This window comes from Mytilus trossulus, chromosome 13, assembly GCF_036588685.1.
Source record: "Mytilus trossulus isolate FHL-02 chromosome 13, PNRI_Mtr1.1.1.hap1, whole genome shotgun sequence".
Taxonomy (NCBI): domain Eukaryota; kingdom Metazoa; phylum Mollusca; class Bivalvia; order Mytilida; family Mytilidae; genus Mytilus; species Mytilus trossulus.
In genome coordinates, this window is record NC_086385.1 from 42,776,844 (window position 1) to 42,848,932 (window position 72,089).

General features: G+C 32.4%; 2 protein-coding genes and 1 long non-coding RNA gene across 3 annotated transcripts; 1 reads left to right on the forward strand and 2 right to left on the reverse strand.

Moving 5' to 3' along the window:
* Positions 1-20,386: 20,386 nt before the first annotated feature.
* On the forward strand, positions 20,387-21,634 carry LOC134694392 (uncharacterized). The gene has a single exon (XM_063555400.1). The coding sequence runs from the start codon at positions 20,387-20,389 to the stop codon at positions 21,632-21,634; it is 1,248 nt and encodes a 415-aa protein (XP_063411470.1).
* Positions 21,635-24,815: 3,181 nt separating this feature from the next.
* LOC134694845 (uncharacterized) lies at positions 24,816-26,906 on the reverse strand. Its single transcript, XR_010102626.1, has 3 exons — positions 26,793-26,906; positions 25,877-25,921; positions 24,816-24,967 (listed from the first exon to the last, which is right to left on the reverse strand). It is a non-coding gene; the product is annotated as an uncharacterized LOC134694845 (long non-coding RNA).
* Positions 26,907-39,171: 12,265 nt separating this feature from the next.
* Positions 39,172-53,013, reverse strand: LOC134694393 (low-density lipoprotein receptor-related protein 8-like). The gene is made up of 6 exons (XM_063555401.1): positions 53,010-53,013; positions 51,311-51,460; positions 49,307-49,414; positions 47,218-47,325; positions 40,475-40,597; positions 39,172-39,308 (listed from the first exon to the last, which is right to left on the reverse strand). Exons 1-6 carry the CDS (start codon positions 53,011-53,013, stop codon positions 39,172-39,174), a joined length of 630 nt encoding a protein of 209 aa, XP_063411471.1.
* Between the last annotated feature and the right edge of the window lie 19,076 nt (positions 53,014-72,089).

A 72,089-nucleotide genomic window follows, 5' to 3' on the forward strand; every position in this document is an offset into this window, starting at 1 on the left:
AGAATAACAAATATAACAAACGTTCTATGACAATTGGTTCATAACTGTAATATGAAAAGCTGGAATATAGCTTCAAAGAATGAGCCAATAAAAACATAGGTCACCGATAAGGGGGAAAAAATATTTTGCCTTAAAACCCAAATTTAAGCGGGAAAATGGGTGAAATGTCATTTTGACCCTTTAACAAATACGAATAATAACGAAAAATTTATATTCGTCACATAACTGCAATGATTAAACATTTCTATATAAATATTTAAAAAAGAATTTAGGACAAATACTTATTATTCATGTGTGAAATTATGCGCAGTCGAATAGTCCCGAGCCACCTTAGCTGGTAAGAACGAGGAGCGAAAGATAGCAGATGGACATTCAAACTCATAGATAAAAAATCTAATCTTTACTGTTTATTCTTATATTGTTCTGTAACATCACTGTCAAAATCTAGGAAACAGTTGAGTGTTCATTAACATATTAAGACATACCACTTTTGTTTAAGGTTGTCAAATGTCAGGAGTCTTCTTGAATTATAACGTGTTGTGATGGCCAATTTTTCTTGTTCATCTATTTATGCTATTGTCTTATAACTATTTAACTTTTTTCATTGCATCTTCTCGCCGACTTTCAAATATATGCAGTTTTATTATGTGGCCTAAATAGTTATTTGATTTTAGTGGATTGTTATCTCATTATTTTATATTACATGTACGAAAAATATGACATTGTACATGATGATAGATGTTTTTATTCTTATCACATTAAAAAAAAATATCCAATATAAAACCTACAAAAAGACCGAATGATTATAAATCAACACTCAAAATTAAAAGATCGACGGTTAACTGACAAAATGATAAAAAAAAATCTAATAAAAAAAGACGATTGCAAGTGTACAAATTATTACATCGAAACATCAGACAAAGCAATAAGCACCCAACAAGTCGGGTGTTTCCCAGATGTACCTAAATGGTAATCAGACACGTCGTCACACATGACTGCCTAGGTTTTAAATGAATGTCTACGAGAAAACCATGCAAAATTATGAAAGGGGTTGTGGAGTTTTCAGCTGATTTTGGGTTCCTAGTAGAGTATATAGTACATATAATAGTTCTGTGGTTAAAAAAATGACAATTTATCTCAAATGAAGTGGTGCGGCCTAGTAAAAATAGCAAACAGAAAGTAGAAAAACAATTTTTGACATCAGGATAGCGTAACTTTTTATTCTTCGTGGCAAGACCACCTTTTTTTCTCTCGATTTAATCACAATTTCACATTAGTACATACATGATATGAACATGACATTTTTTTTTCTATGTAGCATTTTTATTTTTTTTATTTTCAAAGATCAGCTGTTTTGCATGTAAGCCTATGGAGCAGTCAATTACAAGACTGCAACCACAAATGTGCAGAAGGATAATGATGGTAATTTTGATGAATATAGTGTAGCCAAAATCTTATTTTCACTGAAAGAGTGTAACAAAGACATAGCAAACCATGTGGCAAAGACATTCCCACTACCACTGGGATAAGTCTGGTCCTGATCAGATAGTCTAGACATGACTCATGAGGCTAGCATATCACTATCATGTCTAGGTTTCAGACTCACATTTTAAAATGCATATGCTGCAAACATAGACAGGATGTGGATTGCAGTATACATGGAAGACAAGAAAACAAACTGAGTACTGCCATCCTTTCATGACCCTTCCAAATCTAGCAACGGAAATTCCAAAGCAAAACTTCCAGTTTCAGTTGGTATTGGTAAGTTTGTTAATTTTTTTGTGGTTAGAAAAAGCAATTTGACACCATAAAAAGACCTACTGTAGAAACATCACATCAACAAATAAATAAGAGCATACACCATTGATCTTCCGGGTAAAAGGGAGGGGGGGGGGGTATTTACATATTTTCTTGAAGCAAACACTGGTTTAATTTTCATTGACAATCACATGGATCCTCAATGCTCTTCAACTTTGTACTTGTTTGGGTTTAAAAATATTTTTGATTTGAGCGTCACTGATGAGTCTTGTGTAGACGAAACGCGCGTCTGGCGTACTTAATTATAATCCTGGTACCTTTGATAACTTTTTACACCACTGGTTCGATGCCACTGCTGGTGGACGTTTCGTCCCCGAGGGTATCACCAGCCCAGTAGTCAACACTTCGGTGTTGACATGAATATAAATAATGTGGTCATTTTTATAAATTTCCTGTATACAAAACTTTGAACTTTTTGAAAAACTAAGGATTTTCTTATCCCAGGCATAGATTACCTTAGCCGTATTTGGCACAACTTTTTGGAATTTTGGCTCCTCAATGCTCTTCAACTTTGTACTTGTTTGGGTTTAAAAATATTTTTGATTTGAGCGTCACTGATGAGTCTTGTGTAGACGAAACGCGCGTCTGGCGTATTTAATTATAATCGTGGTACATTTGATAACTAACTACATATATTTATAATGATTTAAAATTCTTCTGAAGAAAACTAAAAGATGTATGTGTTTGCCTTCTAAATTTTAATCGAAAAAACTTTTTTCTCTCTCAGTCTATCATGACAAAATATATATTCTATTACAAAGTCCTCCGGTATCAGGTCTGTTCGCCCTGAGTTTGTTTGCCAAATTGTCAATAGAGTCCGTTGACTCAGTTTTTTTTCTTCCTTCAAATACAACCCATTGAAATAGAAAACATTCAGGAGATAGATATAAGAAGATGTGGTATGAGTGCCAATGAGACAACTATCCATCCAAATAACAATTTATAAAAGTAAACCGTTATAGGTCAATGTACGGCCTTCAACACAAAGCCTTGGCTCACACGGAACAACAAGCTATAAACATGATAAAGAACCCCTAAAGGAGTAGTGTAAAACCCTTCGAACGGGAAAATCAATATATATATATACAATCTATATAATTATTTTCAAAAATACCAAACGGAGTGGAAAATACAATACGGAAAATAAATTAACATTTTGCCACCTAAAGCTCAAACACATCAAACGAATATAAAGCAACTGTTATATTTCTGACCGGTATTATATCATATGTCATTGGCGGATCCAGGGGGAGGGAGGGGGTTCCGGTGGTTGGAACCCCTTTTTGTTTGACAGATCAATGCATTTGAATGGGGACATATAGCTGGAACCAACCCCTTCTTTGTCATGGGTTGGGACCTCCCTTTTTAAAATGGCTGAATCCGCCCCTGCATGAATGAAAGTAGCATTAATTCCATTATATTTACATATTGTGAGCCAAACAAACAGACTTTTCAAACACTTAAATGTCTATTTCAGTTGATTCAATGAGTTAATGTTAAAGATTTTAACTGATTGACCTCAAAAGATAGAATCATTATATGTCAGCCAACATTAAATGATCGACGGAAAAAGGAAGACATCGCAAAAATAAAAATAATCCACAAAAAGGCAAACGCAAGTTTTCAAAATATTGCTTAGAAACTTCAGGCAAAGTAACACGAATCCAATCCCCCCCCCCCCCCCCAAAAAAAAAACAACAAATTACAATCAGTAAACGTTACCTACCATTGTTTTATCACAGTTAGAATGCTGATTTCTACCAGTAAATATCCACGTATCAAGTTTTCTTTGTCGACAGTTCGGTAAGTTTAGATCAATAATGTGCATAGTTATGTATATCTACATGTATATAATTCATATATTGCCTAGTGGGTATGTTACCGATCTGCACTATCAATCGATGATGTCAATAGCCTATGTGGATGTCAAATTGTTGGTTGACAATAATTTATGACTTAAGGTGGTCCCCAACACTTTCACTAAAATTTATTTGGCTCGTTTAATTTTCCTAAAAAAAAATTCAAAGTATTAACTTTGAACCTTTAACAAAAATATAAAAGTTCAAAAATGTTTATGTAATTATTTTGTTAGAAAAATTACACTGGTTATATAGCAGTTTGACAAACACCAATTTTTATCATTGAGAAGCTTAATATTCCTTTTACCACATAACGTAGTCAAAACGTTTAGCTGGCTTTACAGAGTTATCTTCATGTAGTGTTAGATACCACCTTAACGGTGTATTTCGGTAATCTTAGGTCAAATAATAGACATCGAGAATTTAAAATTGATTAGCTGGAAGAGTATAAGTTGAGGATAAAGAGAAATTAACAACATTGATAGAGCATGGAGAACTTTCAAGATATTTGAATTATAAATATGGCAGGAAAAGGCTGTCTCAGACTTTTACTTTATTTTCACATTGCATGGTATTATTTGAGTTTCATAACAAAAAAAGAAAATCAAGAATCTGCCTAAATTCTGTTAAAGGATCTTTTATAAGCTAGTAAGTCTTACATGAAAAAATAAATGGGTGTTATGGAGCAAAATATTTTACATTGTATCGTATGGAAAAACATCAAAGAGTCCTAACAAATGTCACAAATTTCAACACGCCACCTAAATTCATTAGGGTTAAATATGCAATAGTGATACATATTAAATCAATCATTGAAAAAACTCGGAAAGTTCTATTTTGTTTAGGGAAGGAGAGAGGCGTAGGATACCAGAGGGACATTTAAACTCACAAATAAAAATTGAACCAACACACAGTCAAACAATATTACACAAGACACAACATAGAAAACCTAAAACCAAGCAACACAAAACCCACCAAAAACTTGGGGTGTTATCAGCTTCTACGGAAAAAGCAAGTAATCGAGAAAGACAGACAACTTAGACGAATTGCGTTTTAAGAAGATTTCTATCAATTTTGAGGAAGTTTTGCCTGGACCACGATGAACATAGAGAGACATTACATGTACATGATAACGTAAATGGCATTTATCAACTTGAATTGATAACAAAGCAACACCTGAATGTATTCCTAATGAACATGCTATGTTTAAGAAACACGGCTAATCACACTTGTTTACAATTAATTTTGTGATAAAGATACAATGGATAAGCGTTGATTCTTGAAAAAGAAACCATGAGCCCGCAGGGCGAATGGTTTGTTTTTCATGAATCTACGCTTATCCATTGTATCTATAACTTAAACTATTGTAATAATGTCTTTTCAAAATTATAGCCTATTCGTAATTAGAAGGCATTGTAAGTGAGTTTAAATAACCATGTTATCGTGACAAACGATGCATTACAATAAATTATATATATCATTTAAATGGTTGAAACAATACAAATACATGTTTTACACAACACGTCTGCCCTTACAGATCTTTATTTATCAGGCATCTGAACATTATATGTTTTGACAAAATCAGACATATTTGATCTTATCTCTAATAAAATTGAGAATGAAAATGGGGAATGTGTCAAAGCCGGGGACAACAACTTGACAAAAACATATATAAAGTTATAGCATATATATAAAGCATGTGTCCGTAATTTCTAACAAGAAATCTTATTGTTGGCACATCACGACTTTCTAGCATAATAATTTGCAAATAAACAGATAAAATCATACTATATTGATTTATAAAACAAAATTGGACACCTATAATGATAACATTTTCGTTTCAAACATGTGAAATAGCTACATGTACTATGATCCGATAATAAACGACCAAACTCGCTTTTATTAAACAAAATTACCTAACTAACTTAAAAAAAATGAAATAGAACAGGAAAACGAGAGAATAGGGACAACATCAAAATAATACCAAGATTCGAACCTAAGCCGATAAGTTCTATCCCATATAGCATATCCATGAAACCTCGCAGCTACCAACGCATACTATACGATTACCTACTATTGTATATATAAAGGTACAACCCATGTGTGTCCGTTGTTCTGATGTATATCAAATATTCATTTATATATATATGAATAAGACAAGTAAATCGTAACCAATTGATAGCCGAGAGGTTTCGTCGATGTGTTGATGTTAGTGACACTTAAGAGAAATCATGGACGGGTTCGACTCCCAATGCAGCCATATTTAAATTACAAAAATTAAGGTAAGTTTTTAAATTAATTCCATTACTGAACAGAAATCAGAAAATTGGCCAATTCAACATTTATGTAATTAGGCACACAAAGGAAACAAAAGAATATAAAATAGTGATTCCATTTCAGCGACGAATTAAGGAAGCGTTGATTCTAGAAAAAGAATCCACGGTAAATGAATAGACTGACGTCACCACAATGGTTTAATCTGGTAAAATCTGTACTTTTCTAATGTTTTAAATTTCAAAATTGCTTTACTCGTTAATATAAATTCTACTTTAGGCTCACAGTCAAGTTTATTTCAGGATCGTATCTCTGAAACAAATAAGTATAATCAAGTGCTTCATTAAATAACATAACAACACGTAAAAATGAAAAAGAAACAAATTGAAGTAAAGAGATAAAAAGCGATATGACTAATTGATTTTTTTTTGGTAAATATGTTATCAATTGACCATCAATTCAAAATTTGTCTTAAAGATGAGTAGCTCTACCATACTGATAACCCCTTTCGTGCCTCATTTTCTCTTAAGGGCAAAGCAAAAATAAATGGTCCAAATTATTTTTTTTGGGGTCAAATTTCAACATTGTTTTAGTGCATTTTCTTTTATAGTATCGTGATACATATACATTTAAGTTGATAAATCCAAAAGGGTATAACAACGCATAAAGAAACAAAAAAGTTCTGAAACTTAATTGACATAAACCAATTAAAAAAATCAAGTATACCTTTTGGGAATATGATGTCAGACAAATACTATCAAATATTAATATTTTTTCACCCCATTTGATTGCAGAAATCAAACATTACTTTTAATGCAAAATATATTAATCTCATCTTTGATTATAATTTTTTTTTAAAGTCTTTGGCTATGTTTTGTATCAATTTATAAAAGTTGATAGAAAAAGTTTTAATTAAAAAACAAGTCATCAATAAGTTGATAAAAAAAATCTCCTTATCAAAATTAACCCTTTTTAAATTCACGGATGAACAAAAATGATAGATAAATCTTTTTAAATTTATCTAACCAAAAATACATCCAATTTCCCCTGTTTTTGTTGCACTACTGACATATTATACACCAAACTAAAATACAGGAACTAAAACAAAATGCTCATGATTTTTTTGAATTTTTTAATCATTGCTGGTTTATAAAGACCTAAATCTGTCATTTAAATGTAATTTCTGTTTTACCTTATGCATCTAATGCACTTCAGACAATATTTAAATTGATTTTTATGACACATTCTTATACAATTGAGGGTAAGTTATCGAACTATGAAGAAACTTCCATCAAATATCCATCAGAATTGTTGGTTGACAGCTAAAAAAGAGATCTGCAATCAAAATTTTTCTGAACTCTTATTTTTTATTTCAAATTATTACCTGTATAAGGTACTTTATTTCCCCTTTCTTGTTGCACTCCTGACATTCAATATATATTATAACAAAATAGTTTAAACATCATCAAAACATACCATGATTTCTAGATTAAGTGTTAATATATATTTATGCCTTTCAGATTTGACATTTTATTTTCATTTAAACAATATTGTTTTAGCTATATAATACATATAACATGTATAACTTATTGTATATGTAAATTCACATCTCATCACATATCGCTACTAATTTTTATAAATGGCAGTGATTACAAAGTTGAAATGAACTGAATGTTGAGGCTTGATGTGTAGAATAATTCTGCTAAACATATCTTTGTAAAATGTAAAGCTATAGATAAATTACATTAAAAAAGATGTCAAAATTGTCAGGCGTGCAACACTTTTTCTTGACATTTTGAAAACAAAGTTGTTTATTTGAAAGACACAGCAACTTGTAATATGATGACATTTGCCATATATTCATATATTGCTTGCAACTAGTATGTCTGAGGGAGGATTGCAGCTCAGAATAAAGCTTATCCATTGAACCGTTTAGATACAGATGTGTTTTGAAAAAAAATGTGCCATGTCAGGAGTGCAACACAAAAAATAATTTTACTGAGGAATAGAATGATTTTTGCTTAAATGACTCACACCTAAATATAAACAAAAGTCAATCCTGTATAACAAACATGTTCTTTTAGAATTTCAAAGCCGGACATATAAATTGATATATTTAAATATATTTGTCCCAATAAAAAATTCTTGAATAGATATTTTAGAAATTAGGAAGTTGATTCTCATAAATCATGTAAACTGTGCATTTTAATGAGAAATAACAATATTTCAGTTTCAAAAGTTTTATAATACTATTAACGTTAAAACCTTCAGTTTGTAAGTTTTTATTTGTATGACGTCACGTTAAGCCATGATGTCTTGGCGTCAAAATCCATCAGAAAGTTTCGTAGAATTTTATTTTATTTCGAATTTATAAATTTATTCAACCCCTTATTTATCATTGTTTTTGTAATGCACTATTATCTGAAAAACAGTACTGTAGTTGCAGAGCTGACACCGTCAAATTAAATAAAGTCGCAAATTTGTACTTTATTGTCTCCACTAGGTGTAACCAACTAAACTACATTTTCGACCGCCGTCAAATCGGCCTTCGACAGTGGTATTCAAAAACATTTATATTTTTCCATTAATATAATGACGATTATATAATTTGTTTTAAAGTGTATTTTATACATGTACTATATGCATTATGCATTCTTGCATAATATAATAAATGATCTCTGGTATAACACATAACAAAAATAATGTTGTTTTATTCTTTTGACTCCACAATCACTTTACACGAAACCTATGTTTATAATTGACATGTATGAAGTTTCTACATTTTTATTTAGATTGAGATAATTTACTTCATCCCATTTCATGTACTCAATTTCCCTTCACGGAGAAGCTTGCATTTACATGATCTTTAATAAAAACAGCGTATTGTAATGTACAATACGTCAACTTTGGAATTGCGAGACCATATAATTGCAATGACAAAATTGATGGTATAGCTATTCTATCTAGTCCTTCGGTAGCTCGGTGAATGTGAGGAATATTATTAACTCTATTCTTCAACGTAACCGCAGTCATGGTAATCGCCATTACACATCACCTACATGATGATTATGAAATTGAGAAAGCTAATGGGGAATGTGTCATAGCGACAACAACCCGTCCGTAGAGCAGACAACTGCCGAAGGCCACCAATAGGTCGGCAATGTAGCCAGAAACTCCCGTACCCGTAAGTTTCTTTCAGCTGGCCCCTTAACAAAATATGTATACCAGTACAGTGATATTGGACGTCATACTAAACTTCGAATTGTAAACACGAAACTGAAATTAAAAATCATACAAGACTAACAAAGGCCAGAGGCTCCTGTATGTGACAGACGTAAAATTGCGGCAGGGATAAACATGTTTATGAGATCTCAACCCTCCCCTATACTTCTGTAGAAAAGTAAATGCCTCTATAAATGACTTTTTGCCAATTTCAAAAGTCATAAAGTATTCATCACTTTCACACCAAACTTTATTCATTACCCCTTTCAAAAATTCATTCTCTGTTCAATGTATGTTTGGACACCACTGTTGGAAACCACTGTTACAAACCCCATTCAAACCAATACAAACTAACAGCTATCATTTTGGACATTGCAAATCACAGATTTTCAAACCAGGCTGCATTGGAAAAGATGAAAACGAGAAAAGATAAGAGTTTCCTTTGCCAACAAGGTATCGGTGTCGTCAACTTAGGCAATATTCTTCATCATAAAGTAGTTCAGGCAAAAATGCCTCTTTTTTAAGATCAGTTTATTCCTATAATTTCTTATACCTATACTAAATCAATTGCAACTAAAATTTTCATTTACAAACACGGTTTGCAGGATCTCAACATTAACAAATTCAAGTTTAAACCTCCTGATTGCACCTGTGCTAGTTCCCATTTCACATATTATCCGGCTAGAATCGCTAATACCGGAGACCTCAACGTTGTCAATAACACTTCCCTGTAAAATTTGTTACCCAAAGGTTCGAAATATCATGATCCATTATCAAGCAATTGGCAATACAACTTCATAATATGGATTCAGTCGAGGATTATTACCAAATTTAAAATACTGATTTATAAATCTTTTTTACTATCATGATATCCTTTATAGAGGGTTTCTGCTTTCAAGTTTGGTATCAAACCAAGAGTTCCAAATGTTGCAGTTGAAATCATACCTCTTATGGACGCCATCACGAGTTGGTTGACGTTATGGAATAAGCTTTTCACAAATGATATCAAATATGATCCTCACGTCGTAACTACAATCCCCTTCCATTTTCATAAATGTGACGTACCAAATTATACTATTTACTCGGATTGTAATAACTTGCGCAACAAGACGAATGTCACATGCAGAGTGGGATCTGCTTCGCCTACGGAGCAACTAAGATCACCCCCAGTTTTCTATGTTGTGTGTTGTGTACTATTATTTGTCTGTTTGTCTGTTTCATTTTTAGCCATGGTGTTGTCAGTTTATTTTCGATCTGTGAGTTAGACATTCTTCTGGTGTCTTTTGCCCCTCTTTTAAAAAGAATCACTCTTATTCCAACAAAATATTCTCTGAAACTGACATTATGAAGATGCTTGATTTTTTTCATTAACAACATGTGTGTGACGTTTGGAGGATGTGTTCTTCAACAGACTGTATGAATTCCAATAGGAACAAATTGTGTTCTCTTCTTGCCGACTTGTTTCTTTATTATTATGCAGCTGAACTGATGCAGAAACTTCTTAGAAAGATAGCTGCTGAGAAGTTAACAGTATTGTTTAACTTTACGTTCCTCTTTACAGACAATGTTCTCTCACTAAATAATACAAAATTTATTGACTATGTTAAATGAATCAATCCCATCGAACTAAAGATTAAGGATACCACAGATACGTCTGCCTCATATATTGACTTACATCTAGAAAATGACAATGAAAGTCGATTGAAAACAAAATTTACTACAAAGGATTCGATTTCAGCTTTCCAATTGTAAACTTTCTATTTCTATGTAGAAACATTCCAGGAGAGCTTGTGTAGTACAGCTTGATTTTATAATTTTTTGTTAATAAATAGTATTTGTATAAATTTGTTCATGCATTGACTTGTTGACTGACTTAGACAGAGTATACAGTGTGACAGTCCTTTGATTTTCTATTCACTTGGGTATTTACATCCTGGGTTTTCTATTTCTGTATTCCGATTGGTAACTCTGTTAACTCCTTTGATATTGAGGCACTCTTTTCAAATTATACATAGAGATATAGAACACTGACACTTTATTGTGATTTAGATATATTTATTATTCTTATTATTCTGGAAATCATTCTTTATATTCAGGTCAGTTATATATTCTTTACATTTAGTATTTGATGCATGTATTTCTATATTTTTATCTTGGTATAAAAGATATGAAAATGTTAAGAAAATTTGTATAGATTTCCACTTTGATTCCCATGAGTATGAAAGAGTTCATATTTTTACTTTTAAGTTGGTATTTGCAAGACAGAAAGACTATTACAGTTATTGTATTATTTTTCATATTTGGCTATTATAAGATTCCAGCATAAAATTTTGTCTTGCATTGAGTTTAGCTATATTATTTACTATTTTTGACATTAAGACTGATGACGTCGTATTTCTTTATGTTCAGATTCCAGTATGTGAAGTATATTAAAGCGTACAGTAACTTTATAGAGGAGCACTGCTCAGCCCATGTATTATATACACGGTAAGCTGTGTTCTGTGTTTACATGTTTATTTGTTTACGTGTTGTCTATTTTAACTATGTGTTTTAATTAATGTGTGTCTTGTCTGTGTTTGTAATGTGTTATTGTTTAGTTTACGCATATCTCCGAATAGAAAAGTGTATTAGAATCGATTACTTTCGATAATGATCGTTGACACAAGGTGTTATTGATATCTATAGTATTGCATATTGAAGAGTTACTGGAAATAGACTGTGGTATAAATGCTGATGATTTGCAGTAAAACATATCTTATAAACTATGGTATATTTCGAACTTAAGTTAACTACTTGGATAATTTATATATTTCATTTTATTAATATGGAGATAATGATTATAGGTATCGTTCTTTGAACGTATGCATTGTGACTTATTGTGTATTTTATATGTTACAGGGTCTTTATTTGAGATTACTTATAATAAACCAATAGAACCCAACTCAGAGTTTTTACGCCCAACTTGATGAGTCTACACTTGCATACGGGTATACATCTCCCAATTGATACTGTATCCTCGGGCATGTATTTTCTATCATGATTACTTTAATAGACGGTTGCTGCTCACAAAGAAGCTATTAAACAAAAAGTTTGAAATGGCGAAGTTAAACTAAAATTTCGTAAATTGTACGGACACCATCACGAGTAAGTTTGCCGTTATGGTATAACCGTTTCACAAATGATTTCGGATAGGTTTATTACGATGTTACACCAATACCTTTCTTTTTGCACGAATGTGACCTACCATATTAAATATTTATCGGATTTTTATTGACATAAGAAACACGACGGGTGCCACATGTGGCGCAGGATCTGCTTAACCTTCCGGAACACCTGAGATCATCCCCGGTTTTATGTTGTTTCTTGTGTACTATTATTTGTCTGTTTGTCTTTTTTATTTTTAGTCATTTATTTGGTTACGCTTTGATTAAGTTTGAGAGAAAGACGTTGTCAGTCTATTTTCAATCTATGAGTATGATTATCCCTCTGGTATCTTTCACCGGCCCTCCTGTTTTACTTCGAAATATAAATTTAGTAGTTAATGATAACAAAACATTCAAAACAATTTTGATGGCCTAGCTGAAAAAAAAAATGTTTTGCACTGTAGCTGAAAAACAAGTTATGCTGTCACCTGCTTGAAACAAAATTGTGCACTGCTGAATTTGGGAATAGTGAAATAAACAGTTGAGATGTTTCACAGCAGATTATATGTCCAGTCTACAGATTACGCTAAGATTTCTATTTATACCTTATTACTTTTTTGTAATTTTCTGTAACAGTGTTTGATCCAGAAATATTTAAAAGCATTCCAAATTTCCCACATGTATGCTACTACATTTAGACATACTTAAAACTGCAACTATTATAAACATGAAATATAAAAAAGAAGATGTGGTATGATTGCCAATGAGACAACTATCCACAAAAGACTAAAATGACACAGACATTAACAACTATTGGTCACCATACGGCTTTCAACAATGAGCAAAGCTCATACCGCATTGTCAGCTATAAAAGAAAGGTCCTTTTAAAACATGGATAGATATAGTATAATAAGCAGTCTTTGACAGGCCCTGATTGTGTATGACACAGACTTGTATACCGGTAGTATTTTCCTTTGTATCATTCTGTATCATATGTTATACCTCTTTTTTCAATGGAACGTCAATTATTATAGTTGGAAACAGTGGATGTTTATAATTTGGAGCTACTCACTCTTTGTCATTACATATGGCAATGATGGCCACTTCAATTGTAGTATTAAAATTCAAGGACTGTGGTACCTGTAAGACGGAATCAGAGAATATCATTATGTAGAAAGTGGGCTAAAAAACCAACAGAGACAACAGCCAATGCCAGGATATAGACAGAGCTATGCACTTTACAATTTACATCAATTACAAAATTAGAATGAATTTTATGTAAATTTTATGGTTTTGAGAAAAAAAATGTGTTTCTGTTCCACATTATAGGGAAAAAAAATTCCTTTCCGTGTCAAAAGAAAAATTTTTTTTTATCGGTTCTGAAAATTTTTTTTATAAACAAAATAAAAATCCCAAATACTGTGATAATAGGTGTAGCTTGAAGTTCACACGTTTTAGTCTATAATTTTTTAGACCCCTCCCCCGTTTTCAAAATCGTCCTTGTAAATTACAAATAAAAATTTCAATTTTTGTCGAAATAAGTAGCATATATTTGTTTACCCTTTCATTTGGATGAGAGACTACACATCCATGTTATATTTTCCTGCAATGTACAATTCATAATTTACGCATTAAAACATGTACCTTTACTTTACCGACGTTACTTTTCAATCAGAGCAACATCATGTTAACGGGGACCGCAAAATAAACTGCTACATAAACAATGAATAAAATATATCCGTTCGCTTCCAATAAAGCAGGATATAGGATATCTATGCAAATACTACTTGTATTTATTAGATTTATAGTAAAACGGTCGACTACAGCAGGATACAAGTCCTCTTTAAGCTACCGAAATAAAACACCTTTTCTATAGCCGACAAAGCACAGTTAGGCTTAAATTTATTAAATTATTGACATTTGGTTCAAACATTCTAATTCAAATATTTGTAATTTGTCTTCCGGCATGACCATTTTTGATTTGTATAAATGACTGTTAACGTCATAATCCAACTACGTTTATAACGTCTATATTTTCGCGGACCATCGGACTTTATCGTATGGATGCATCGCACTTTAGCGTATACCATCGAACGTTTACATGACCATCGTACTTTAGCGTCCCCATCGCACTTTCAATTCCTACATATATAAGCTAATTTACAGATCTTACATTGTTGGGTTGATGTTTAGACGAGTTGTATATACATTATGTACACAGCCATGAATCACCATCATTGATGGCGATCCGATGGATACATCTGTTGTAGGGTTGTTACTGACTCAGACGTACTTATGAATATAATTATTTTCTGTGACTGTATCTTACATTAATTTGTAGGATCCTTTACTATAGATAATTTAGCTGATCTGTAACAATAACATCTTCATGCCTAATATATCATGTACTGTAGTACGCCGCTAGATTAAAACTGACGTGGAAAGGTAACACATGGCCAGCGAAAGCTTTTTTTTAGAGCCCAGGTGGTCGTGTGGTCTAGCGGGACGGCTGCAGTGCAGGCGATTTGGTGTCACGATATCACAGTAGCATGGGCTCGAATCCCGGCGAGGGAAGAACCAAAAATTTGCGAAAGCAAATTTACAGATCTAACATTGTTGGGTTGATGTTTAGACGAGTTGTATATATATATATATATATACGTACTGGCCGAAGAACTTCTTCATATATTGTAACAATATGAGTGCTTTGTGTCTATTTAATTTATATCAGTTGTAGTTTGGGTCTTAGAAGCATTTTTTACCCACCACAACCTTTATATTCCTGTCCAAAGTCATTAGTTCAGTTTGAAAGTTTTTGCCAAAACAAAAATAACAACAGTAACAACATAAGAAAATGACACGGTAGCTTTCACAAATGAAAAACAACCTTTTCAATGTTTTATTAATTGAAATATATAATATTCAGAACTGGCATTTCACTTTATAACAATAAAAATTGCTAGGAACTTTAAAAAGCTCTATCAAAACAATTACCCCTTTCGTTCTTCATTTACTCTCGGATCATAAATCATTACATACGAATCTTTTTAAAAGGTAATTGCGCTATTGTTTTTTCAAAACTTATTTAAGAATTGAATGCTTTTTTTTGTAAATTTATTGGGGTGTAAGAGCGTTAACCGAAGTACATTTTGTATGATGCGCGTAAGCGCTTCATTCTAAAAATGTACGCACGGTCAACGCTTTTACAACCCTATAAAATTACAAAAAGAAGCAATCAATACTTATAATTACATTTTTTTAGCTAGGATCATGAAAACACGATTTTTATCCAGTTTTATTTAATTCACCTGAGTGTGCAATTTATTATGTGACCTCGTGTCATCATGCATGCTAAATTGTATTGTCTTATGCAATTGTTAACGGAATAACATGTGATGTGCAGTTAGTCAATCAGAATAACGTATTATAATGAAACTTACATCTAATGTAATTATTTAGAAATATACTCCATCATGAAAATGCATTGATATATTTAATTCCAATATTTAAGCCAAATCAAGAAGTTATCAATTATGTTGAGACTTGAGACCACGTGATTAAAGAAGAAGCAGTACACCTAGCTGGACGTGAGTGTACATTCTTGGATATTCGATGAGTTTGAAGCTATTATCAGTCATAGGCATAACTTAAACAAGTAACTTTAAAAATCACCTATATAAGTGAGGTTGAAAACGAGGCTATTTTAAAAATTACTTATATAAGTAACTTTTCTAAATATTATTTTTATAGGTGACCAATTAGGGACAACATCAAAAGTTCAATGTAGGATAAAAAAAAACTTATTTCAGATAGTTTTTTTAATGACCCCCCTATCCCCCTCTTAACTTAACTTGGGAAAAATTGATTGACCCAAATGGATATATGTAAAATCGATGTAGGATAAACAAAACTTGCAGCAAGTTTAACCCCCCACCCCCAAACTATTTGAATTTAGTTTTTTATCCTTCATTGATCTTTTGATGTCGTCTCTTATACAAGTTTAACTATGTTTAACACATTTTTACAGTCATCTGGTTATTTTTCGCATGAAATATTAAATCTAGTCCTTCTGAAACACTAATTGCTTTTCTGACGCACCTATCTTTGATGTCGACGCTTCTTGGTCAAAGATTGGTTTCTTGGGACTATCAAAATATCGTTTTCCTTCAAAATCTTGAAGGTAGACATATATAAATAGATAGAAACTTATGAATTAATTAAGACTTGAAGTTTTTTATAATTTGTAACACAAAACAATTTAAAATGTTCCTTAAATAAGTTTAATTACTAATTATTTAAAAGATGCACAAAATAACTTATTCAAGTAACATTTTTGTGATTATTTTTAAAGTAACCCTTTTAAATGTCTATTCTTCTCTCAAATCTTATAAATGATATAAAATGATCTTACCATACATGAAAACTACATTTAGTCCCTGCTTCTATTAAAATTTATAATAACTCAAAAGAGTTATCTAATTATTTTAAAAACCAAAATTACCTATATAAGTGACTAAAAAAATGTTACTTGTTTAAGTGATGCCCCTGACTGATTATAGTCCCTTAAATGACACAACAACTATAACATTTGTTATTGATATCTATAAGGTAACTAAATTTTAATGGACGGTGACCTATAGTTGTAAATTTCTGTGTCATTTGATATTTTATGGAGAATAGTCTCATTGGCAATCTTACCACATCTTTTTTTTTTTATAATTCCTTAAATTGGTAATTATTGATATAAACCAAATAAGATGGGTTTGATTTATAATGACATAACTATCAACAAGAGTACACATGGCGTAGATTTATAAGAATAAACCAATGATATTGTGGAATATACATCAGTTTCGTATCAACCGAACAAACACCACAATGATTATAATCTAAAATATATTTTATCGTAGACTATATGTCTAGCTTATAACGTGATTAGTTTTGTCACGTGTTTCCGTTTCATGTTATCTTGTATGTCATATTTGACATAATAATTATAATACAACGAACTGCTTGTTTGATTCCGTTTGAGAACAGTCGACGTTGTCTCTATTTTTGGACATGGTCGTATTACAAAAGAATCTGTTGATTTTTAATGACACTATCAGCAGTTTATTCAAACCATTTTGCTGCATGCCGTCTTCAAGTTCAATATTTATAACCATATGTTAAAAGAGAGGCCAAAGATACCAGATTGACATTCAAAATGAAAAAAAAAACCCAATGACATCAGCATTTTCATACTCATTATTGGAAACTACATTATGTTTAATTCTTTTTTTTCCAAAGTAAATATCTTTTATTACATATCTGCTGTTTTAACAATAAACTCGGATTACAGCGTTAGCCCGTGTATCCCTGTTATTAGTTACTGAATTTTTGTCTCATATTAATATTGGGATTTTGAGTGTTAAAACGATTTTTTTGGATTTATTTATGAACTGGATTTTTATTCTATATTACCAGGATTGCTAACATTCAAATTTGTGAGTTAAAACATTTATCTATAATTCGTATAAAACAGAATATATGAAACAATTTGCACAACACAACAGTGAAAACATCTCACTAAGGGTATATAGTGTGTACTCTATGGTCAACGATCGTCCGTAATTATTAAGTTGGACTTTGGACTCTATTAATTGCCTACAGCGGAATACGGTATACTTGTATATGATTTCTACAGTTAATAGCAGACGAAGCAACGTTTAAATACAGACAAGGACTTGTGGAACTATCCGAATACGCACTACTATTCTCAGTTATTATGAACGACTCTTACACGATAACTGAGCTCCAAGCGGTTGGTTCGTTGTATTTACAATATGGTCAAGATGATAGTCAAATAGCAACAAACAATGAAATGGATCTGACACAAAATAAAACGAGGGATGATTTAAATGAGTTCGAAGGACCCGACGATTTAGTGTTTAACTATATGGATGCAATACTCAATAACTTCGATGAAAATTTCAGAGGCTGCCCAAAAGAAACCTTCATTTCAAAACTTATCCAAACAACTAGCAGTGATACACCTTTACTTGAAGAAATACGAATGCGCTTCTTTTCGGAAGTTAGAGATCGGGAAAATTGTCCATACAAGACAGCAACTTTGAAAAAGCGATACGGAGCACGTTCAAAAAATGGGGACACATTATTACAAAAATTAGCCAAAGATTGCTTTATTTTGTATGTTGCATTGAATGACAATTGTAACGACGAATTGCTAGAAACTATTAATATTCCAAAATCGCAAGGACCAAGGCAATCACAAAACTGTAGATCATCTGATAACGGACAAGATGTAGGAACAGACAGTTCCAACGACTTATTCCTCAAAGAAGGCTTAGCACGGTTGGATCGCGATATAATGACAATGAAAGGTGAAAACGCACAAGATATTGATAACATTGATAAAAGGATACACGATATGATTAAAGAAAACGAAACGTTAAAAGATGTCGTGAAGAAACAAGCAGATAAAATATATCGACTCCAAAATTCGATTGACAAATCTGACTCTGCTTTAGTTGAATTCATGGCCGAAATAAGATGCAAAATCAAAACTCTCACAGATGAAAACCATCAGACTAAGCAAACTAGTCCAAACTTGATTGAGGTCAAAAAGGATATCTCAGAAATTGACACAGTAATAAGTTCTCTTACAACAGAAACAGGAAATAACTCAACAAAGATACAGTCAGTAAAAGAAGATATTAATGCGTTGAAAATGTTCGAAAAGTCTGTAGATTCTAGAATAACAAGGCTGGAAGACTCGAAATTTAGCGGAGTAGATGCTTTACGTGCTAACTTAAAATTAGTGAGAAAAGATATCTATGATTTGAATGACGAAATAGACACAGTAAAATCAGACATCACAGTGAACAACAGAAGTATCTTAGATTTACACAAAAGTGGTGACATGAAGAAGACAAAAACAAAAACAAAGAACTATCCAAAGTCACCGAAAATAAGTACTGGCAGCGACATTGATCTCATTTCGTTCGTGAGTCCAAAACGTCTGTCAAAATCTCAAATGGAAGAGCTAACAGATAAAGAACAAAGAAAGTCAACAACTGAACATCAGTATAGAGGGGAAAAAGATATAATTACTGATAATTCTACAAATATAGACATAGTTATTGATGATAGTAGTATGTTAGAATTCAGCTCATTTGAAATGTCCAAGACTAGAGAAAATCATGGGGAAAAACAAACACAGAATCAATCTGCACCTGAACACATTGAAGTTGTTATATCGAGTGATCAAAACATGGTTTCGTTAAACAATTTTAGAGGAGTATCTGATAAACGAGTCGAACGTTTGTATGTCGGCGGAATTAGGAAAGACTGCACCGAAAGTGACATGCGAGCCTTCCTACTTGAAAATAATGTCAAGTTCACCTATATTCGATTTTTCACCAAAGGATTATATAGTAACTCTGCTCAACTAAATGTTCGACACTCAGAAAAAGAAAGAGTGTATGATTCTAACTTTTGGCCAGACGGCATTTTTTTTCAAACGTTTGTTATCCCGTCGTCAGCTACAAGAAAGAACCGGTTATAAGAATGAAAAATATGGCAATTAACAAATTAACATATCTAGTAATTATATATATCTTATGTGACACTTTAATGAACATGTCCAGCAAACTAACATTTATGTCATGGAATTGTAGAGGGATTATGTCAAGTGTTCCATATTTAGTGGAGTGCTTGAAAAACCACAATGTTGATATATGTGCTTTATAGGAACATTGGTTGCGTAGACACTGTGTAAATGTACTCGAAAGTATTGATTCGACTTTTTCATCAGTAAATCCAAAATGTGTTGATGATGACTACCCTGAAGCGTTTAAAATTCGCATGGAAGGTGGTGTGACTTTTATTGTTAAATCTTCAATTGTCAAATATGTTGAAAGTATTGATATAGAGGACACGCGTATAACAGGAATAGAAATTCACACCATTCACTCAGATAATATATATTGTTTCTGCGTATACTTACCTGCATCGTCAAAGTCATTCGAACATTTTAGAATTTACGTTGAGCGACTGTACGACATATACATGATATACTCTCAGCTAGGTACGGTCATCATTCTTGGAGATATAAACGCCAAAGTAAATGGACCGAGATCATTTAATTCCGTTAAAGATAAACGATCAGTAACATTTGCGAAATTTTTGGACGAATTGCGTCTTGTTTCTTTACATTTACAATCCTTTGGGGAAGGAAGTACATTTACATTTCAGTCGTATGAAAGCGGCCCATCTACTGCTTTAGACCATATTTTGATATCAAAGGATAATATCAGTCTAATTGATTCTGCAAGAGTGTTAGACGACCATTCGTTTAATGTTTCGGATCATCATCCAATTATAGCCAAGCTAAAATTAGACAATACAGTAATTGCAGACACGGCAACAATAATAAAACAACCTAAGGTATCATGGAATAAGGCTCGAGAAAAGAACAATTTGGAAGACTTCTCTTTTGCAACTTCACAGCATCTTTGGGGCGTGGAGATACCGAGTTTAGGATGTTCTAATTGTGATATAGAGTGTTATTATTCGAACATCGTCGATGCAATACAACAAGCTGAAACAGAAACTTTACCACACAAAACTTTCGTAAAATACCTTAAACCATACTGGACTCATCACGTAAAAGCGCTGCATGAAAATATGGCTTCAAAACGCCAACAATGGATTTCTTGTAATAGACCAAGAGGTGAACACGTCATATTTCAAGAATACAAATCAGCCAAACGAAATTTCCGACGGGAATTACGAAATGCATATCAAAAGCATATGCAAGAAACATATGATTCACTCGAAAAGGATTTCGATATAGATCAAAAACGTCTCTGGTCATTTCTGAACAAAAATAAAAAGTCTAAAAGCTGCTTATCAAAACTAATTGTAAATGGAAGACAAAGTTCGACTCAGGATGATATCTTAGATGGATGGGCAGATCACTTCGAGTCAATCTTCAAACAAAATACTGAATCAGAACCGGTTAGTGACAAGGAACGGGCTATAACCAAGACTGTTGATGATGCTCACAAAGATTTCAGAGGAACATTTTATGACAATACTAAGCTACATATTACAGTTAACGAAGTGGAAAAGGTATTGAAGTGCCTAAAAAATAATAAAGCGTCTGGATTGGATAACATCGAATATGAACATCTGAAATACGGTGGAAACAGTTTGAGAAATCACATGACAAAACTTTTCAACTTAGTTTGTTACAACTTTTATTCTCCAAAATCTTGGAAATCAAGTTTGATTGTTCCTTTATTTAAAGGATGAAACAAATGTAAAAGTGATCCAAACTCATATCGAGGAATAAGTTTAGCACCGTGTATTGGAAAAGTGTTTGATAAAATCATTGATTTAAAACTTGAATTGAAGAAAGACAACAAATGTTTTCCAAATCCACAGCAAACGGCATATCAGCAGTGTCTATCGTGTTTACATACATCATTCAATATCCATGAATCCGTTTATCACCATATTGAAAGACTTGGAAAAGTTATAGTTGTTTTACTTGATTCAACAAAGGCATTTGACACGGTTTGGCACAACGGATTGTTGTACAAACTGCTTGAATATGGAGTAACTGGAAAACTATGGTTGCTTATAGCTAATATGTACTCGGACGCTAACAGTGCAGTTCTTTACAACGGACAAATCTCACGTTTCTTCCCAGTTTATCGTGGTGTTCGCCAAGGGAGCAGCTTATCATCTAAATTGTATTTGTTATACATTAATGACTTGTTAGAAGAGCTTTCCGACTGTAGACGTGGCATACTCGTAACGGACATTCATATTTCATCACCCGTTCAAGCAGATGATATCGCTTTGATCAGTACTAACTGTTGTAACATGCAAACGATGGTAACAATATGCGAAAATTATAGCATTGATTGGAAATTTAAGTTTAATCCACTAAAAAGCATTCAACTTAATTTTTCCAAATCAAAACAACATACGGATATTCTACTGTACAACAGCAGCATACAATTGGAAATTTCCGCTAGACACGTAGGAGTCCTATTGAACAGTAACCTTAATTCCATGGACAGAACACTTCAAGCCTGCAGAACATTAAGATCTTCAGCATTAGGGTTAATCAAATCAGGTTTACATCCTTCTGTTATCAGTATTGACACTTGTAACCGTATAGTTCGTCAGGTGTGTTTCACGAAAGCTTTTTTCGGGTGTGAATTGTGGACCGAAATTACCAACACCGAGATTTTACTATTAGAACGTGCACAGCGATATGTGTGTAAATCTATACAGGGACTACCAAGGCAAACTATATCTGATATGGTAAATGCGTTGATTGGATGGAAATCCGCCGAGTCATACATAGATGAACGGAAATTATTATTTCTTGGAAAGTTAGTACTAATGAAAGACTCTATGCTTTCAAAGCAGATATTTCTCACCCGAGCTATGGAATTTAAATATAACTGTGTGAAACACCAACTTGGATTTATTCCCGATATACATAGAATTTTGATCAATTATGGATTGTCAGACTTTGATACTTACCTGAGTACAGGTCATTTCCCAACTTACATTCAATGGAAGAAGAAAGTTAAAGTTGCCGTCCAAGAAATCGAGGAATCGTTGTGGCGTTTCAGGACACAAATAGACAAAGATTTTAAATTCTTCAGTCGTATACATACACTTTCCAAAGGTCTTCATCCTGCTTGGACTTTTAGCCGAAAACATCCATTACTTATAGAACAGTGCCGTTTTATTGTCAACCTATGTACCTTAACCCGTCCATATAAAGAACCGTTTTTACTGTGTGACAAGTGCGGAAGGTTTTTCGGTGATATAACTATTCACATCGTACTTTCTTGTAAAAATTTCTGGTGTGATTTAATAGATATAGGTCCAATCGAATTCAGTGCCTATCTACATAGCTTAACTGACGAAGACTTTTTAGCATGCATCTTATCATGTCATACAGACTTCGATCTAAACGAAGATGAACGGACTATGTTTCATATTTATTGTTTTTTCAACAATAACAACGGAAAGCAGAACATAATCATGTAAAAAGAAGGTATGGTATGATTTCCAAAGAGACAGCTATCCACAAAAGAACAAAATGACACAGACATTTTAAAACAGCTGTAGGTCATCGTACGGCATTTCTCAATGAGCAAATCCCATACCGCATAGTCAGCTTTAAAAGGCCCCGATGAGATAATGTAAAACAATTCAAACGAGAAAACTAACAGCCTTATTTAAGTAAAAAAAAATCGCTTATTTAACGAACAGAAGTAAGTGGTCGTGGAAATGGTGAAAACTATGCGTACTCATTATTCTAATTTAATTTTAGACGTTATATGTTTATTTTATTAGCTCATGTCAGCTCATAGGCATAAGGATGTCATGTGACCGCGACGTCATCAATGTTTCTACCATGATTGACTCCTTAAAAAGGATTTTTTTGCAGAAACTGGCTGTTAAAAATAACAATTGTACCATTTTTTATAAAATTTATTTTTATTTTCTTTTGAAAAAAATCGTCGACAGAAATATACAAATTGATGGATAGTAAGACAGCTTTCTTTGATGAATTATGCAAAAAGTTTTAAACATTGTATTGTTGTCATAGCTAACTGCCTAATAATAGATAAATCCTGATGTTAATACAGTATTCTTATATTACAAAACCGAATATTTACATTAAATAACATGCATACAATATCCTCACATTATTATTCAAAAGAAGGAAACACAATTGTAATATTTAACAAATTATTCTTGTACACAATTGTCCCATGCGTCATTAAGATATCATAGTATCAACTTAAACTGTTTTCTTAAGAGAAAAAAATATGCTTCCTAAATTGTAGGCACACAAAGACATTTATCCTTCGAAATGTATCTTAAAAAAGAAACCGATATTCTGTACTTATATTCTGTACTTATATTCAAATATTCAGATACTTTTTAATCCAGTTCATAACAAATAACGTTTGAATCTCGTTCTTTCGAGCAAAAACGTTACTGTCAACAATCACAATTTTTTTTTTTTTATCGTTAATGGAATTACTTTGTCCGAAAGTATGCCCCCAAAATCGTTTTTGAAAAACTGTAGATATGTGGAACAATAAGAAATAATAATCAGAACGTTGTATTATTCTTTCTGACTTTTAACATTAAGTGTTAACAATCAGTAATTTTCTAATCAGAAATAGCTTATAGCAAAAAAAATTGCAAATTCAAAAAAAATCGTGAACAAAATTGTTAAAATATATCAGCAAGCAACTAAATGAAAAAAATAAGAAAAATACAACTATTTCACAACTAACATAATAATTCAACATCCAAACATGTACAAAAATAACGGACAGTACTGAAAAATAAATGACAAAATGTAATATCAATATCATATATCTAAGTTTTTGTTTAAAAATCTACAAAAAACTTAACAATTCTTATATTAAAATGAGGTCCTGTCAAACCCTGATCCGTGAAGTTATTAAAAAAACCCAGACAACAATTTAAATTTTAAAATGACTTCTGATTAACACTTGATCCATCAAGCTGTGATATAAAGTGCTCCGAGTAAGCAAAGTCCAAATACCATGATGTTCATTCCCACACTTGTTGCACCTGTAGTTAAAGAATTCTCAATAAAAAGCGTTCATATTATAAATGGGTATGCAGTATTGTATAATTGTGTATAGTGTATGTATTGGGGTGTAATATGGAAAAGGGTATGTTGCGTGGTGTAGTTGTAAATACGTTATGTAGTATGGCAGTATGTTACAATGATGTATCGTGTATGCTGTATGATATAAAAGTGTTTAGTATATGCGGTATGGTGTAAAATGGTGTACAATGTATGGAGAAACGGGTATTGGAATAATGTGTATGGCGTATGGTGCAATGGTGTATCGTGAACGTTGGAATTTTATACTATGCATAGACTGTTGATATACAGAACAGTAATTAGTTCCATTGACAATCTTTACAATTTTATAGTGAGCTTTGTAAATTTGTTTACTGTGGAACAAAGGATAAAGATTAATTTATGTGTGACCAATAATGAAACAACTCTAATCCTAGAGCAAGTATATCAATATGTTAAACAAGAATGCATTACTAGTATAGTATGTTCTTTTTTTTAATTGTAACCGGTGATCTGATTTTGTAATAGTTATCAAAGGTACCAGGATTATAATTTAGTACGTCAGACGCGCGTTTCGTCTTCATACGACTCATCAGTGACGCTCATATCGAAATAATTAAATAAGCCAAAGAAGTACAAAGTTGAAGAGCATTGAGAATCCAAAATTCCAAAACTTTGTACCGAATACGGCTAAGGTAATCTATGCCTGGAATAGGAAAAACGACCTCATACTTTTGCCTCTTAGAAAAACTTTTCAAATTGATAATTATGGCACATCTCTTTATTGTAATTTTGAATTCTGTAATGTTTTTTTTTAAATTTTACAACTTATTGTAATATCCTTAATTATATTGTCAAAAAAAATTAAAGAAAACATATGTTATACTTACTTGAACATTCATTGAAAAAGTCCAATATCATATTCGATCCGCATTCTGAAATTAGAAACTTCCATGTAGCCATGTTGTAATAATATAACGTTTAAAACATAACGTTATCGACACGAAATATTGTCGTGAATACAATTGACTATGCAATATAGGTTATATCTTATTATATATGTTTACCTATACATGCTACGGTGACTTTCATGAAAGTTATTTGAACTTTGGGGATTATTTGTTTGGAAGGCTATCATATCACATTTACTAGTTTTAAAGTTACATAATTTTATGTATAAGTCTCATCATCGCTGCACGTGATTCCGCCATGATCATCAGAATTTACTATGTTATGTATACAAAATAATAATTGTACTTGGAGCTTTTTTGATGAGGCAAGCCATCTTCTTGTGATTTTTACAGCTTGCTTTATATTGTTTGGTGTGACTCTGCTGACTCATGTTTAATTACACCACATTTCATATGTACCTGCCTCAATCCAGGAACCTCTGCCACAAGGTTGGCGTTTGTTTGGTGTCTCTCATATTTCGTTTTAGTGTGTTGTGTCACTTTTCAGGCTACTTGTTAAATCGTTTGAATCGTTTGCATTTTGTAATGGCAGGTCATTTTATCAGGATGACAGCTAGCTTTGTAATAGTCATGATAGTGGTTGTATCCTTTGTTTTATGATATAAATTGACCTTATCTGTAATGGTTTCGTAATTCCATGTCATTTAAACTTGGACAAACATGTGTTTCATCTGCTATCGTATCACATTTTCGTTTTAATGTATCATTGTTTTTATAAAGCGCTTGATAAATTTATGATATTTGCAATGAACATTTCATACAATATACTATCTCTAGTGAACCCATCGTTTCCTTTTAAATCAATCTTACGACATGCGGTTTTGAGAATTTATACCTATGTCATTTTCTTTCTGTTCATCCTCCATTATTGTAGGGCCTGCTGTACTATGGTCTGTTCCGCCATCATTGTCGACACGTGTTTGGATTGTAGAGCCATCATTGTCGACACGTGTTTGGATTGTAGAGCCATCATCGAAACCACCAGCGTCATCATCACCATCACTGGCAGTAGGTCCGACCTCATCATCTTCGACATCATCGTTAGGAGTGTCTGTGTTACATATAAGAAAGTGTATAACGTATATCTTCATAAAAGACGTGAAAATTAATTACTACAAACCAACGGTGTACAAACGAAACTATCATACAAACGATAAGTGCCTACTCTCAGTCTGTATTATATAAAAAAGAAGATGTGGTATGATTGCAAATGAGGCAAATATCCACAAAAGACAAAAATGACACAAACATTAACAATTATAGGTCACCGTACGAACTTCAACAATGAACAAAGCCCATACCGCATATAGTCAGCTAAGAAAGGCCCCGATAAGACAATGTAAAACAATTCAAGCGAGAAAACTAACGGCCTTATATATATAAAAAAATGAAGGGTTTTTTTGGTACTTGGTCAAGTAAGAGCAATTCAAAGAATTAAGATCAAACTTAAAAACATTGCAAAATAGGAGCAAAATAATATTTTTACGTTTATTATACACTGCAAAAAAAAAACTCATCATAGATATCAGGATTTAAATTTTATATTAACGTAAGTTTTATCTACAAAAGACTCATCACTGACGCTCCAATAATGAATTGTTTAAAAGGCCAAATAAAGTTCGAAGATGAAGAGCATTGAACACCAACAATTCTCAAAAGTTTTGCCAAATATAGCTAAGGTAATCTATTCCTGAAGTATTATTATAAACATATCAATGACAAATCAAGTCAACAAATAGATTAAAGTACAGCTAATATAAATAACACCGATTATACGTTCTGCTTATACATTTTTGTGAGATTTCCAAAAACTTCCTATTATACACATAGGTAACATTTTGGACAGCTTGTTATACCTTAATTATAAGACCAGCTGGATGTTTGACATATTCCTCAACTATGACTTCTCAACGGCACTGAGTCTGAGAATTGTGATTTGAATGAGAATCTGAGAGTTTTACTTTTGACGATAATGTGTCCGTACAAGTCAAAGTCAATAGGATGCCTAATTAAGTGAAATACATGTAGCATTTAATTCAATCATTCCAAAGAGTTTATTTTAAAATTTTCATTGTATCAGTAGTTTCATGACGGGCACAATGAGGATAACTACTGTCACCTATTATATGTATACATAAAGACATTCTATTTATGAAGCAGACACACGCAGACAATAAAATTCCAAATGTCTATGAAGAACAAAAAGGAAAAAAAGCCGGAAGGCAATACAACAAATTTACATATAATATTCTTCAAACACCACATTAAACTTAAGACTAAGTGTAATAACCCCAACGAAACCTGTCATTGTTCATTGAGTGTATATGTAACATGTATAACATAACAGGGAAAACTGCAGTAAAAGTTATCGAAGGTACCAGGATTATAGTTAAGTACGCTAGACGTGCGTTTTGTCTACACAAGACTCAACAACATATTTATAAGGCAAAACAGGTGAATAGTAAGAGACCATTGAGGATCCAAAATTCCAAAAAATTGTACCAAATACGGCTAAGGTAATCTATGCATGGGATAAGAAAATCCTTAGTTTTTGAAACATTCAAAGTTTTGTGAACAGGTAATTTTTAAAGATGACCACATTATTGATATCTATGTCAACACCGAAGTGTTGACTACTGGGCTGTTGATACCTTCGGGAACGTAACGTCCACCAGCAGTGGCATTGAACCAGTGGTGTAAAAGTTGTCAAAGGTTCCAGAAATATAATTCAGTACGCCAGATCCGCGTTTCGTCAACATAAGTCTCATCAGTGACGCTCATATCAAAATATTTGAAAAGCCAAACAATTAAATAGTTGAAGAGCATTGAGGATTCAAAATTCCAAAGAGTTTTGCAAAAAACGGCCAAGGTAATCTATGCCTGGGTTAGAAAATCCTTAGTTTTCAAAAACTTCAAAGTTTTGTATACAGGTTATTTATAAAAATGACCACATTATTGATAGTCATGTCAACACCTAAAATAAATATAATGGAATCATTGTAATTCTTTTTCGATCATCATATGGGATTACATAATATACAAAGATTATAAGAATTGCCATTTCTAAAGCAAAATACTCCGTTGTCCACTCACAAGAGAAATCAGCCGTAGTCTTGATTTGAGTTTTATTATGTTTCTTATTTATATTTAATAGATTCGTACTCCGGATTCATGTATTAATATTTTTTCACGTTGATGTGTGCATACAAGTTATCAAGTCTTATTGATATTAATAATAATGTGTTTAAGAACTTTTCGACCATACATGTGACCAGTTATTGGAACAACATCGATATAAAAAACTGTTCGTTTAAATGACAAAGAGTTAAAAAGCATTCCCGTAGCTGATAAGGTTGGATATTTAATTATAAATTTACATGACAGGCATGCGTAAAACAAACTAAAATAGGCTAACTAACCACAATCATCTTCGTCTTCTCCTAACATGCAGTCTTCTTGGCCATTACACACTTTATCTTTGGAAATACATTTACCGTCTTGATGACATAGATACTCACAAGCTGTTGGTATAAAAGTAAATATACTCACAAGATGTTGGTATAATAGTATAGATACTCAAAAGCTGTTGGTATAAAAGTATAGATACTCACAAGCTGTTGGTATAAAAGTATAGATACTAACAAGATGTTGGTATAAAAGTAAATATACTCACAAGTTGTTGGAATAATAATATAGATACTCAAAAGCTGTTGGTATAAAAGTATGGATATTCAGAAGCTGTTTGTATAAAAGTATAGATACTCACAAGATATTGGTATGAAAGTATAAACACTCACAAGCTGTTGGTATAAAAGTATAGATACTCACAAGCTGTTGGTATAAAATAATTAATTGACTTGTCTGTATAGCTTTCCGTATCAGTTTATTATTTCGATTTAACTAAGCGTGTGATTTATTTGACTGAAGTACAAAATTCAAACAGTATTGCTTTCATCTGAATTTCAAATTGTGCTGTTATAAAATAAAAACATGTTTTATGACGTTGTATTGAATGAACACATATTTGTGAAGATCATTGGAATACCAGAATTACCTTTCTCTGCATATCGTCTTAAAGTCGTTAGGGACATTTAAGAGCATACGATAGTTTTGAACCTGTATTTACAAGTTGATAAAAATATGCATTTAGGCTATTTTTTACCTGATTAAATCTAATATGTAATAAAAAATATACCTTCATGTGCAATTTTTTGAGTAAAACGGGGTCGAAATTTAGTACATTTCCTCAAAATTCAGCTTTGTGTTCGTTTTTTCTTTTTCGAAAGAAAGACATAACTTTTTTTTTGTTTTAAAAGATAAACACAAATTGTTTCTGTTAAATAATCGATAGTTTCGGTAATTTATAAGTATCATGAAAGATTATGCAATTTTTATTCTCAAATAACTCATATTTGTCAAATGTTCATGAATAGAGGAAAAAACGTCATTTGTGCTGCATGTTTATCAACATTTAAATATATGCGCTGTTTACAGTTTTATAAAACTTGGGTCACATAATCTCCTTGCAAAATGAAACAAATTGCTGTTTTTGAAAATAGGGTCCATGCACTCGTGTTCAACTAAAATCAGTTTGAATGATAAAAATCAGTCGAAAAATGCATCTTTTCTCGATATGTCATCGTTTGACGTTGCAAAAATATCCTTTTACATTAGCAACGTCATTACCTTCCCTGTAACTGTATCGTATGCCCTTATATCGTCCATTGTCATGATATTTATACATTCTTTACGTTTTCAACTCGATAAAGTGGTAAATGTATGACCTTTGTACAACTAATGCAACTAAATACCGAGTATTATGATTATGATCAATTAAATCAAATTTCACAATGCTCCCTAAGCGTTTAAAATCAAACTGTTACTTTCGAGAGTGGCGAAATATCGTATCGCACTCGATGGAAAGGTATGATCTTCTGAAATTTGTACTTGTATTGGCTTTATTATGATTAGGAATTAATGTAAAAAATAAACTTACAATTCAAGAATGCAATGATAGAACAAATAAATTACATCTTCATAAGGTCATATTCAAAGACTGTACATGTATATTAAATCTTTTTCTTATTGCTTCTGATGTATGTGTGCCCCTGTATTCCACAAGGTAATTTTATCTAGATATTTGTATATATGTTAGTTCCGACATAAACCAGAAAGATGTCAGTGTTTAACTCCAGCAAAATGTGTGCTCATACAATTTTTGAACTGTATTGTTTTTATGTTTCCCAAAACCCATCATTGGAATTGAAAAAAATTATCCCAACAAACATGTCGACTCTTATTTTAAAAGCTACAGAAATTGATCACTTTTGTAATATAGGAACCTATTTCATACTTTCTTATGTTAAAAATGACGAGACATTCACAGCCATGACTCAGCCATCCAAAATAAACTATACAAAAATAGTTCCATTGGAGTTTTAAATCTGAAATAAAGTCATTAATTATGACATTTCTCATAGTTTAATTGACATATTTAAATATTTAGTTTCATACAACCATTGTTTCATCTTTTTTATAATTAAAGAGACTTTCTTTATTATTTCTCTATGTAAGCTTTTCTCATACAGTTGATTTGTACACGTTTTTGTTTTTTATTAAAAAAAACAATCAAATTTAAAACTAATTTTAATTTAAATTGTTATGTTTAGTACCTGTTGTTGTTGGTTCTGATGTTTTCGTTTGAGTAGTTACTGGCTGTGTCGTCGTCGCTGGAACGGTCGTCGTTGGAACAGTCGTCGTTTGGGTTGTAGTAGGTGGTAAAGTAGTTGCTGGTACAGTAGTGGTGGGTACAGTAGTGGTGGGTACAGTAGTCGTGGGTACAGTAGTCGTTGGTACAGTAGTCGTTGGTACTGTGGTCGTTGGTACTCGCTGTGTTGTGAGAGCTAAAATAACCATTTGTCAACCATTACAACTGAGTGTCAGGAAAAAAGCAGGTATAGTTGTACACAGATAAATTTAGGCAATCATCAAATGGTCAAAATTGGTTTAAATCATAAATCCTTACACTGTTCTTTTGATAGTTAAAATCAAAGGTACCAGGATTATAATTTAGTACGACAGACGTGCGTTTCGTCTACATAAGGCTCATCAGTGACGCTCAGATAAAAAAAGTTTAGAAAAGCCAAACAAGTACAAAATTGAAGACCATTGAGGACATAAAATTCCCCAAAACTGTGCCAAATACGGCTCCGGTGATCTATTTTTGGGATAAGAAAATCCTTTGTTCATCAACTATTAAACTGTTCGTTGATTTTGAGTCACCATTTGGAACCATAACCCCATCCTGAGTGTTAATTTAAATTATATAAATAGCCTATCAGTGACACAGTCCTAATTTGATAATATATCTTTTTACAAATCACACTTTGTGATTATCCTATTCGATTTCTCATAAAATTTAATGTTTTATTTGAGGTTCACCCTTTCGATTTACACACTTATTTGTTATTGGTAATGCTTAATTCTCTTTCGTTTATTATTATCTGAATCCTTATCACAACAAGTGTTAAATTAGTTTAGAAGTCTGATTCCATATAGTACCAAACTCACTAATGATTAACTTGGAGTCTTGAACATTTTTTTACAAATACGAATCCACGTGAAACTGTGATTTATAACCTGGGCGACTTTCTTTCCCCAGCTCTTGTCGATGTCCCTGCGATGATGTATGCATAGTCAATGAGGGTATCATGGGATCAGTAGTCAATACATATGTCCGAAAAAAAACACGATTCAAATATCGAACGCAAGATGCGATTTTTTTCTACAACAGACTAATCCGTGACTCTCGAAAAAAACAGTTGGAGAGACAAACATTACGAACGCATTGATAACCCAAAATATCTATTTCCCATAAGTTTTGGTAATCATTGGTTATCGACGAACTCCAATTTGAACATTACGGATTTCGTAATATTTTGCACACATCTTTTTATTCTATTTTTTTTTTAATTTCTGGACATCAATACTCTTCAACATCTTGGTTTATTGTGGTGGTCCACCTGTTTAAGCTTAAGGATGTACTTAGATGAAATAAAAAAATAATCAAGAATGCAAAATTAATATACTAGTCAACAAAAGAAACGGTACACGACTTTGAAATAAAATTGATCAAATAGTATTAAATATAAAACAAAACGAGATACACTATTTTTAAAACGCTTTCATTTGCAATGTATGCACATGTGATAATGAAAATGAAAACTTGTCGGAAAGTATCTAAATTTCGTGTAACCGATTATAGGATGTAAATAAGTTTTGCGGAAAGTTGAATAAAAAATCGACACATAATTTTCTAAGTACTAAATAAAATTTCAAATTTGTTTAAAAATATTCAATTTTAACGATTTCTCGTGGTGCCGAACTTTGATTAAGAAATAAACGAAGAAACTGTATGATTTTTAAAAACAAATTGATGGCAAACATTGTCTTTACCTTTAAATGAGAGGTTGGCATCAATATTTGGAACTTCTGTTTTTAAAATTGTCGTTTTATGTAAATTTTGTAAAAAAAAATATCGCCAAAAAACGTCACGAAAGCGAAAAAAATTTGTTTTTAAACGGATTTATATTTCCATAATGATTTAGTATTACTACTTTCAATTTTTGTCCTATAAACGGAAGACTAATCCGTGACTCTCGAAAAAAAAGATGGAAAGACCAACATTACGAACGCATCGAGGACCCGAAATATCTATTTCCCATAAGTTTTGGTAATCATTGGTTATCGACCAACTTCAATTTTGAACATGACGGATTTCGCATTATTTGCACACATCCTTTTATCCTTTTTTTTTTTTTTTTTGGACATTAGTACTCTTCAACGTCTTGGTTTTTTGTGGTACACCTGTTTAGCTTATGGATGTTCTTAGATTAAAATTGAAAAAAATCGAGAATTCAAAATTAATAGTTTAAGTCGAAAGAGTATTAGTTAAGGAACAAAATAAGCTAAAACATATTTATAGGTTTTGCAGATCCTTTTCGAGATATTCATTTTTGTTAAATAAGGCGGGAAAGTTACTCTCTTCCCTTATAATTTGGGTCGCAAATCAAATGAAAAATATCAATAAATGGTTACATTTTAGTGACTGACCTTTTAAGAGCTATCAAGTCTGATATGAAAAGATAAACTGATGTTATAGGGCAAAATATTTTATTGTTTATCGTAGGGAACACTAAATGAGTCCGAACATCTGACACAAATCCCAAAACCTCAGCTAAGTACATCCGGGATCCTTTAAGAGAATTAAAAAGTCTTATTCAACCCTTTCACGCGTGTGGTTACCCCAATGGTGAGTAGAGTATCTTCAATGAGATTTATGTTGTTTAGCTTACGTGATTCATTTTGAGTATGACTTATCTGAACATTTTCTATTTAAGGAATGACTGTAATATTTGTTCTGTCTATAAAGAAATAACATACAAAATTTGGTGCACACTGAATAACGATCGTAGCGGGTTATTTAACAGTGGGCATCAATTTTTTTATGTTATTTCGGTTAGACAGAAAAAATACACTGCCATTTCTTATAATTTAATTCTAAATTCCATTTTAAACCGTAGAAAACATTAAAAAAAACGTTGATGACGTCACGGTCACATGACTAAATTATGTCTATGGGCTCATAACAAAATAACGTCAACCAATCAGAAGACGAGTTACATCCAAAATTAAATTATTACATGTTATTTTAGGGATAGTTGTACGGTAGGTACGCTCACAGCCAGAACAATATGGCAACAGATATACACCTTATGCTCCTATCGTGTCTTATTTCCATGTTTGCTAGGTTTTTTGTAATGTATTCTTTAGATTCATAATGAAAAAAATAATTTTAACATGCAATGTCATCATTCTTCGAAATATTTGAATAACACGTGATTTATTCTGACTCGTGGTATAATGTGACAAATAACTCATGATAAAATGTGTTTAATTCTGACTTGTGGTAAAATGTGATTAATGGGGCTTGTCGGTATAAATCTTTTTTTTTCTGATATAGGATTTCGCTATTTCTTTTATAAAATAACTTTATCATATACCTAATTGACAAATGAAATAAAAATTCCGTTCACCGTTCATTTAAGCTTACAATCTGCTTCCGAAAGAAGCATACATTTTTGTTGATGTCCTTTTTTTCTGTTGAACTAATAAGAGAAATAGAGGTATTACGAAATAAAAAAAAAAACTTATTTACAGAAATCGCTCAAATTTTAGAATTATTCAGTTGATGTGCAGCTTATTTGAAAATACTAATATAATAATTATAAAGGTCACCGATGAATTAAAAAAATATTTCCATTTAAATGCCAAAAAAATCGCATTTTTGCACCAAAGGGAGATAATTTGGAGCTTTTTCAATGATACAAACATTTCAAGAGTTATCCGGGGCCAAACTGAATCGATTTGTTTAGTTGTTTTTGTACAATATCATAAAGTACAAACCAACAGTGTAATAAATAAAATGTGTAATGAAAAATAAAAATTTATTCTTTTGCTGATATTTCTGTACCCGCGAGCATCCTTAATTCTGACTTGTGATATTACATTTATAACCTACCACATGTTTCATCTACTTCGTCGTCCTCCGCTATACAATCAGGCGTTTCATCACAAACCAAAGAGTAGTCTATACATTTTCCACCAAAGCATCTGAATTCACCATTAGGACACTGACCTTAAAAGACAAGTAATAATTAATCAACACATGATTTCTATGATAATCATGTCTTCACTCAATTTCCGGCGCAGTGTTCATTTCCGTTAAATCAGGCTTCGCATCACTGCATCTATATTGCGTGTTGTGTTACTAAGCATTGAACGAAACGAACATGATCTCTGCGTCGGATATAAAGAAGAAAACGTGGTATGATTGTCAAAGAGACAAATCCCAACAAGAGACAAAATGACACAAACATTAACAACTATAGGTATTGCCTTCAGAAATGAGCAAAGCCTATATCGTATAGACAGCTATGAAAGGCCCCGAAATGAAAAACGAAAGACTTATTTAAACGAGAAAAACAAAGGTTTAATGTGTGTACGAAAAAATGAACGAAAAAAAACATGAAACACATTCGATTCAACAAACGACAACTACTGAATTTCAGGCTCCTGGCTTATTTTTTGAAATCGTGTATCTACAATTGTAAAAGGGTTTCGTTTTGTTTACATTACAAAATGTGATCGGTATTTCTCATTGGCTGCTAAATATTGTAAATTAATCAAATTATAAGCTGTAAATTGTCTGTCTAAGTTCAGTTCCAACGCATCTGGGCCATAGAAAGAATTTACTTCAACAACAAAAACCAAAGACATTTTCTCTATTTCGTGGAAAGAGTCAAAGGTGTAAATTAAAATGTATTCTAGGCAGCTGTAGAATGTTATGCCTCTCATAGTGTTTTTAACTATTTTTCTAAGTTGTATTCAGTTATGTTTTTCTTACACACCGTGTCTATAACACACCGTGTCTATAACACACCGTGTCTCTTACACACCGTGTCTCTTACACACCGTGTCTCAATCGGCAATCTTAGATTGGATCTGCTACTCTAGATAAAGGTACGAAATCTGTCGAGTTGTGTCGAATGACTTTATCTATTCATCCATACCAGACATTCTGCTGATATTATTTTTATTCTAGTTGCTTTATTAATTTGCTGTTTCAGATATTAAACATTAAAACTTGTAGCTACCTCTTTAAAAACAGAACCTAATCCTATGAAAGTTTTTAAGTATGCACAGACAGAAGGAAGGGTTTATATGTTTCCGATTTTAGTGTGACGATCATTTTCGCTAAACTAGTACACATTTGCATGAAAATACTGATTGTTTTGTGTTATTAAAATTTGAGGTTACAAAATATTGGAAATTATTATAGATTAAGGAATGTATCTCCCTCATGCAAAGCTCTGATTCCTTTCACGGATTTGGCTATACTTTTTGAACCTTTTGGATTATAGCTCTTCATCTTTTATATAAGCTTTGGATATCAAATATTTTGGCCCGAGCATCACCGAAGAGACATGGTGACCTTCTGCTGTTGTTTTTTTATTTGGTCGGTGTGTTGTCTCTTTGACACATTCCCCATTTCCATTCTCAATTTTAAGTATTGTCGAAATGCGCATCTGGTGCAAGAAAATTGGTACCGTTAATTTTATTTTGTTTAAGAGCTATCTAAAGCCCGCCTCCGGGTGAGGGATTTGCTTGCTGTGTTAAAGACCCATTGGTGGATTCGGATATTGTTTTACTGATCTTTGATCGGGTTATCTTTTCGACACGTTCCCTGTTTCCATTCTCAATCTTAAAGTTTATTAACGATCGATACTGACAAACAGCCTTTCTTAAATTTTCATTAAGTATACAAGATAACTATATCTACGAAGTTTCGAAATAACGTCATTTTCTGTGTCAACGTTTTTCATCAGTAAAGCTTTATTTTTTGTCCAAATGTGCATTGATGCTATAGAGTTTGCACAATTTAATAGAATTTGGATGCGACACAATTATTTTTAAAATATCTCAACTGAAAGCTGCCTTTCTTTATTAAGGAGGAAGACCTAGGATGAGGGAAATAACTCTTTAAATCAACAGTACGTTTGTGTTAACTATTTTAATCAATATATTCAAAAAATCTAGGTTATATAGATTATTTTAAATCTATTTCAGGAAAGGTCTTAAAATGTATTGATTAAAATTGACTTTTACAAACGCATTAATGATTTAAATGAGTTATCTTCCTGAACCAATGTCTACTTTCTTAAATTAAATTAAAATATATATAACATGTAGTTATACAAATAGAGCAGAAATATGCCTAATGGATATTATAACATATAAGTCGAAAATAAAGTGATTTCGACAAGGTAAAACAAAAAAAATTTAAGATAAACATCAGTTCACAAAAACATAACATAGAAAACGAAACACTGAGCAACAAATACCCTACCGAAAATCGGGGATGATCTGAGGTATTCCTGAAGGGTTAGCAGATTTACTACACATGAGACAACTGTTGTATTACTGATATTAATACATATAAAAGTAAGCAATTGATGTGTTTGTTAAATTTGATAAATGCATTGTGTGCTTCTTCATTTAATATTTGTTTGTTTGTGTTCTAATTGAGATTGTTACACAGTGATAACTGCTGGATCCATATTTTGATAATTTCACATATAACATCTGTTTTGTTCATTCATCGTTTAAATGAAATAGAAGTTGATGCGACTGTCGTACAAGTGAGTGGTTTAGCGTTTTCAAACAAGGTTCAATCCACTATTTTCTACATATGAAAATGCCTGTCCTAAGTCATATTACAATTGTTGTCCATTCGTTTGATGGGTTTTATCGTTTGATTTTGCTATTTGATTAGGGACTTTCCGTTTTGAATTTTCCTCGGGGTTCAGTATTTTTGTGATTTTACTTTTTTTATGCATATTACTTACATTGAGGTCCTTCATCCTCCCCATCAGCACAATCGATATTGCCGTCACACTCAAGAGAATGGTAAAGACAACTTCCATCATTACATTGGTAATTAGCATTGCATCCTGGGTAATAATTGAAACAACATGTTATGTAACTTACGTTCGAGAAATTGGTCTCTCTTGATTAACTGTCATCAGTTTCGCATTTTACAACAGTTAAAAAGTAAAGCATAAATATGAATATTGCAGAACAGTTTATGTCATTTTTGGAAGAACTATGTAACAAACACCATTTAATTACTTCAAAATATTCATTTACGTACAACCCCTATATAATACTTTACTTATTTTGGCATACAAATCTCCAAATCTTTAAGTTATATTTATTCTAAAAACCTTCCAGCAAAATAACCTCAAAAGATGTTTTATCGTTTTCTTTTTATTTTTTAAACTAGTTCACCTTTACAATTTTCAAAAGTGTCCACCAAAACTTTCTACTTGGTTAAAACATCTTCAATAATGGTTATGAAACAAATGTAACAAATGAAAAGAGGTATTTTTTTTTCAAACAGAATACGAACAAAAAATTAACCTTAATGTTTTAAATTGTAAAATGGCGAAATTCTCAAAGGATATAATTAAAAAACCGATACAAAAAGAACGTTTTTTAAAGAATTGTAAAATCAACCAATCACGTGACGTTTTTTTCGATTTAGGGACGGAAACAAAAAAAAATACCTATATGCGTTTAGATTCTAATATTATTCAGTCTCTTATATAATTACCTGTGCAGCCCTGTTCATCCTCACCATTACTACAATCATTATAACCATCACATTTGGCGTTCAGAGCTATACACTCGTTATCACAATTGAAAACACTCTGGTATTGTTCACACCCTTCTACATTAAATTAAAGGTAAACAAGTCATATTTTGATTATTGTTTTTCCTTGCTTTAATATGACAAAAAGTTGATTCAATTTGAAGATAAATGAAGTCGAATTTTAGTATTGACACACTGACATTAAACAAAATCGGAAAAAAGGTTGACCATTAATAACCCTTGGAGACTAGTACCATTGGAGAAGTCCAATGTTAGTTTTAACATACACACTACTAAGTAGATAAAAGCCTGCTTGTCAGTATCGATCGCTAAAAAGCTTTAATGTATACTTAATCAAATTTTTATTTAGCTAATTCAGAATGATTGCATGCAGATATTGGCAATTAATATGTAGTACTAGATACAACACGTTGTAGTTGATATTATGGGATTTGAACTAGCTTTGACTAAATGGCAGTATATTTTCAAATCTGTACTTTGTGTTGTTTATGTTGTTTTGAACTTGATGTCAATATGATAAGTTATGTAATTTTCAACGGATTTTCATATAAGTAGAAGGACATGGTATATGGCAATAATAGTTATCAAAGATACCAGGATTATACTTTAGAAAGCCATACGTGCGTTTCGTCTACATAAGACTCATCAGTGACGCTAATTGTAAAGCCAAACAAGTACAAAGTTGAAGAGCATTGATGATCCGAAAATCCTAAAAGTTGTGCAAAATACGGCTAAGGTAATCTATGCCTGGGAAAAGCAAATCGTTAGTTTTTCGAAAAATTCAAAGTTTTGTTAACAGAAATAAAAGCGTCTGACAGGAAAAAGATTAAACAATTCATTTGTAAAGCTTACGACTCAATTTAGAACAAATTGATTTAAGAAAATCAAATATGGTAGACTTGAACCAACGACAACTACGTATACTAAACAACAGGCTCTTGATCTTGGACAGATTATAGTTTATAGCTATATATGTTACCGTAAATTGTACTGTAACACCGCTGCTAATGTAAGGGGAGTATGCCGTTAGTAAAAATATCACAACCGATTGTGTAAACGCTGTATCAAGTCAAGAGCCTGAACTCAGTTGTAGTCCTTTGTTGGTGAATAACATATTTGTTTTCCGTTTATAGTTTTGTACATATTTTTAGTTTCTCTTATGAATTGTTTTACGTTATGTATTTCGGGGCCTTTTCTTATATGGGTCATACGTTCATATTTACCTGCAGGTGTGCAAAAACTTTCGTCTTCTCCTGCTTTACAATCAGTAACCCCATCACACATCTTTGTTACTGATACACATGCATCATCTAACAAGCAAGTTATTTGTCCGGGAGGGCATTTACCTACATGAAACAAGAAATCATTAAAATTATCAACAGTTATTGCATTCTCATGAGACGAAATCGTTCCAGCTTGGTTACTAGTATAACATGGAACGACTAAACTGGAAACCACACGAGTGTGGTGATACTTGCAGAATTTAGTTGACAATGTTTTTCCTGGGGTAACAATCTGCTATATCACCCTCTAAGCTATGTGTTATATAATATTGTGCGACAGACAGCGGCAGATGTCACATAGTGTCACATATAAAAATACAGTACGATGTGGAAGAGTATTTAGGACCCAAAATGTCGAAAAGTTTTGCCAAATACAGACAAAGAAAAGACTGGACAGACTTTAATTGACGGAAAGAAAAATGTATGAACTGAAACGACAATTTGATTTAAGATTGCACAAGACTGAAAAGTGTGATTTTGATTTTAAAAATTTATTGGTCGGTCTTAAATGAGCTTTACAGAGAAAATTTGTTTCTTAGTGTGTCTTCATACTCGTTTTTACTTACTACAGAGAACATTGTTTTCTTAGTGAATCTTCATTCTCATTTTTTGCTTACTACTGAGAAAATTGGTTTATAGTTTGTCTTCATACTCGCATTTACTTACTACAGTAAAAATTGGTTTATTAGTGTGTCTTGATACTTGTTTTCACTTAATAAAGAAAACATTGGTTTATTAATGTATCTTCAGACTCAGTTTCACTTACTACAGAGACATTTGGAGACAATTGGGGTATGAGTGTGTCTTCATACTCGCTTTTACTTACTGGTCCGAGACCACAATTAATTCGTAGTGCATTTCTTTTAGAACATAGTTGAAATTATAAAAATCCAACCTGCGCTTTCTCAATGAAATTTTCTCAGTGTTTGTTGTACTACTTTTGGGACAAGTTATATCATAATTATAGAAAAATTCTTCGGCCCTAACTCAAAATATGAACACTTTTATGTTTAGGGCGTCTTAAAATCATTTGACAGCTTCCGAAGTGCCAATAACATTTTTCAGCTGGACCAAATCATTACTGTCCTTAAAATTCTTTACCAATATTGTTTTTACAGTGTTATTTCACCCCCTACTTCCAATTTACAACGACAATTGTGGTCTCGGACCTAATAGGATAGAAAGAGTTGACCAATCTTAAAAAGACTTGGTATGACCAAAGCTTAATAAATTATAACACTGCTTACAAAGTTTCATAACAATAGGTTATGTATTATAGACAATATGTTTAATTCTATACTCATCTTTGCGTGTTTAATTTTGACGTTAAAATTAAAATATTTCACATATCAACATTTGGGGATTTAAGGGGGGGGGGGGGTAGCTCCTGGGTATAATTTTTTTTTTCTAATATAGGATTTCGCTATATCTTTTTATAGCCTAATAACCTAATATAAGAAATCGCTTAAATTTTACAATTTTTTAGTTTATGTACAGCTTATTTGAAAACAATAATAAAAAATATAGGTCACCGATGAGTTTAAAATGATATTTCAAATTTAAAGCCAAAAAATGGCATGTTTGCACCAAAGGGAGATAATTTGGAGCTTTTTCAATGATATAAACATTTTAAAAGTCATCTGGGGTCAAACCGAATCGATTCTTTGGGTTGATTTTTGTACCATATCATAAAGTAATAACTAATAGTGTAATAAATAAAATTTGTAATGAAAAAATAAAGGTTTAATTTTTTCCTGAAATTTTTGTACCCACGAGCCACCTTAAAAATTAAAATAATGCAAAAAACAACTTTTTTAAATGCCTTAATAAACAATTTATCATGTACTTAAAGCAATAGAGTACTCATTTGATTTATCAGACTTGGCATAATTATTCAAAAGTCAAATTTAAATGAGTCTGTGCCTAAAAATTGAGGTTAGAGTGTCTTCATACTTGTTTATAGAGAACATTGGTTTTTAATGTATCTATACACTTGGTTTTACTTACTGAAGAAAAAAATGGGTTTGTTAATGTGTTTCCGACTTTGTTTTTTTTACTATAGAAATTTGGTGTATCAGTGTGTCCTCATACTCGTGTTAACTTACTACAGTAAACATTGGTGTGTAAATGTTTTTTATACTTGCTTTTACTTACATTGGTGTGTAAATGTGTCTTTATACTTGCTTTTACTTACTATAGAGACAATTGGTTTATTTATGTGTCTTCATACCCGTTTTGACTTACTACAGTGAACATTGGTTGATTAGTGTGTCGTCGTACTCATGTTAACTTACTACATAGATATTCGTCTTCTCTATAAGGACAGTCAAAGTTACCGTCACATACTTTTGAATGTTCAATGCAACTTTCGTCTAGACACATGATCTCCGGACATGGCTCTATTGATTGACCTTTAATTGAGTTATAACAGTAAAGATAAATGATTGTGTTGTATTCAACATGCTAAATGATGTCATAATGATGATGTATCTCTAATTGAGTCTAAAAACCTTTTTCCCACATACGGCTCTATCGGTTCACCTGAAATTGAGTTATAACAGTAAAGATAAATGATTGTGTTGTATTCAACATGCTTAATGATGTCATAATGATGATGTATCTCTAGTTGAGTCTAAAAACCTTTTTTCTACATACGGCTCTTCCGGTTCACCTGAAATTGAGTTATAACAGTAAAGATAAATGATTGACTTGTATTCAACAAGATTAATGAAATCATAATGTTGATCTATCTCTAGTTGAGTCCCAAAACCTTTTTGTCAGACATGACTCTGTCGGTTGATCTGAAATTTAATTATAACAGTAAAGATAAATGATTGTTTTGTATTCAACATGCTTAATGATGTCATAATGATAATGTATCTCTAGTTGAGTCTAAAAACCTTTTTTCCAGACACGGCACTATCGGTTCACCTGAAATTGAGTTATAACAGTAAAGATAAATGATTGACTTGTATTCAACAAGATTAATGAAATCATAATGTTGATGTATCTCTAGTTGAGTCCCAAAACCTTTTTGCCAGACATGACTCTATCGGTTGATCTGAAATTGAATTATAGCAGTAAAGATAAATGATTGTCTTGTATTCATTAAGATTGGTGATGTCATTATGTTGATGTATCTCTAGTTGAGTCTAAACACCTTTTTGCCAGACATGGCTCTGTCGGTTGATCTGAAATTGAATTGTCTTGTATTCATTAAGATTGGTGATGTCATTATGTTGATGTATCTCTAGTTGAGTCTAAACACCTTTTTTCCACACGTGGCTCTGTCGGTTCACCTTAAATTGAGTTATAACTGTAAAGACATATGCGTGTATGATTGTGTTGTTTTAACATGATCAATGATGTCATTTTGTTGACATATACATCTACAAGTATATAGTGTAACAAGTTCGTTAACTGCATGGACTGTGTAATGTGTTTTATTGGCCAAAAAATGTAAATGGTTTGGTGTTGCAAACAAATAAAAACTGCAGAGAAATACATTTGAATTCAGCATTTCCAAATCAAGATCATACATCAATGACACATACAAAGGAGTTTGGATGGGGTTACTTCATTTTTGTCTTCTTCATTTGAAGTACATTTTTAGTTATTTTTCATACAATGTACTTGTTGCACATTATTGTCTTTTCTTTATATTTTAGAACCTCATTATTCTATATGCTTTATTTTTGCCCATTATTTAATATTTTGTAAACGTCCCTTCAAAATATCATGCAACGACACACAATCGCCATTTATCAAGTTCTTTATCACAATCAATTTTAGAGAAAAATAAACAAAAGTAAATCAAAGTGACATTAACATTGAATGAATAGCAATTAATTCAAAACCATTCAAATGACAACATGATAATGTCACATGTTAAGCTATATAGTATCGCTTGAGTAATTGCTAAATGTTGACAAGTGTGTACATGAATGGTCAATTCACAGATATCTTCTCAGTCGAGAGAAAGATGTTAAAATTGAGAGAAGATGTAACAAATCCAAACATGACGAAGACAAACAATTTCTCAAAACACTGTGTAAAATAATTATGATTGAACGAACCCAATCAAAAAACGGATGCTTCAATAAAATGCACGGATCCTACTTCACCCGGACTACCCGTCATATTACTTTCCTCCTCGTGGTTATTATAAAGTGAATATTTAATAACAAACCACACAATGCACGAATAGTATGATAGGTTGTTGTATATAAATACATTCGTTAAGTTACTGAAGGCAATCTCAAAGACCTTCATATGTTAATAATAAGTTATGCAGTCTTACTCTTTATGTCAATGCATTTAACCCGAATATTCAAGTATTTCACCATTAAGGAACCCCCACCTACTTGCCTTCATATTCAAGTGAGAGGTTTATCTTACTTTAAAACAAGCATGTATCCATCATTTTCGTCATGAGAAAATTAGTGTACTAAGTCAGGAATACAAAGTGGAGGATCACTGAGGAACCAAAATTGCAAAAGTTTGTTCCAAATTCGGTAAAGTAAGCATATCTTATAGTGTTAGAATATAACTATAAACGAACTGTCTTTAAATCTTTGCTTAACTTAATTCCTTAAACATGTTTATGTATTTAGTGTAAAAATATATCTAAATATAATAAGCTTTCTCAAATCATGCCTTTAATCGGAAAAGATCTTCGCACGAATTTTATTACATTTCACAGCAATTTACGAATTGGTGCCTATATCTCTGCACTTTTGAAGTTTCAAGCACTTTCAAAATCGCCATTTTGTGTTTTCGCGCTTTCACCTTTCAAATTAATTGGGCGAAAACGCGAAATCGTGAAGTCGAAAACGCGAAGTCGAAAACAAGAAAACGCGAAGTCGAAAACGAGAAAACGCTAAGTCGAAAACGCGAAAACACGAAATATTTTCATTTCTTTCCGATTTTGCCTTTTCGACTTCGCGTTTGCGCGTTTTCAACTTTGCGATTTCGAGTTTTCGTCCTATATAGTATGAAGGGCGACAACGCGAAAACGCGAAATGACCTAAATCGGCCACCATAAGAAAAAAATAATGTTCGTAGGGTTCTTAAGTACGTAATATTAGTTCTAATACGACTGAAGGGAAGGTGACCAACTTATTTGACCTTTATTTCCCAAATATTTTATGCAGTATAAAATCAAACATTTTCACCTGTTTTCTCAACATCTGTTGGAATTGACGATGTGTAAATTTCAGTCACGTGGTGGGTAAAGTCATATAAGATTAAACTAACTACCGTATCCCGAAAAGTTTTTTTCTAACCTGTGCTCTATTGTAAATGGGATGAAAAAACAAGTTCTTGTCATAAAAGTAAGTACACATCATTATTTTGACAGATTGGAGGTCCTCATGAATGAGGCTGCATGACGGAAACAAAACAAGATGATTGAAATTAACACAATTGATTTAATAGTGTCTATACTATTATAAATGTAGTGTCAAATGAGGGATTTGACTGATATTCGGATATACCATTATAACAACGAAAAGAAATCAAAACGGTTTTCAAAATCATAAATTTTAACCTAAGTAGAAATATAAATGATGTAAATAGTATATTGTTTGTGTTGTGTGTACTGTTTGTATTTTGTGTACTGTTTTTGTTTTGTGTACTGTTTGTGTCTTGTTGTGTTCTGTTTGTGTTTTGTATATTGTTTGTGTTGTGTGTACTGTTTGTATTTTGTTGTGTACTGTTTTTGTTTTGTGTACTGTTTGTGTTTTGTATATTGTTTGTGTTGTGTGTACTGTTTGTATTTTGTTGTGTACTGTTTTTGTTTTGTGTACTGTTTGTGTTGTGTGTACTGTTCGTGTTTTGTGTACTGTTTGTGTTTGTGTACTGTTTGTGTTGTGTGCTCTGTTAGGGTTTTGTGTACAGTTAGTGTTTTGTGTAGTGTTTGTGTTGTGTGTACTGTTTGTGTTGTGTGTACTGTTTGTGTTTTGTGTACTACTGTTTGTTTTGTGTGTACTGTTTGTGTTTTAGTCGTTTTTAGTTTTTTACACGGCATTGTCAGTTTGTTTGTTACCACGGAATTCTCAGATAATTTCTTTTTTAGCTACGTTATTGTCTGTTCGTTTGTTTCCACGGCATTTTCAACCGTTTTGTCGTCTTCTTAGTTTATTTATAATTTAAAACATTTTATCTCTCTTTCACGACGTATGCCGTAACATATCCTTCAAGCATTTTCAAGAGTTTTCCCTTATTGTTAGAAGGGTTTCTGTAGCTTTGTTGACTTTTTTTTCTAATGAGTTTGAATCTCCATGCATATAATGTCTCTTATATTGATATTAGAAGATGTGGTATGAGTGTCAATTGGACAACTCTCAATCCGTATCACAATTTGTACAAATAAACAAATATAGCTTGCAGTACAGTCTTCAACACGGAGCCTTTGCTCACACCAAACATCAAGCAATAAGGGATCTATTGTTAAACCATTTAGAAAGGAAACACCAACTGTCTAATCTAAATTAAAAACGAGAAAGACTAATGAACCACATCAACAAAACAACAACTACTTAACATCCGATTCCTGACATACGATAGGTGCAAACAAACGCAGCAGGTTTAAACGTTTTAATATGTTCCAACCTTCATCTTTACCTGAAACAATAGTGTAACATCAAAACATAGTTCACAATACAATTAATGTAAATACTTACAATTTGCCTCATCCTCTCCCGAACTACAATCGTCATAGTCGTCACATACATAACCACTTATAATGCAAGAACCATCATAACAAATAAAGTCAGAGTCGGTGCATTCACCTACACATAATGACAAATAATTACATTAGATGTATGTTTAATTATAATACGTTATTCTGATTGGCTAATTGCACATCACATGTTATTTCATAAGCTTCCGCGCTTCATACAAAATGTACTTCGGTCAACGCTTTTACAACCCTATAAATTTACAAAAAGAAGCATTCAATTCTTAAATAAAATTATGTCGAGAAAAATGCAGTAGGGTTATAATCGCAATAATTTAAACTCATGTTTTAATATTTGATATGACTTAAACAGGATTTTTGTCAATTTTGTCAAAATTATAATCACATTTTAGTCTTAAATGCCATAATCTAAATAATAAATGCATGCAATTATTTCTATACTTACCATTATATAGTTGGTTATCGAAAGTCAACAAACAATTGTGATACATTTACCTTGTTAAAATAGTTTTCATTTACGAAATTAAAAGAAATAATGACAATAATGAATTTTGACTAACATTTATCTCCTGACAACATTGCCATGCATTACAAGATTTATTTCGCATGACAGGGAAGGGTTTAAGAAGTTCGCTTATTGAAGACAAGTCCATCTCTAGACATGATCCGGAGTTGTGGGATAAACTCATCAATGAATTGTCTACTTATTCGTCCCGTATCATGTAATCAGTTCTTTTATATGTGCGTTTGAGGACACTGGTACGTGATTAGAATTCAATAATAATTATAACGGGAATCATCCTAATCCCACACATCTTCTAATAGACTGTCCTCATGCAAATTAAAACATAAGTTGAAATATCAATTATGTAGTAGTATTACTCAATGTCTAGCTTTCGTGTAGAGCAGTACTTTAAACGTACTTTCTGTTGTCCTAATTTGGCATACAAATGTATCATGTCAACCATTTTTTTAAACACAAATAACTGATGTATAAGAGGACTGCAATTAGTTAAATAAGTTAATCAACATCCATCCTCAATTTACAATATTTTGTCTTTGAACCCTTGCCTAACAAATGTATTAAGCATTGACGTTGACGTTCACATTTTGAAAAACAATTTTTGAATTAATTGAATCAATTATCAAATTTATTCATATTCTACATTAAATTAAAGTACATACTACACAGTAGCACGACCAAGATAAATAGTTTGCTGTGGACTATTTGTTCTCGCACGTATCATCAATATCAGAACGCAGTGCTTAGGTACTGAACAGCATCTCCCCACCCTTCCGGGGCATCTGAGACAACCATCACCTATTGTTGTTTTGGTGGGGTTCGTGTTGCTTAATCTGTAGTGTTGTATGTTGTATTGTATGTACTATTGTTTGCCAGTTGGTCGTTTTCGTTTTTTCCCATGCTGTTGACAGTTTATACTCGAATTATTAGTTTGGATGTCTTTTATTTTTCGTCTATCTTTTATATCACACTATTGATAAATTGTCCGTTTATGAATAATTATTTTTTTAGAAACTAAGACTCCAACGCGTAATGCAGAGGTGTTATTTGATGGATATAATCTGTTTTTTTTTTTATATATATCGTCGTGTGTTTTACCACTTAAACATACTGAACCAAGTCAGGAATATTACAGTCATTATCCATTCGTTTGATGTGTTTGAACTTGTGATTCAGCCATTTAATAAGTACATTCCCGTTTTTAAATTTTCTAGGAGTTCAGTATTTTTGTTTTTTTTTATAGTCCTTGACTATCAATTATTCGGTTTTGAGCGAAACACCCAAAATTGACACTGACATCTATGATTCAGACGGGAAAGATACCAAAGGGACAGTCAAACTCATAAAAATCAACTGATAACTCCATGGCTTGAAAAAGGAAAAAACAAACAGACAAAGTACAAAAGACAAAAGACACAACATATAACAAAACTGAAGACTAGACAAAAAAACCCACAAAACTAGGGTGATCTTAAATGCTCCGGGAGGGTCGACAGATTCTGCTCCAGATGTGGCAGCCGTCTTATTATTTTAATTAGTCATTACTTACATTGATATTCATCTTCTCCATTGTTACAATCTGCCTCACCGTCACATACATAGTTACCAGGAACACACGACAAATCAACAGCACAGTAAAAAAATTCAGCACCACACACTTTAAATAAAGAAGAAAGTTTAAACTACCTGATTGTAACTTTCTCGTTGTCATTATACCATATATAAAAAAAATCAATCCATACCCACACACGAGAATCATTAAAGTAATGTTGTATTTCAATATTGTCGAGCGATGAAAATATTAATAAGAATATCGCTGACCGGAAATCGTGAATGTGCAGTTCCCAGAAAATATCAGGTCAGAAACTCTGTCTTACTGTCCTTACAACAACAGTACTAGCAAATGATTATGAATAGACACGAATACAATAATGTGGATTCATTATTATTCGTTGGATACCAATTTTCCTGGGTTTCGTGGATACAGGTGAACCACGAATTCATATGTTCAACGAATTACAAATTTTCTTTAGGCTTTGTACATAGAAATCAGCAAACAACGAATTCAGATATCCACGAAAATGTTAAATTTCTTCAATCCACGAAAATTGATATCAAAGAAAATAAATGAATCCACAGTAACTGGAGTCTGTTCTGGATAAGAAACTTACCAAAGCCTATTTGAACACTTTTTACAAATGTTGTGAGTGTACAAAGTGCAATACATTATTTTCATGTAGTAGGCATTATAAAATGTACAGTGGTGGAACAATGGCTTGAAGACGATTGATTGATTGCTGGTTGGTTGCTGTACGCCGCATTAGCACAAAAAGGCTATATCGCGGCTTGAAGACGAAACACATCTGTATTTGTAAGATTTTTTGTGCAACTTATGTAAGCCAGTAAATAGTTGAAAATTTAATAATATTCCGTGCTGATTGCAACGAGTAGACTAAAAGTCTATGTTTGTTACAAATTTTAATATCCTAAAATGGAGTCTGTCAGAATTTGGTGATTTGTTATTTCATTTTGCTTAACCTCAATGTTAAATTTACGCTAACCAACAATTTATCAACCGAGACAAACACGAATCCCTTGGCGAGTTCTTTTAGTTATTGTTTGATAATAACAACAATCAAAACCAAGAAGTACAGAAAGACTCACAAAACAAAAGGACATTTACATGAACAGTTATAAATAATGAATCAGAAAGAACAAGAACTGCATTAAAAACCAGGAGTGAAATCAGGTGCTCTTGAAGGGTAAGCATTTCCTGATATTTTATATAAAAAAAAAGCTATCATAATAATTGGGATTGTTTTTGTCAGCTTTTTGTCGTTTTATCCATTGCATGCAGTAAGTGAGGAGTGATTTTAAGACACTCATTGCAATTAATAATTGACGGAGAACAATAATGCAAACTCATTAACAAAAATGTTTTGACTCAAAATGATCTAAATATATTTCGCTTTTACTAAAAGTTTCATTTCTGCAAAATTTGTTGGTTAGTTTAAGTTAACGGTAACTTATAAAGACGTTTTGAGTTGGTGGTCTGACACCTTCATGTTAGTAAATTGATATCATCGTTAAAATACAAATAGGAAAGAATATAGAGTTTATGAATGGTCGACTCTGTGTTTTAAAATAACAAGCTGTTTGCCACACTAGTATTTATTGAAAGTGTATGAATAACTAACCAGTAAAAAAAAAATAAGAAAATTTATGGACGTGTTCTTGTTTTTGCAAAATAATGTATAGAAGGTATGGGATATTACGCTCTCTAGATTTTCCATACTTTTAACAGTGAAAGACTATTCTTCAAAATTAGGAAAACATAAAATAAAAAAGCTATAATATCTCAAAAAAATTTTAAACAATACAGACACTACATGAATAAGACCAGAGAATTCCGAATATCTGGCAAAAACAAATCAAAAACAAGAGGAGCGAACATCCTTATATAATTACAATCTCCCATACAGACATAGTTATCGTCCTTTCCTCATCAAGGACGATAACTCTGTCTGTATGGGAGATTGATATAATTACTTACTTGCAATACAAGTTTCGTCTGTCTCGTCCTTGTTACAACCATCTTCGCCGTCACAGTCACAATCATCTTCACCGTCACATCGCCAATCAGCGGGAATACAGTGATTCAAGTTAATGTCCGAACAGCTAAATTCTTCTTCTGTGCATGCACCTACAAGAACAACCAAATTATTTCATTGACATAGTATTATGATTTTATGACTACAAATTCACAAATCATTTTGATGATTTTTAACATGACTGTTATTTAACGAAATTATTCTTTTATGTTACTGACTGATAATATACTTTTCAACACAGTAGAGTGATTCACCAGAAAATAAGGACGCATGATATTAACAACGTCGTCATAGGTAAAACAAAATGGTGATAAACAGATTATCATCGGTCATCACAACTCGATTGCTTTTCGAAAAAAATAACCTACAAATCCTTGGGCCAAGGTTGAGTGATTACTAAAAATTGTGTTGTATGAATAAACGATACGAAAAACAATTTTATTAAGTTGGCTTATCGTACATTATCACACCTCGCGTACATTATGACGTTATGATTGGTTAAACGCCGTCACGTGATAAGTGATAAGGAAAATGTGTTAAATTGGTTTTCTCATCATACAAAGAATTTGTGTTATGAAATTTTTTTTAAATAAAGGATTACAAGTTTATATGCAACGATATGCAAACGTCTCTTGAAACAATAGGTGAATATATGAAAAATCGTTACAAAAATATCAATTGATTACTCTAATATGACGTGCTTCTTTCGCTTTGTAAACAACGCCGTGATTGTATTCTCGATGTATCTATACTTAGCGCAGACTCTGAGATGAACATATAAATGGCTGTTGAAATATACCTCCCACGTAAATCCACATGTATCAAAACCTATACGCCAATGTTATGTTGATTTCTCTGTGTTAAATTTTACAATGGAAAAAAAACCTTACATAATCTTTACTCTGATGCATAACAAAAATTATGTTTGCTTGAGATTGGAAAAATGTGCAAAATCAAAATAAATTAAATTACCGCGAAATTCAATTATTTTTTTTGGCACATTAACGTTATTTCAAAACATAACGTCATAAAATGAAAAAATCAACGATGAAGGTTTTTTCCATTGCGTTTACCGTATAAACACGGATATACTTGCATTACAAAAAAGATTTAAAAAGTAAAATCATATAAATACAGAACTCAGAGGAAAGTCCATAATCACATGGCAAAATCAAATGACAAAACACATAAAAAACGAATGGACAAGAACTGTCATTTTCCTGACTTGGTACAGACATTTTCAAATGTACAAAATGGTGGATTAAACCTGGTTTTATAGCGCCAACCCTCTCACTTTGATGACAGTCTCATCAAATTTCGTTATATTTACAACGATGCGTGAACTAAACAGACATAATAAATTAAATTAAATTAAGGTAGGTATCTTTTTTTTATTCTGTTGCATTATTCGCACATTTGGCTGATTTCAGCAAGTCATCATGGCGGCTCCTTGATTATAATATGAGCTTACAAAATGTAAATTAAAAATGGCAGATGTTGCGAAGAGAATTGAAAAGATTAACCATATTTTTTCTGGTGGTTATTTTTAGGAATAATTCATGCAAGGTACAGTTTATTCAGTTGTTTTTTTTACATTTACCGAACTCTGGGTAAAATAGAGCAGCCGCACGCACGGCATACCCATAATCGCTTCAGGTTTTGAGTGACCGTATTTGTCCTGTTAGAATCGAAATAATTCTTAGAAGCCAAAGATTTTTTGTACATTTACACATGGTCTGGGCTGTGATATACTTTAATTTTAAATTCTTAAATTCGTACAAAGGTATATCAAGGCCCAGGCTATGTGTTAATTTCAAACACATCTATGGCTTACATGAATTATTTCTTAGTTAGATATGTACCCATCTAAACTGTAGAATGTGAATTGTTTTATCATTTGATTGGCTTTAACTCTTGCTAATGAATACCATAACAAGTAATAACTTACTTGAAAACTGCAGGCTTGTTCCTAGTATTAATACCACTGTCCATATTTTTAAGATATCCTATATTGTAAAACAAAACACTAAAGTATATTATCTAGATTAAGGTGGTATATTACACTACAGGGAGATAACTCTGTAGAAATCAGCTAGCGTTTGAAACACGTTCTATTGTTGAGGAAATATCAAGCTGCTCAATGATAAACAATTGTGTTTGTCAAACTGCTATATATTCAATGAGAATTTTTCAGATAAGTGTTTGGTTCGAGCTTTTTGATATTTTGATATTTTTATCAAAGACCGGATCAAAGGAAATATTTCCACAAAATTTTATGAAAATTAAATTAGCCACATTAATTTTAGTCAAGGTGTTTGGTACCACCTTAATTTATCACATTGTTGTTAATCTTTTAAGTCGAGCTTTTAAATCAATACTTTGGATTCATTTTTTTTGTTCGTGGGTATCAATTTTCGAAGATTCCTTATAACTTATATATTCGTGGATATTTGATTTGGTGGTTTTGTCATTCTCTGTATTATGTGTATACAAAGCATATTGAAAATATGATATTCGTTGAACATTGGATTTCATGGTTCGCCTGTACAAACAAAACCCACGAAAATTGGTATCCAACGAATAATAATTAGTCCACAGTATATGATTACAATGTATATGAGATGTGCGATTGTTGTTCTACATTTAAGAAATGACTGTTATATTTTTTCTGTCTATGAAGAAACAACATCAAAAATGTGGTGCACACTAAATAACCCGCGAAGCGGTTTTTTTAGACAGAAAAAATATTACAGTCATTTCTTATAATTTTATTCTGAATTCCATTTTGAACCGGAGTAAACCATGAAAAAACGTTGATGGCGTCAAGGTCAGATGACAAAATCATGTCTATGAGCTGATAAACAAACACCGTCAGCCAATCAGAAGTCGCGTTACATCCAAATTAAATTATTTATTTATAAACATGATAACTTTGAAAGATTTAAAAACCACTAGGTCGATTTCACTGCTGGTGGACGTTTCGTCACCTTGGATACCAAAAATCAGTATTGAGCTTTGTTGACATGAAATATCAATTATGCGATAATTTGGGTTATTTTACTGTTATTCATTTGGCCTTCTTACTGCACTTGACCCTTTAGGTTTTAGTCATCACTAATAGCCCACATGGTCTACAAATTAAAATCTTGGTAATTTTGGTACTTTTTTTCTTGAATACCAACATTCCAATTGTTCCACCTTTTAGATATAAGAAGATGTGATATGAGTGCCAACGAGACAACTCTCTGATTCAATTCACAGTTTGCAAAAGTAAATCATTATAGGTCAACGTACGGTCTTCAACGCGAAGCCCTGGCTCACACCATTGATCTGACAAACATATACTTCAAAGTATATATTATTTTTCTCATAACTACTTTCACCAATGTAAATAGTATATATATTACAGTCCCGATCATTTATTGACTTTTTGAAATCTGATGGAAGCACATTAACTTCAAAAGGAGTGAGGGTGGTGGCTTTGAGCTGGTAGGCGTCTTCTGCTATGCGTTAATTTGGATCAAATGTTACAATTTGGAATAAGACATGGACTGGTCCCATGTCCTTTGCATGAGAGAGGACCAGTCCTGAATAGGACAATATAGAAACATTTACAGATCAGACAACTATAAACTGGTATTGATAAATAACCACAAAAACAGGTCACTAGTGTGTTAAAACACAGACTCGTTGTACTGGTTCAAATTCTTAAATTTTCAACCCCATACCTAGATAAAATTGAGAAAGTAAATTTTGAACGTGCCAAAGAGACAACAAATCGACCAAAGAGAAAAAAATCCCGAGGCCATCAATGGGTCTTCAGCACAGCATTAGAATCGCACAAGCGTGCTTCAGCAGGCCCCTAGACAAAAATGTGTCCTAGTTTAGTGAAAATGGACACCAAACTTAACTCCGAATCATATCAATCAACTAAAATTAGGAAATATACAAGAATAGATTCCCCTAACTGTACAAGGCAAAACTTTAAGTAATGGCGGGTCCTCTTTGCTCTTCTTACTTTCTTAGGCCTTTTTAATTCTTTTGATTCGAGCGTCACTGATGGGTCTTTTGCAGAAGAAACACGCATCTGGCGCAAATACAAATTTCAATCCTTGTATCTATAATGAGGTTATTACACAAGACTTAAACAATTACAAAGGCCAAATGCAGTCTTTCTTAGATTTATTACAATCGTTTTATAATTTATGGTGTTCAATGCTCTTACCTCTTTATTGATGTAGTTTCAAATGGTTTTTTTTAAATAGAGTTAACTTTAAGTGTGTTATATACGAAACATGAGTTTCACAACTTTTACAAGCATGACATGAAGGTGTGGATGGAGTTTACAGCATAGAGATTAATGGGCCAAAACTCTTCCGAATAGATAAAAATCTACCCTAAGAAAATAAAGAATAGAGAATAAAGGGTAGTAAAATAAAAAGAAAGGAGAATAATCGGTAACAATTATAAAAAATATAGAAAAATCTACTTCAAGAAAATAAAGTATATACAATAATGAATCAATGAAATAAAAAGAATAGAGATATTAGAACAAAAATGGTATCAAATGAAAGCTTCAGGACTTGTTGTCACTGTAGATTCCTTTTATTCGTTTTCTTTTAAATGATGAGAAGATATAAAATCTAAATAGAAGGGCACGTTCACTCTGTTTTTCAGATCAGAAGTATCTGTTTTGTGCTACCAAACTTCTTGGGAATAAGTTCAGTCTAATATTCGATAACGGTATGTTGAATATTAAGCACAATCCAGGATAAAGTATAGGTTTTTTTATGAAATGACTGTAACTTTATTTCAAATAAGGACGACATAGCTGTAGATGATTGAAAATGCAGAGTTAACATAGAAAGCAGTGGTGAGTTTAACATAGAAGGCAGTGGTGAGTTTAACATTGAAAGCAGTGGTGAGTTTAACATAGAAAGCAAAGGTGAGTTTAGCATAGAAAGCAGTGGTGCTATGCAGGTGTGGTTGAATTCCTTATAATCATGGATCATTGATAATGATGGCGACATTAAACTCCGCCAATATCTAGTTCAATTTACTTGTAAAACGTGTTTAGTCTAACTGCATTACTTGAAATAATGTCATGAATATAAGTTAATCGTGCCAGGAGTATTACAAGTGGAAGGTGCCTTATATACAAAACGGTGGCGTAAAGTAAGGAAATAAGTTTCTGGTGTATTGATAGAAATAATAAAAAAAACCTTTGACCAGAACTGTCTACTAGAAAAAAAATGTTTTTAGTGTATTCCATTAAAAGTAACTTGAAGGACGGTGATGAAGTTTTGTAAATAGTCTCATCATAGATACCAGGATTGAAAATTCGTCATTCTGTCAGTTGCGCGTTTCGTCTGCAAAAGACTCATCAGTGACGCTCGAATTAAAAAAGTTAAAAAGGCAAAATAAAGAACGAAGTTGAGGAGCACTGGGGACCAAAAAGTTCCTAAATATTGGCCAAATACAGCTGAGGGAATATATGTTTGTATTGATTTCTATTTTTAGTTCATTTATATGTTTTAGAGTTTAGTTTGACATCCATTTTCACTGATCTAGTACAGATTTTTGTTTGAGGGCCAGCTGAAGCTCGCTTGTGCGATTTTCTTGCTGTGTTGATTACCCATAGGTGTCCTTGGGCTGTTTTCCTCAGCTAAGGTAGTCTATTTCGTAGGTAGAAAACCTTATTTGTAAATTTTTGTAAACATTTGATTTATAAGCATGACTATACAAATGATTATTCATGTCAACCCAAAAGTGCTTACAACTGGGCTGGTGATACCCTCGGGGAATACGAACGCCAATACATACTAAATGACGTGATAGTTATCTCTATGTAACAGAGGTAAAAACAAACAGCATTAATTTTAAGATCATTTCTAAATGCACTATTAAAAACAGGAAGTCATCAACTAATTCCATGATTTGTAACTAACATTACTGCTTTCAATTGTCCGCTTGCAAACTTAGAAATGAGAAAAAAATCACAAAATACCGAACTTCAAGGAAAACCCAAAACTGAAAGTCCCTTAACTAAAACATCCTTCTTGCATGACAGGCTCAAAAAATTATATTATGTTGATAACGATGTGTATACAAAACAAACATAAACAATACTATTAGGAAACATGTCAAAAATGACAAAAATATGGGTACAGCAGTCAACATTATGTTATAATCTTAATCACTACACATTAGCAAAAATGAAAGACAAAATACAAAAAATTATTATAACACAAACTATTCTAAATGAACTGAGTTTCCAAATCCCTCGGGGAATATTTAGCTTTTACTGTTTTTTGGCTATTATGGTTAACACTCTTGTTCATATAGATCCCCATGTGTTTAAACGTCTCTAGGGTTTAATGTTTATGACTTTTAGATGTCCTGATGAATGTTAATCAAGGAAACATACCGAACGCAAAGTATTCGACGCTTTATTTATATGTGGAAGACAATCTACACCGCCCCTCCGCTCCCCAGCAAAAAAATAGATACTGATAGAAACGTACAACTTGTGCTTTCGTCACATGTGTCTAGTAGACTGTGTGTAAAATATTAAGCTTTTTAACATATGCAGTCCCCTGAAATAGATGTTCATTTCCCTTTTTATTTTATTTTTGGCTTTTGAGCAATTATATTTTAATATAACCTGAACATTGATATACAAGAGGTGTGAATTAAAAACAGCTGTTTAATACTCAAGTGCGTTTCATTCTGAATAAATACTGAAGTTACTTTAGCTATTTTGATCTATTTTCGTCCGTGTGGGATAATTCCACTGTACAAATCATAAAATTGGTGTGCTCCGAACCGCAGGAGGAAGTTATAGAAAGAAGACGAAATATGGACTTACCATTATTCCTTGATTTTCTACTTTAAAGGACTGTTTCCTGTACCTTCTTGTACAGTTCTAGTAGAGGATATATCTAAACTGGTTAAATATAACAATTTATAGGTCTGTATACTAAGAGATGATTGGATATATACAAAATAGTTGGTTTATTTTTGTTAGCACCCAAAAAGTCAAAACACTTCGAGTTTGATGTCGTGTTTTAAAATGATTAATGTAATTTTAAATTATGTCTAGTCAGAAGACTTATTTAGTCTAATGTCCTTTTTATTGCTTTTATTAGTTTTAATGTGAACAGCATGTGATCAGTATTTACATTTTGTTTTAGCTAAAAATTAAGTAGGTGCTAAATTCTATTCGAAGCGTAGGAATATTCAATGTTTTTTAATAAAAATACTTAACCTTAAAAATGTTTACGAACTACGTTCATGACTTTGAAAAACTATTTAACAATTGTTCATTATCTTTTTAAATACATTTATTTTTTATAATTTACGGTACTTACACCATGCAGACCAGTGTCATTGAATTAAAGCTATCAAATGAAATTTAAATGCTGAGGAGCATTGAAATTGTAAATTCATTCGTTTTATCAGACATTGCATTAATTAGAATGAAATTGATTTCTACTGGGTGTTCTGGTCATATGTAGCAAATAAACTCATCATAGATACAAAGATGGAAATTTTGTATTTGTGCTAGACGCGTTTCGTCTACAATTAAAGTACTCATCAGTGACGGTCAATCAAAAGAAGTCAATTAAGATAAAGTATTAAGTTAAGGATCATTGAGGACCAAAATTCCTAAAAGTTTTGCCAAATACAGCTAAGGAAATGTATTCCTGAGGACGAAAATAGATATAGGAAGATGTGGTGTAAGTGCCAATGAGACAACTCTCAATCCAAATAACAATTTATAAAAGTAAACCATTATAGGTCAATGTACGGCCTTCAACATCGAAAAGCCTTAGTATTTGAAAATTTTAAAGATGTGTAACCAGCTAATTTATATTTAGACTATTTTAATGATAATTCATGTCAATACAGAATTTTGAACTTCTGGACTTGTGATACCATCGGGGATTAAAAAAGAGATTGCTAGATTTTCCTTGGCCTAAATTGTTTTCCTGTATTTCCTTTGTAATCATTCAGCACGACACCGTCAATCTTAACAGTGGAAATGTATTGGTCTCTCCCGCTGCTATCATGAATTTCTCAATGGATTCAGAGATCTCAACACCTCTTGAAACGTCTCCTGATGGTTCATAAACTAAAACCTGATATTGTATTTTATTCCTACACAAAAGAGACCAAAACCATTAACTACAGTAAGAGACAACTTAACTTAGGTGTTTATTTCTGTATCATTTGGTTTCTTTTGGAGAATTGTCTCTTAGGCAGCTGATTATGCGGTATGGGGTTTGATCATTGTTAAAGGCCGTACGGTGACCTATAGGTGTTAATTTCTGTGTCATTTTGGTCTCTCGTGGAGAGTTGTCTCATTGGCAATCGTACCACATTACCTTTCAAACCTTGATAAGAAAGTTAAAACTACTACTTTGAATACAACACTAGCAAAAATGGCTCAAGTTAAAAATAAACATGTATTGTTGTTAAAGTTAGACTTGCTGAATTATTTGGATGCTGTGTTTGTGCTTTCACGGTCATTTTTTCTAGAAGCGATACCTAATTTGATTTTTGAAAACTACACTTTAGAAATGTCATGCGTCCATTTTCTAGATTTAACGTTAGATATGCTTTTCATAATTAAACTTCAACGGGAACGTTAATTTATAACCGAGTATTTGACAGACAAGGATGCATACATAGTAACCGAAATAGTAAGTAAGCATTGAAGTATTTACTTATATATCATATTTTATTAACAAGCTTGAATAAAGGGAGACCATTTTATGTTTCAATTGATAGATTTACCTGGTACTGAACGCTACTGAAAATTCCCAAACAAGTATATCATCGATTGATTGATTGATTTTTGGTGTTTTAACGCCACTTTTAAGCACCGAATTTAGGCTATTTTTATTGGTGGAGGAAGCCGAGTGACCGGGAGAAAACCACCGACCTTAGATAGGAAAACTGACATTCCTAGTCAATTGTAATTGTAGTCGAGTGCACCCACACGAGAGGGGTTCGAACGTACAACCTCAGTGTTGACTGGATAGTAATTACAGCAGTAACTACTTAGACCACTTGGCCACCGAGGCCCTAGTATTTTATCGACGAACTGACATGTACTTATATGTACTTACTAGTAACAATACTTGATTTAACCATCTGCGGTTTTCTTAATCATCTGAACTACTACTGACTGGTACTTAATCCATGGCGATAGTTAGGGAACTGAACATGTACTAAACAACTGAAAAATATATTGATTTTTTTTCTTGAGGTTATTTCAGCCATTTAAGTGTTGCTCAGTTTGAAATTACCGTTCCGGTAGTAAAAACCGTTGCTAGTCTAATCAAAATAAAGAACATTGTTTGTGTTCGAACACTGCTTGAAAGTATCGTCCGGATATAAAACAATAATTTGACCTGTTTTATATCCTTTTCATAAAACTTCGAAATTAATCGTAATACCGAGGATTCATTTATTTTCGTGGGTACCGATTTTCGTGAATTTAGACAAAAAATACATATTCGTGGATATAAGACTTCGTGGTTTGGCAAAAGTCTGCATACATTCCTTAAGAAAATTTGTAACTCGTTGAACATTTAAATTCGTGGTTACCCTGTTCCCTTAAAATCCACAAAAATTGGTATCCAACGAGTATTAATGAATCCAAAGTACGTAGTTTTTGTGTCTACTCCCAGTCGATGACGACTTTTCAGTCAGATAAGAAAATAACTTTCTTTTATATTTGTACTCCTAGTATAAACTACCCACCAATGAAGACATAAAACTAACGCTTATGTCACCAGCTCAGTAATCAGCTCTTCTGTTTTGACATGCATTATCATTGATATGATCATAATTAATATGAGGCAGGCATTACCTGTTAATTGGGACGAAGTTTGTATGAATATATTTTTTTCTTCAAACATGTTAATAAAAGAAACGGAAATACCGTAACGTTTCCGATTTTGGTCCTGTTGTAAGGGATTTAGTTCTGACGTTATTTAAGTTATGACGTCATATTCAATGTAAACAAAAGGTAACGTTTATTTAATGTCATACAATTATTAAAAATGAAATGGCATTGAGTTCCAATCCTATATTTTACTAGACTGATAAATATATATTTTATTCAAAGCCTCATGCAAACAAGACCGGAAAAGGAAGTAGATTTCTGCGCAAATGCGGGGATTTAAAAAAGTATGAAGAAAAGAGTTAACGATTTTGAGTTCCTTAGTAGAATGAAAATTTCGGGAAATTTAATTTTCCCGGTTTTTTTTTTTTAATTTTTTAATTTTTTTTTTAATTTTTCTACCGTTTAAATTGACTGTTTACAACACTTTGAATATTTGAAATACTTAAGCTTTTCTACCTAGGAATATACTAGCCTAGCTTTATTTTGCAAAACATTTAACATGTTTAAGAATTTGTGATCCTCAATGCTCTTCAACTTCGTACTTTATTCGGCCTTTAATTTTATTTGATTCGAGCGTCACTGGTGAATCTTGCAGACGAAACGCGCGTCTGGCGCAATTACAAAATCCTGGTTTCTATGATGAGTTTATTTATAATCTAAATATGAATATTCCACGCAATAAAATGATTATAACTACTAAATATATTTTGTGAAATGGATGGTCGCACGACAACGCCGATGCTGACAGCTTGACTGATTAACTATCGATACAAATTATTAAATGCCGAATGCTTTTGCGTTGAATGAGCATCTATTCTTCCAGTGTTGGTTAAATCCATAATCATAGCCGACTCCTTCTCGCAATTAAGGCTGAATACCGCTAATGCTGTGCATGTTTAAATATAACGGAAAACCGGTATACTCAGGGGTTGAGGTTCCTTATGATTTTTGCTACAATATATTTGGTATATTCTTGGCAGAATTATTTACATCAGTAGAAGAATATTTAAGCTTTTTTTGCACCTTGAATTTGCGCTTTTCCATAGCTCTATTATCTGCTTTGGTAATTTTGTTTTCATCCTCGGTATCACTTACAATCGGGTTAATATCATACTGCCCGACCGTATCCCAACCACCCTTATTGCTATTAATCTTAAATAATTTATTGCGACAATAACCTCAACTACAGTTTAACGTGTATAGTCTGATTTACAATGTTCAATAGCCCAAATTGCTCGACTAATGTCTTCTAAAAAATCAGAATTAAGTGTATGCTGCACTTTATTACACTCATATTTGCAGTCGTAGTCATTTTCAACTTTTAGATGTTTAACCTTCGAAAAAAAACTAAATCACAAAAATACCGAACTCCATGGAAAATTCCATTATCAAATGGCAAAACCAAAAACTCAAACACACTACACGAATAGATAACAACTATCATATTCCTGACTTGGTACAGCCATTTCATATGATGGATTTGACCTGGTTTTATAGCTAGTTAAATCACTCACTTGTATGACATTATATTGACAACGTTGCGTGAACAAAACAGACACACACAAGAGGTAAAAATGTAAAAAAAATAGGGGTACAGCAGTTAAAATTGTGTAATCATCTATTGTATCCTTTTTTTCAAGTTCAATGGGATAGTGGCGTTCAACAAAGTCACCACACTCTAATTTGTTTCGTAAGAGGACATAATAAAGCGGACGTGAACTTAATGATAATGCTATATTCGTTTCACTCATATTAAGAAGCACCTGTATGCTGTCAGCCTTATGCGAATGAAAGAATAAGTGTGCCAGAAAAGGAACACACTTGGTTTCAATGGGAATGTCGATTGTTAGTTGAACAACACGTCTCCATATCCGTAATGAACAAATTTGATGCCAATCAAGGAATCGATCGTCTTGACGATTAAATTTCAGTTTCAGAGATTTTTTGTTTAAATCATAGTATTGTATTTAAAGTAAGATCAAATTTAGAATGGAAATGGGGAATATGTCAAAGCGACAACAACCAGGTCATAGAGCAGACAACGTCCTTCAACTGGCCCTTAACAAATATGTATACTATTTCAGTGATAATGAATGTCTACTCAACTCCAAAATATACACAAGAAACTAAAATTAAATGTATCCCTTCCTAAGACAATATATGTGTATCTACGTTGGGTATTGTTTGGGGAAACAAACAAAGGTGTGTACATGATGCAAATCTGAAAAGTACGAAATAATGCAATGCGATACAATTTTAAATGATTCCACTATGCACCAGATTCTATATGACATTGATATGATCAACTATCCATTACCATATGAACACAGTGAGCAAATCACATGTCGCATTATAAATTCCAGAAAGTTCCGACATGAAATGCGAAACAGTTTATACGAAAAATCGGCCTTATTCTAGACAAAACAATTAACGAAAATCAAATGTGGTAGACAGTAACCCACGACGGCCACTAAATGACTAGTGCCATGCACAGTTGAATTGAAGAATAGAGCTGGCATGACAGTTAACTGCTAGTAGTCTGATGTTATTTATGTATTATTGTCATTTTGTTTATTTTCTTTGGTTACATCTTCTGACATCAGACTCGGACTTCTCTTGAACTGAATTTTAATGTGCGTATTATTATGAGTTTACTTTTCTGCATTGGCTAGAGGTAAAGGGGGAGGGTTGAGATCTCATAAACATGTTTAACCCCGCCACAATTGTGCGCCTGTCCCAAGTCAGGAGCCGCTGGCCTTTGTTAGTCTTGTATTATTTTTATTTTAGTTTCTTGTGTACAATTTGGAGTTTAGTATGGCGTTCATTATCACTGAACTAGTATATATATTTGTTTAGAGGCCAGCTAAAGGACGCCTTTGGGTACGGGAATTTCTCGCTGCATTGAAGACCTGTTAGTAACATTCTGCTGTTGTCTGCTCTATGGTCGAGTTGTTGTCTCTTTGACACATTCCCCATTTCCATTCTCATTTTTACATGAATAACATAAGTTCAGTTCGTTCGCGATGAACCACAAAAAAAAAATATTACTACTGTGGATTCATCAATTTTTATCAATTACGTGGGTTGCCGAAAACTTGGATATTCGTGAATATTTGATTTCGTGGTTTTGCCAATCTCTGTCACAAGGCTTATTGAAAAATGGGTTGCCGAAAACTATATTCGTGAATATTTGATTTCGTGGTTTTGCCAATCTCTGTAACAAGGCTTATTGAAAATTGGGTTACCGAAAACTTGCATATTCGTGGATATTTGATTTCGTGGTTTTGCCAATCTCTGTAACAAGGCTTATTGAAAATTTGATATTCGTTGAACATATCAATGATAACTTAGTAAGAGGTCTCGTGGAGCACGCGAAAGACCCAGCAATATACCGTGGTGTGTAAGGAAACTTATGCAGTTGAGGTATCCAGTTCTTATAATAATAATAATAATTATAATAATTATAATAATAATAATAATAATAATAATAATATTGCATGGTAATAACTTTGAACAATAGTAATAAATAAGCTGTATTTGGCACAATTTGAATTTTAAGTCCTCAATGCTCTTCAATTTTGTACTTGTTTGCCTTTATAATTATTTTAATCTGAGCGTCACTGATGAGTCTTATGTAGACGAAACACGCTTCTGGCGTATTAGATTATAATCTTAATAACTTTGATAACTATTTGCACGGATGAAATTTGCTACTACTTTCTGTCCTACGTCGTTGAAAATTATCAATGTTCTAAATTTTTGATGTTTTGATAATAGTTCTTTAAATGATGTTAAGATCAAATACAGATAATAATTTGTTAAAAATGACACTACCTTGTCAAAATTTATGAAAGATTATTATAGATGTACATTTTTTTTTTTTTTCAATTTTCTTGTAATTACGTTTAGCTTATAACCACTATATCTCTGTATTTATTATGCAACGTCTGCATGTTGAAGTGTACTTGGTAAAATGGAAGCAATACAGGTGTTTCTCTTTGTTTTTCTTTTATCGGCTATGGTAGCAATTGGTGAGTACTTTTTATTCAATATAATATTTATAATATTAATTGTGCATTAACTTGCAGTAATCTTGTATTTCATGTCGACACTGATAAATAAACTCATCATAGATACAATGAGATACCAGGACTAAATTTAGTATATACACCAGACGCGCGTTTCGTCTACAAAAGACTCATCAGTGACGCTCAAATCCAAAAAAGTTAAATAAAAAAGGTTAAATAAAGTACGAAGTTGAAGAGCATTGAGGACCAACATTCCTAAAAGTTTTGCCAAATACAGCTAAGGTACATTTCTTTGTAATCTATGCCTGAGGTAGAAAAGCCTTAGTATTTCAAAAAATTCAAAAAATTGTAAAAAGTAAATTTATAAATATTACCATATCAATGAATGCATTTTGGATCTTTATATTATCTAAAAGTCTGAACAATCCAGTACAAAGTTGTTTTGTACGTTACGGTAATATCAAAAGTTTATGGAATGTTATGTTCATATTTGAAGACTTCAAGTGGTCTTCAAGTATAGATTCTGGTAGCATTCGGTTCAACAAAAGTTATATTCCTGTAATAAAACACAGTTATACAACAACATAAATATTGGATATGATTTAATCGTCTTACATTAGACAAAGCAATTTTTTTTTCCATTTTTTCATTTGAATTTGCCTTGAAGGTAACACCATATCTTGCCAAACCGCTGGAGGACTGTGTACACCGTTTAAATGTCCTACAGGTTATTGTCATCGTCCGGGTTTCCATATTGATTGTTTGCCTACAGACTGTTGTTTCGTACCGGGTAAGTTTTGATAGCCTGATATGTCTTTAAATTTGTAATAAAGTTATGCGGTGCTTAAAAGAGGGGACTAAAGATCCCAGAGGGACAGTCAAACTCATAGATAAAAAAAAAACTGACAAAGCCATGGCTAAAAAAGAAAAAGACAAACAGACAAATAATAGTACACAAGACATATTTTATTGAATCGACCTCCACTGCTAAGAGCAATACATTCTTTGCATTATTCAGAGCTGTTTGATATTGTCGCATTTTACACAATTCGGACGACAAAAAATACTGGCATAATTGTGATTATTTGAAGTAACGTTTAGATGAAAGTGTCAAAATTTCTCATTAGGATCTACTTTCGGTTTGTGATTTTTTACTGAATTTTAAATACAGGTAAAACGAAGGTATTGTATGAAAGTCTTGTAAAATTCTTAAACTTTTTTATTTGTATTGAAAGGGCTAACAGAAACTTAACAAAGAGAACGTAATCAGAAAGAAATGTTCACTTTTTTACCTGTTTACAAGACTTTTTAATTGATCGAAATACTTTTTCCATAGCAGGAAACGATAACCCTGGACATACGAGGTACCGGATTTTTTAGTATGGATCCTTAATGTTCTTAAATTTGTACTTGATGTGGTCTGCTAATGTTTAAATTCGATATTCACTGCTGAATTTTGTAGACGAAAGTTTTTTTTTGCAATATTGAAAATTAAAATATCGAACTTGATTATTTTATGCCCGTTCACGTGTATAATTTTGAAAAATAAAAGTTTTGAATTGACGAAGAACATGTCGTTAACAACCGCTAGTTATGTTATCCATCTAAACTTGAGTAGAGTTTAATAAAGTGAATTATGAATTAATAGCATCATGTCTTATAGTGATAATTTATGTAATTATGTCATTAATTGTCAAACTTTTGAAAAATATCTTTTCAGGTTCTGAAAGGAAAAACTGGAAAGTATATCCTTCTATGATTAAATATTTGGCCCACTGAATGTTTCCGAGTGCTTTTTTTACCACCATGTTAACTTTAAAAAAAAAAAAAAAGAAGCGGCAAATAACAAAAGGACATTCGAAAATCATCAATCGAAAAGAAAAAAGAATATGGAAGACAAAGCAATACGTACCCCACTAAAACTTCTACATATTTTAAGTTTTTTTTTGTCATAGAGCACACCGAGGGGTGTTTCTGTGGGCAATTCTGACATCCCGTGGTGTGTTCTACGACAGGAAAAACCTGTAATTATGCATTATCTGATTTATATACCGTCACAAAATATTAGTTTTTATAAAGATTTTGTATAATTTAGCATCCTATTTAACCGACCACACTTAAGTGTGATATTTCTTTCTCATGTGTTCAATTTTTTATACACCCTACGGCTCATTTAGAATATTAAATACAATTCCCTGATTAATCTAGATATAGACCGTAGAAATTATTCTCCACACACAATACAAATATTACTGTAACTGCATGAAGTAAGACGCAATTAAATTGTTACCATCCGATGACGGTGTATGAAAAATACGCTTTGTTAGTAATTTATTTTACCCACCTCTTAAGAAATCAACCAATCCCTGTCCTTAATTAGCACCAGGTGAATACCAAGTATTTCTTATACCCGATTAATGTTTTAGCAATACTGGCAAAGACCATGTATTTTTTATATCCGGTCACAGTTTTAGATAGAGTTATCGTTCTTTGCTCTCAACAGAAAATTTTAAAATGGCAACGAAACGGTTCGCGTCCCTAACAGCACACGAGATTGAAAAAAAGAAAATGCTGATGAATTCTAAAGAAACAATCAAAAGTAACCAAAAGGCAGCAAGACTATTCAAAGCAGCTTTAAAACCAACAGATGATGACGAACAGTTTGAGGAATTTGACTCAGGAAAACTAAACGAAGTGGTGGGACACTTTTACATGAACGCACGTAAACAAGACGGTGAACAATACAAAGGTACATCGTTTGAAAACATCAGATATGCTCTAAACAGACATCTTCATAGGGTTCCTTACAACCGCCAGATGGATATAATAAAGAACACGGAATTTTCTGATGCTAATGAGTGTTATAAGGCCGCGCTTGCCGAGTTGAAACGGATAGGGAAAGGCAGTGTTGACCACCATCCAGTTATAAATGAATCAGATCGTAAGAAATTGTTTGAATCTATTATAATGATCCCTGACGCGCCAGAAGCTTTACTGAACAACGTGCAATTTGATATCAGGCTATATTTTTGTGGAATATCACAGGAAAATACGCATGGAATGACAAAATCTCCATTTGAAGTTTTGAATGATCCAAAGACTGGACTTAAATATGTCGCAAAGAGTGTAAACGAACTCACAAACAATCATAGACTCAGAGGTAATGACAGAGAATCAACATCAGGTGTTATGCTCGAGTTCCCTGGATCACTCTATTGTCCTGTCAAATCTTATGAAACATACATTTGTATATCAGCAAACTTCATCCTTTATGCACTAGTTTATGGCAGAGGCCGAAGGAATCATTCAATGATGACGTTAGAATTTGGTATTGTACCTCTCGATTAGGAGAAAAAAACATTGGCAAAATTCATGACGAATTGAATGAGGGGGCTTAACTTTCACAAATTTACACAAACCATTCCATTCGTGCGACTGGAGCAAAGATGTTGACAAAAAGTATATTTAATCCATCTCAAATAATGGCAGTGACAGGACATAAATCGGTCCAGTTTCTCACTGTTTATCAGAGAACTGACACTGAAGAGAAAATTGCAATGGCTCATGCAATGGGGAAAAGTCAAGACACCCGAAATTCTGCTGTTCTCGCCTTGCCGGCACCTGAGAATTCACTTTCACTCGCTTTGCCGCCACCTGAAACAGTAAATGAAAGTACAAGTATTGTGTCGATTATGGAAGAATGTAGGGATGGACATTCAGTTTGTCTTAGAGTCGCCATTTCAGAGTTGCAAGGTTTAAATTTTTTTGATCTTTTGCTGACTTTCAATCAAGTTCATTGCAAACTGAGACAATTGCAAATATCTCAAATGATCAGAATAAAGCAATCTTGTCCGCATTTTAAGATGTACAATTGGAACATTTAACTTCAATTTTAATATTTCAAAATGTGTCTATTTCTAGGCATTTGTCGTCTTAAACATGTGCATTATTGGCAAGTTGTCTCAAACTTTTGCATCATTTGTTGTTTGTCGTCTTTAACATGTTTATTTATGATTCCTAGGCATTTCTTGTCTCAAACATGTTATTTATTTAATGACGTCTCAAACATGTGCATCATTTGGTATTTGTCGTCTCAAACATGTGCATCACTTGGTGTTTTTCGTCTCAAACAAGTGCATCATTTGGTATTTGTCGTCTCAAACATGTGCATCACTTGGTGTTTGTCGTCTCAAACATGTGCATCACTTGGTGTTTGTCGTCTCAAACATGTGCATCTCTTGGTGTTTGTCATCTCAAACATGCATTAGATATTATAGTCTACACCATTCGGATAACAAGAAGTCCTGGCATAATTGTAATTATTTGAAGTAATATTTTGATTAAAAATGCATAGTTTCTTATGAAGATTGTCACTCGGTTTGTGGTTTCATACTGATTTTGAAATACAGGTATAAAAGTATAACAAACTGAACGCCAAGGCAAATTCAAGGAGAGGTGCCGAAAAACTGACAAAATCGAACACTATCAATCAACGAAACAATTAACAAAAACTGCATATTCCAACTAAGGCAAGGCATTTCCCGGGGTTGTGAAAGTTGCTATCCAAGTGACAAGTGTTTCATTGTGATTTGATCTATAGTTTGCGCATTATATGAATGTACACAGTGCAAAGTTGATTCTAGTCAAGAATTTAAAGTCTATTTAGCCCAATTTTTAAGATGATAAGTTGATTCCAAAAAACTTGAGGTCTCATTTGATAACATTATGGTAGAAACAAGTTTCGTCCGCTCTTTAATCACGATAAAACGTTTGTATCAATAATGATAGATATGCCCTGCAATCAATAGCGCAGACGTTTGTATATGACTACAACAACACTTGTATAGTATCGTAGTATCGTCGTATCGTAGTATCGTAGTATCCTAAGACAAAACTCAATTAGAAACACCATAAATGATTTCGATATTTTCGAGATATAAAAAAGGGCAAAGACAGACAACATTTAACACAACACCACACTGAAAATTGTACAATAAGAACACCATAAATATTGACATCAGTTGATACACTATGGATAGAGGCAAATCAAATCTAAAAAGTAAATTTTAAGTATGGGAATCACATATTGATATGACAATAGGGACACAAGGATACATACTTTAAGTGATTTTTTCTTTGGTGTTTAATAAAGTCTTTTTGAATATGCGATTATTTATAGGCGAGTGACTTTAACCATGAAATTAAAATTTAAATGCACCTTCCTAACACACGGCTAAATTATATATCATTTGAAAGCTTAACATCTGTTCTATCTGTTTTGTCCGGTCGTAAAACATTGTACGGTGCAATTTCCGTTAAATCAAGATCAAAGGCCAAGGACGAAGTGCCTATTTTAAGCTTTTAAGCATTTCAACCTATTCAAACATTGTATGTGGTCAATATAAGATTTAATAAACAAATGCTTAAAAATCTGAAAAATTTAAAGTAAAAAAAAAATGGGGGCGAAACTAAAAGATTGCAATCTGCATTGTAACTACCAGACTGAAATAAACATCTTTCGACTTTTCTAATTGTTTGATTTGAAGCTTCATTATAAATACTGATGTAGTGAAAAGACCCTTTATTTATTTAATGTGAACCATAAAAAGAAATTGAAAATTGATGAAAATTGAAGTTTCAAAGAATTAAAAACACATATTATAAAACGTACTCTTGATTGCTTAAATTGCGTTGTTCATTGTTTAAATGCAGTTATTCATCAAATCAAAATAATTTTGAAGAAAAAAATCAATTAATGCGTAACGATTGTAGTTACAACCAGATTTCCTGAATAGCTTCAATGACTTGCGCATTTTCATACGAGGCTGACTTAATGCAAGAGTTTCTGTTGACAAATGAAAAGAAGCTTCCATTATCTTGAAACTTCACTTTTCACTATACAGATGATGTCCTCTCACTATATAGTGCCAAATTTGTGACAATGTTGGACACGTATTTTCCATTGAAATTGAAAATAAAATACTCAACAGATAAAGTTTACTCGATCACGTATCTTGAAATCGACGATGAGGTTTGAATTGGTTGAGAACAAGTTTTACAACAAAAGAGATGATTTCAGCTACCCAATTATAAACTTTTCATTTCGATGTAGCAACAATATCGAACGCCTGCATATCTATACTACTAAAGAAGAAAATCAATTTCATTGAGCTTCAACTCCTCTGAAACAATTAAAAGTCGAAAATATTGATGATATGACGTATAAATGTAGGGTTTTGTATTTCCTTACTTTGTCTTTGCTTGCTTAGTCGACGTACTGCCCACGAAATTAAATAAAACTAATTAGCAAAACACTTCCCCAATTGTAACGCGATTTCGCGGCATCTTCTTGTGGAGTATATATCTCCAAGATGATACAATATTTCAGAGCTTGCATTTACTTTCACGATTTTCTTGATACTGCGTAACTGCTCACAATGAAGATATTAAATAAAGGCAACTATAGTATACTGCTGTTCCATAGTCATCAATCGATTTAACCGAAACAAATCCGGGTCACAAACCAAAACCGAGGGAAACGAATCAACTATAAGAGGAACACAACGGAATAACAGAAACACTGAACTGCTACAAAAACAAACGCCAACATACAACGAAACAGATTATTCGATAACAACTGCCATATGCCTGACTTGGTACAGGACATTTGAAGAAAAATGGTGGTTAGAACATGGTTTTAAATGCAAAGTTGAAATCATCCCTCTGAAAGTTTTATGGAAGCCACTACGAGTTTGTTGACAGTAATGAAATATCTGT

What these genes read in the sequence shown, in the direction of transcription:
- LOC134694393 (XM_063555401.1), bottom strand. An exon ending in AGACGAAACTTGTATTGCAA is followed by an intron (nt 49,415 to 51,310) that starts GTAAGTAATTAT and finishes CTTTATTTAAAG; the next exon opens with TGTGTGGTGCTGAATTTTTT. An exon ending in GGGAGAGGATGAGGCAAATT is followed by an intron (nt 40,598 to 47,217) that starts GTAAGTATTTAC and finishes TGTTTCATGTAG; the next exon opens with GTAAATGCCCTCCCGGACAA.
- LOC134694392 (XM_063555400.1), top strand. Translation starts at nt 20,387, where the DNA reads ATGATATACTCTCAGCTAGGTACGGTCATCATTCTTGGAGATATAAAC.